We start from the raw sequence: 72,089 nt of genomic DNA, 5'->3' as shown, positions 1-72,089 counted from the left end.
AGGAGGATGCGGTTAACTTAGAAGATTTGGAAAGACAACTCAACGTTGAGCAGAGGAAAATATATGACGAAGTTACCAACCAAATTGATCATGGATTAAGTCATGAGAAGAAAGAGTGCTCATGTACATCGTTGAAGCCTGTCCGACTGTACGTGAGTGGAGAAGCAGGAACTGGAAAAAGTTTCCTCATTAAAGCAATTTCATGTTATTTGCAGAAAAGGACTGAGTCATCGCTGTCTTGTGTTGTACCCGCTCCAACTGGACTGGCAGCACATAACATTAAAGGTATTACTTTGCATCGTCTACTGATGCTGCCAGTGGAGCATGATAACAAATTACAATACCACAAGTTACCTGAAGATGCTTGTTGTGAAGTTTCAAGAGTCTTGAGGAAAATGAAACTTCTTATCATTGACGAAGTAAGCATGGTTTCCAATGTCCTGCTTGCCAATGTGCATTTGAGAATGCAAGAAGTTCTTAAAACAGAGTATGATGTGCTATTTGGTGGCAAACACATCATTGTTTTCGGTGATCTTGTGCAGCTGACACCAGTGAAAGGACAACCAGTGTTTAAACTACTTACACATGAAGATACCAGGAAGTGCCTAGGGAGCATTGGCAACGTTAATATATGGTTAAACTTCAATTATGCTGAACTGCGTGAAAATATGCGTCAAGCGAAGGATGAAGATTATAAGAATATTCTACAAGATGTTAGAATCGGAAAAGTGACCGAGCATGGGAAAGAAGCTTTACATGCACGATTACTGTCAAATTTTTATCCAGAAGAAGACATTCTGCCAGAGAATATTTTTCAGAAAATTACTGAGAAAAAATCTGGAATATGTTTGATGCCAACTCTTGCAGAATGTGCCATCTATAACAACAAAATGTTGAATTTAGAAAACCAAGAGATTGTGAAACTGGAAGCTATTAACAGAATAGAGCATATGGGAGCAACAATTATTTTGTCTGAGAATTTGAAATCTAAATTGGATTCATTAGAGAAGACTATATCTAAAACTGCTGGTTTTGAAAAGACTCTGAATGTGTGCTTAAATTGCCGTATCATTTTGAGAAGGAATTTACATGTTGAAAGAGGTCTGGTAAATGGATCAATGGGTAATGTTGTTGATTTTGAGAAATACAGAAATAGAGATGGAATTGAATTTTTACAAATTAAATTTGATGGCATTGAGGAAGTACAGCTAATTGGTCGTTGCTCTGCTAGGTTTTTGCTTGTAAAAGACTTATATGTTCGCCGTAAGCAGTTTCCTGTTTGCTTGGCATATGCGGTGACAATCCATAAATCGCAAGGTTTAAGTGTAGACAGTGCATTGGTGAAAATTGGCAGTTCTGTCTTCAAGGAAGGTATGGCATATGTGGCTTTGTCACGAGTCAGAACTTTATCGGGATTGTACTTGATTGAGTGTGATGTCACAAACATTTGTGCGGATCTAGATTGTGTTAAGGAATACAATAGGTTAAGAAGAGAGTATGCGCCACATTTGCCTCAATATCCTTTGTTTGAGAAACGTGTGGTAGGCCGGAAACGAAGAAATGTGACCAATAGTAGGGAGGTTGTAGCAAAAAGACGAAAAGTCGATGAACTCGAAATTATAAGCAGAAAGAAAATGGATTCTGTTGAAGATGTTGTTGGTTTTCAATTTGAAAATAGTTCTGGTGTCAACTGCTATGCTAATGTAGTGGTTAATGTTGTCTTTTCTCTAGAAACTTTAAAAGAACAGATTGTGATCAATTCGGATCAAAGTTTTTGCTGTTTATTGAATTCTGTGTTAGAGAAATGTAGCACTGATAGAACAAAAATAGAAAGTGTGTCTGAAATTCGAAATCTGTTAGACAAATGTTCAGGTCAAACGCTATTCTCTCAAAATATTCAGCAAGATTGTCAGGAGTTTTTAATGTATATGCTTGATGTATTGCAAGATGATGGTGTAGATGTAGATCATCTGTTTGGCCTTTCTTATAAATGGCAGCATGACTGCGAGAACTGTAGGGTATCAAGTACTACTAGTGTAGACTCAGAAAGATTTATATATTTAACTTTGCCAGACAGTAAATCAGTGTCCTTTAATAAGCTAGTAAAAGCATCCGATCACAACATGGAGTTTAGCCAATGTAAGTCTGCAATGCTGTCCACATTATTTATACGTAGATATGGCCAGTATGTCATTTTAATGTTCCGATGTAGGCCTGATGGAACAAAATTGACAACTTTAATTAAAAATTTTGTGGCTTCGCAGTTGTCAATATCAGGAAGGACTTTTGTAACTGCAGCAATTATATATCATGACGGTCCTTCAACAACATCAGGACATTACACAGCTTATTTGAAGTCTAGAAACAGCTGGTCATTCTGCAATGATTCTGTTTTAACTTAAAAAAAAAATTGCCTTTTGACCTTAAAAATTCTTACCTGGTGTTTTTACAACCAAAATTTTAGGGAAAGAATCTCGGGATTTGTTCAGAGGAATTTCAAGAGGTTCTAATGGCTCCTACACTATTTGGCCTTGAGGATAAGTGTAGTACAGAGTGAAATTTTATTTTCTAGTTTTAAGTAGTTCCTGAAAAAAAAAAAGGTTTTCTTACAGAAAGTGGTGGGCACGGATTAGTTAAAGGACAACAGAGTATTTCCCAAAGCAAACAGTGTTCTTACCATAACACTTGACATCATGGAAAAATAACTGCACTTTGAATGAGTTCAGAAAAACTCTGGGGCATATTATCAAGGGGGTTTATCTCCGCTTTTTTGGCTTTAAAAGCCAAGAAAGCGGAGATAAAATTATCTCCCTATTACCAAGCTGTCGCTAACACCAGTTAGTGACAGCTAATAGGAGATAGCGACCATCTTGGGCCCCGCTTTGCATGTCAGTGATATTTATCACTAATGACATGCAAAGTGGGCGTGCCAAGATGTTAGCGACTGGAAACAGTCGCTAACATCGCTATCTCCTATTACCAACTTTTGGAGATATTCGCGCTAAGCGCGAATATCTCCAAAAGCTAACACCTGCCCTGAGCAGTTCTTCACCATGTTATCCAATGGGAGGTGGACAACATGGCTAAGAGCATTTGCTCGATAATGCATGAATATCGCTGACTTTTCAGCGATATTCATGCATTGCGGCCGTTTTTTATCGCATTTGCGATAAACCTTGCTAATAGCAAGGTTTATCTGCGATAAAAATCGCCGATGTGCGGCGATAATTTTTGTCTCTAAACAAGTTAGAGACAAAAATTATCGCTAGTTGTTGGTAATATGCCCCTGTTTCTTTTAATAAGTTAATTCAAGCAGCCAATCAATAATGGAGTAGAGGTAATGTAAGTCTGCAATGCTGTCCACATTATTTGTACAAACTTTTGGTTATAATGTCATTTTAAAATTCCAACTATATAAACCTGATGAAAGTAAGTTTTCAACTTTAATTACAAATGTTGTGGCTACACAGTTGTTGATTTTAGGAAGAACATTTGTAACTGCAGCTATTATATGACATGATGGTCCTTTGACAACATCCGCTTATTACACAGCTTATTTAAAATGTAAAAAAAGCTGGTGTTTCGGAAATGATTCCCATTTGACTATGATACAATGTTGCCTTTTGACTTAAAATATTCTTACTTTGTGTTTTCAGAAGAGAGAATTTAGGGTAGGTAACTGGCCTATAATAATTCTAGGAGTTGATATAATTGTATGTACTGTTTTAAATTGCTTTGTGATTAACAGTGATCAAGAGAATTAAATAATTGTACTAGTCATAGAGGTAGTGTAAGTATGCCTCATAGTAAGCAGTATCAGTCTCATAAGAAATGTGGAACATGAGTGAGCTAGAAGGGTGAGATATTACTAGTACAGGATTGTGAAAATGATCTTGAACGATTTCTTTCTGAAAGTTGTGGAAAAAGAAAATGACGGGATTTGCTTAGAAGAATTCCAAGAGTTATAAATGGCTCTTACACTATTTGGCCTTGAGGAGAAGTGCGGTAGAGAGCGAGAAGTCATTTATTGTATGTAACATATTTGTCAAAACGATGGAGCTTTTCTTTCAGAAAGTGGCGGGCAGAAAATAATAACAGCACAACAGAGTATAAGCTGTTCATAGGACATCCTTCGACGTCATGGAAAGTAAGTTACTTTTGAGGGGTGTACAGTCATAATATCGAGTGCATTATTTCGACTGGACAGAATATCGAGTAAAAAATATAGAATGGACATAATATCGACTAGACATAATATAGACAACAAAAATATCGACTAGAGAAAATTAATATCGAATAGAATGGACATAATATCGAATCAAAAATATAGAATGGACATAATATCGACTAGACATAATATAGACAACAAAAATATCGAATTTAAGGTAAGTTAATAATAATTTTTATTTTTTGTGTAATATAAGTCTGTAGCGGGTTGTGGGTTTATAGGGGAATAGGGTGGGAAGTAATTTAATTCGAATTAATTAAATATGTTAATTTATTTATTGATATATATTTAGAATTAATTGTTAATTAATTATTAATTGGTAATTAATTAAAATATAATTGGTAATTAATTATAATTGATTAATTGATAAATATTTTAATTTTAGTAATTTATTTTCTGTAGCGGGTTGTGGGTTTATAGGGGAATAGGGTGGGAAGTAATTTAATTATAATTAATTAAATATGTTAATTTATTTATTGATAATAATTTAGAATTAATTGTTAATTAATTATTAATTGGTAATTAATTAAAATATAATTGGTAATTAATTATAATTGATTAATTGATAAATATTTTAATTTTAGTAATTTATTTTCTGTAGCGGGTTGTGGGTTTATAGGGGAATAGGGTGGGAAGTAATTTAATTATAATTAATTAAATATGTTAATTTATTTATTGATATTTTTTAAAAATTAATTGTTAATTAATTATTAATTGGTAATTAATTAAAATATAATTGGTAATTAATTATAATTGATTAATTGATAAATATTTTAATTTTAGGGTTCAGGGTCAGTTTTCAGTTTTTGGGTAAAGGGGTATTTTTAGGGTTCAGGGTCAGTTTTCAGTTTTTGGGGTAAAGGGGTATTTTTAGGGTTCAGGGTCAGTTTTCAGTTTGTAGGTAAAGGGGTATTTTTAGGGTTCAGGGTCAGTTTTCAGTTTTTGGGTAAAGGGGTATTTTTAGGGTTCAGGGTCAGTTTTCAGTTTTTGGGTAAAGGGGTATTTTTAGGGTTCAGGGTCAGTTTTCTGTTTTTGGGTAAAGGGGTATTTTTAGGGTTCAGGGTCAGTTTTCAGTTTTTGGGGTAAAGGGGTATTTTTAGGGTTCAGGGTCAGTTTTCAGTTTGTAGGTAAAGGGGTATTTTTAGGGTTCAGGGTCAGTTTTCAGTTTTTGGGTAAAGGGGTATTTTTAGGGTTCAGGGTCAGTTTTCAGTTTTTGGGGTAAAGGGGTATTTTTAGGGTTCAGGGTCAGTTTTCAGTTTGTAGGTAAAGGGGTATTTTTAGGGTTCAGGGTCAGTTTTCAGTTTTTGGGTAAAGGGGTATTTTTAGGGTTCAGGGTCAGTTTTCAGTTTTCGGGTAAAGGGGTATTTTTAGGGTTCAGGGTCAGTTTTCAGTTTATGGGTAAAGGGGTATTTTTAGGGTTCAGGGTCAGTTTTGGGTTTTTGGGGTACAGGGGTACTTTGTAAAAATAAAGTAAAATTACATTTAAATTACATTTATTTAATAAAATTAAATTATATTAAATTATATTATAATATTTTTTATTAATTTATATTCAAAAAATTATTATATACTTACCAATACTTATGTTGTAATGGTATGCGTTGTAAAGGTATATGCGTTGTAAAATCTTGCGTTGTAAATGTATGCGTTGTAAAAGTTTTTGCGTTGTAAAAGTTTTGTTGTAATGGTAGGCGTTGTAAAAGTATGCGTTGTAACGTCATACATCCCTGGAGTGGGAATAGTAATTTTAACCTCTACGCTATCCAGCGCTTTCCCTACTGTTGCACCCACTGGAGTGGGAGTAGTAAATTTTACCTCTACGCTATCCAACACTTTTGCTAATGTTGAACTCACTATAGTTGTAACAATAAATTTTAAACATTTTCTAAAATTTTATATATGTTTATTTAATAATATGTTTAATATATATATATATATATATATATATATATATATATATATATATATATATATATATATATATATATATATATATATATATGTGTGTGTGTAATTTTTGGTGATATAATTTTTTTAATTATATAAATTATTTATTACAATTATATTTTTTTAATAATTATTTCTAAGTTTATATTAAATATATGTATTACTATATTAGTTTTAACTTAATTTTAAGACATTTTAAAAAATCGATATTTTGACAGTCTATATTTTTGTAAGTCGATATTTTGGAGTCGATATTTTGGTACTTACCTGTTTGAAGATAGGGAGTCGATATTTTGTCAATCGATATTTTTGACTCGATATTTGTGTATCTCGATATTTGTGTCGTCGATATTATGTCAGTGATCCTTTTGAGGAGTTCTGATTTCTGATTGGTTATGTTATATGGGTTTTTTAAAACACAATCATTTTGATTGTGTTTTTTTTCCCTGCTGTTATATGATGAATACCTTCAACTCACTATTTTTAGTGAAATTTGATATATTCTGAGAACAGCAAAAATAAACCATTTAACATGTATAATTAATTCTGTACTTCGTATAGTGAATTTTAATTTGTACTCATCTTCTCTCATGCTCACTCGTCTTTTACTACCTTCTATCAATCCTCTTTACATACTCACATTGCCTTTTGTTTTATTCTCTTTCACCCTTGTTCTCTAACTCCACTTATCTTTCAACCTTTGTTTCCCTATTCCAACTCTGCTTTTTTCTTTTCTCCCTTGCACTATTTTCCAGCTTTTAAACCTTGTCTTTTCCATCTTTCCTCCCTTTGCTTTCTAAATTAAATATTTTTGGGTTCTCCTTTTTTGGTGCAATCAGTTAGTATAACTCACCCTCACTCATTTATCTTTCTTTGTCTCACTCAGCCTGTATCTGACACTCTTTCCTTCACTTCCTCTGTCTCCTCTCTCCCTCACTCTCTTTTCCTTATTCACCCTTTCCTTATATAGTTTACCTTACTCACTTTCTTTTAGTAGCTTACACAACTTCAATTTAGTTTTCTCTTCTATCCTTCTTTTCTGTCACTGAAAGTATCTTCCTTTTTAGTAATTTACTCAATTACAATTTCTTTTTGTCTCTGACTGGCTATCACTATTTCTTTCTCTTTTTTTCTGCATGTTTATCTCTAACTTTATTTCTTTGTAAAATTGGATGATTTTCAATCTTTTCCCTTGTCTTTTCTAATTTTTAAATACATGTTTTAATTGTTTTCTTATTTTTTGTTCTATCTTTCACAGATTGAAAGTATAAAAATAACAAGTGACTAAGTTAACGACAATTATAAGGTAAGTGTTTTGTACTCTTTTTGTTACATTTCTATCACATTTAACTTCTATTAGTTCCACTGCTTTATTTCTTTAACCCTCAGTTTCCTGCCTTTGCTACTTCCCTCATTCCTTTTTCTATTACTTACTTACTCTACTCCTTCCACTCCTTTTCTCAGTCACTCTGTTCTCATAGTTCCTCACTCCTGTTCACTCACTCCGTCTCTATTACTCTAACTGTCTCTGACTCATCACTCTTTCACTACTTGTTCATTATGCTTTCTCCCTGTAGTTCAAGCACACTATGTTATTTACATTTCTTTGCTGTTTCAATTATTCCTTTTCTGTCACTTCTTCTTTTCTGCTTTCTGTTTTTTCTCTCTGTTATTCCACATGTTTTAACCTTAGTCACTGTCATACATCTTGTTTTATTCCTATTTACTTTCGCTCACTGTTTTCTTAACACTTTCCCTCAGGGTTGTTCTTTTAGTCCGGTTCTATCCCTAACTCTCATTCCACATCCTTTACTGTTTTTCTTCTTAATTTGAACATTCACTCACATTCTCTAAGAAACTCTTGTTTATTATTATTATACTCTCCTTTTTTTCTTTCACTTCCTTATCTATGTTGTTTTTCTCTCTCTGTGAACCATATGTTATAGACCATATATAGTTAGGAATTAGCATTTACAAAACCTTATTTTACTCACACAAAACCATTGAAATTCGCATATATAGTTAGTTGCACTAACTATATATCGCGCACCCGCAATCCACTGCTGATCATGTCACATATTACATCATTCAAGACATGGTCAGTGACATCACTGATGACATCTCAAATGACATCACTGATGACATCACTGATGACATCTCAAATGACATCACTGATGACAACATCCAGTGACTGTGTGTTTCTGTAAAGTTTAAATATGTTTCACATATTGAAGAATGAGTAGATGTATAAGTGTCTGGATGAAGGATTTAGTAGGTGCGTGACTGACTGTATGAGTGAGTGAATAAATGTGTCGTACTAAATGCATGGGTTAGTGACTAAACTGTCTGAATGTGTGCATCAGTATGTCTGTTGTGGTGTAAACTGCTGCATGTGTTGATCATTAGCTATACGAGAGGCTATATGTGTTATTGATTGGTTGCCCAAGTATTTGTATGGGAGATTGAGTTTGTGTGGGGGTGGCTGGGAGGTGTGTGACTCTGTGCATAGATGTGTGAGCAGTTGATTCACTAGGTGTATGAGTTCAAGAGTGCATGTGGAAACAGCTACATGGGCGGTTGACTGTGTGCATGAGTGTATTGGTGAGTGAATGGATATCTCAGTGCTACATGTCAAAGTAAGTACATATGTAAAACACAGTACATTTGAGAGTTGACATATATAAATAACTGTGCATAAGAGCCAGTGAATGTGTGAGTGGCTGTATGGATCATTGTGAACTTGTATCCGGGATTGTATAAGAGAGTAAATATGTGTTAGTATATGTTTGAATAAGTAAGGTGTGTATAACTGTATAGTTGAGAAAATGGAGGTGTGATTGATTCTTTGCATGACTGACTAGGTGTGTTTGTAACTCCATGGATGAGTGACAGTCTGTGAGTGTCTGTTTACACTGAGTGTATCTAAGGTTATATAAGAGTCTGAAGAGGTTCATCGTATTATCACATGAATGATGTCATCAGTGATGTGATCAGTAATGTCAAATGAGATGTCATCAGTGATGTCATCAGTGATGTCATTTGAGATGTCATCAGTGATGTCATCAGTGATGTCATTTGAGATGTCATCTGTGATGTCATCAGTGATGTCACTGACCATGTCATGAATGATGTAATATGTGACATGATCAGCAGTGGATTGCGGTGCGCGATATATAGTTAGTGCAACTAACTATATATGCAAATTTCAATGGTTTTGTGTGAGTAAAATAAAGTTTTGTAAATGCTAATTCCTAACTATATATGGTCTATAACGTATGGTTTTTTCAGTCGCCAGTAGGTATATATAGTTAGGATTTATTTCTATGGGATTTTTGAAAATTCTATGTCTAATAACTTTGGCGTTTGTGGACGGAATTGGCTGAAATTTTCAGGAAAATGGCACATTTTGTTTCTGAGCAGCCCCTGAAAATTTGGGTAGGGTTTTGTCAAGGGGGGGCCGAGAAAAAAGGGGGGTCCCAAAACGTGTTTTTCCCATGCAATTTTCCATAGGGCGGTTGGCCTCACTTTTAGCTCGAACGGCTGAATGGATTTTAACGAAACTTGGCAAAATTGTAGGGACTGGTAGCCCGATGTGCCTTTGCTAGGTCTCAATATATGTGCTCCAGTGGATTTTGAGAAATTAACGTTAAAAAAAATATATATATCTGTAAGCGTGCCCCGGTTAGCGCCCCGGTGCGCGTACCTGACGCGTAACGGAACTTTGCGAAGCGAAGCTGATTGGCTCTCCGGTGTCTGTCAACATTCTAAACAGTCCGGAGCGGCCGCCATCTTGTCTCTCAGTAGGATCGAGAGACAAGAGGAGGCCAAAACAAAGGGGGAAATGACCATAAGGGGGAATAGTAGATCCTCCCTGACCCCCTAGGTTTGATGTGGAGGCTTTAAAAGGGCCTCGCGGGGCAAAACAAATAAATATTTTTTTTCTTTGTTTTTTCGTGGGGAGCCCCCGGTACGCGCACCGGGAAGCGGTCCGGGGAGCGTACTATGAGGAAAAAAGAAAGACAGGGTATAAAAAAGTTGGCAATTTTGTTATAAATGGAAGGTAGTTCTGAAGAGAACTGTTTTTTTATTCTTTTTCTTTTTTTCTTTTTTTTAATTAATTTTCTGAACAATTTTTTGATTTTTTTTTGATTTTTGAAAACTATTTTGTGTTTTTTTTGTGTTTTTTTAGGGGAAATAACAAAAAAGCAGGGTTTGAACATGTCTCAACAGGAGCAAAAAAAAATTAAAAGGATTCATTGTTTTCTCATCTTGTTGCATTTATGATTTTCTCCAGCTCGGTTAATCAAAGTAATACTCTTCTCTCCATAACAAATAGTTCCTCCGCAATATATACAAACTATTTTGTAGTGTTCAAAATGAGCTTGAATATTGTGGATTATTTCTCGGCCTTCTGGTCCGGCGAATGAGCTTTGTCCACTGGAGGTGCTGGGGATGACATTTGGGGGGTTGGCAGCAAGATACCTTACTTGTGCTTGGGAAAGATTATTAGGATGCCATCGCTCCATGTGGCGAATCATTGTATGATTGCCAAAGCTGTATTTCTTGTTGGGGTTGCCACGAGAAAGTATATTTTTACATATCAAACAAGACACCTGGGGTGCATTGACCTTCTTTTGTCCAGGTGGAATTTTAAAAAATTGCCATATGTAGTGCTCTTTAATATGGCTCTGCCTTTGTGTTTCTGGCAGGAACTGTCTTACTTGCTCTTCCTCCTCCTCCTCCTCTTTGTCCTCATTATCTTCCTCTCTACCAAAGTCCAGTTTTGGAGGTGGTCCTTTTGGTGGTGGTGGTGGTTGTGGTGGTTGCTGAGAAGCACCAGCTGCAGCTATTACAGAAGCCATTGTGAAAAATAGGTCTTGCTCTCTGGAAGTAGAAAGGAAGAATGAGGTAAAAACAAGGAGGGGTTTTCATCATTTGGGAAAAAAATAGTTCTAAACCAATGAAAAGTTTTATTTTTAGGTCACATGACCTAGCCTAACAACATTAGGAAACCAAAAGTGAAATGAGCCAATGAAAAGTGTTATTAACAAGTCACATGACAAGTCACATGACCTGTTATGCTTACGTTACGCGCTCCGCGCCGCGCCCCGGATCGCTTCCGGGAAGCTGTGCTTCGCGCTTCGCTTCGCGGACCAGAGCGCTTCCGGGTGCGCTAACGCGGCGCGTCATATGACGCATCACGCAACAACGCGTTACGCGACGCGTCACGATGTTGTTTTCTAACGCGGTAGTTGCGCAAACGGTACGCGCACCGGGAAGCGGTCTGGGGAGCGTACTATAAGGAAAAAAGAATGATAGACAATGATATTTTGAAATATTGTATGTTTATTGATTGTTCTTTTTTTTTGTTTTTTTTTGTTTTTTTAATTTATTTATTTATTTTGGTTGCACTTCATGAATTAGATATAAAAATGAATAATGTCCCAAACAATTTTTAATTATTAAATACAAATTTATTGGTCAGAATTTTCATAGTTCAATAAAACTTCCAGCATTACATCACCTGGAATCTCCTCAAACATGCATGTTTCTATGTCTTGTAAGCATTCAATAAATTGTTCATCCAAAGACTGATCCATAAAATCTTCATCTAAAAATTCTTCATTTAAAATCTCCTCAGATGTAATGTCGAAGGAAACATTGATATTTTCGTGCTCCCCTTCCATTTTTTGCTGTAAATTACATACAAAATAACTATATCAGAAGAGTTAGGGCACTGTTGGGTTTAAGTTCAGACAGGTAGTTTGGATTTTTTAACAGTGAATTCATCTTTGGGCAGTGTATGGTATCAGACTGGAAGTAGAAATATAAAAAAGTGTATGTGATGAAGCCTAAGTAAATTCATAATTATGCAAGACAAGCCTAAATCCATCCATAACTATAACAGAGAAGTCTATCTAAATCTATAACTATTACAGAGGGATAGTATAAAACTATCAGAAAAAGTTTTCCAAATTAACTTAAAGTGCACAATATACTTCAGTTTTCAAAATAACAACTTACCTTTCAAAAAGCAGTTTAAGTTCTCAGTGAAAATTTTCTTGAAATCTACTTCAGGAGGTGGTAGTCAAAATGGCTGTGTTTCTCTCTCTTTCTTTATATATATTCAGGTACATAACCAATCAAATGTCAGGTAAAAAAAGTAGAAAATGAAAGTAACATTTTAATTGGTTGTCAATTCCAACACTTCAGATGTGTTTTGTGAAGTAATTTACCTCAGGGTATTTAGAGAGGTCTACAGGCTAAATGGCTAAATGGAATTCCAATCAAGTTTGTGAAAATGGTAGGGATTGGTATGTAGCATGAGCTAATCTATATTTGGTGAAAGTGTCTCCAGTGGTTTATTCTGTGAATTACTTTCCCACCTTTTTTTGAGCGAGCGCTTCCCGGTGCGCGCCCCGGTACGCAAACCGGCAGCGTTACGGGAGTCCTCCATTTTGTGTTTCGGTAGAATTGAAATACAAGATGGAGGGCAAATAATGTTCAGAATGGGTAGAAGGGGGCATGGTAGACGTATCCTGACCCCCTAGGTTTTCTGAGGGTGGCTGAGGAGGCCCATATGTGCGGAAAAAAAACAAAAGTTAGAGTAAAATAATAATTGTGAGTGATCAGATGTAGGGTAGCTCTGAAAAGAGCTTTTGGGTCCTGTGGCTGATGTAGGTACCTACAAGTAGGTACCAATGCACTTAAATTGAGGATGAAAATTCTGTTCCCCTCATCTGAGAAGTGAACTCCATCTGCTCTGTAGATATCTTGCATGTAGTAACGCAAGTTATTGTTGTAGATGGAGCCCATTCCATGGTCTCTCATGTAAGCTGAAACAGACTTATTTACATGCTTCCTCGATTTCTCAATGTGTGGACAAAATTGGTTGGACCACTTCCATTTCTGTCTTTGGCATATATTTGAATATACCAAGGTAGTTTGAGGAAATAGTGCCATCAATTGCTCAAAGGTGTCCTTTAAAAGCATTTCCAGACCTACCCCAGTAAAAGTGCCCAAGTCATTTCCTCCACAGTGCACAATTAACAGGTCAGGTTTTGGCAAATGCAAAAAGGTTTTCACCAATGGTATCAATTGGTGACATTTTAATCCTCTGTGGCCAATCCACTTAATTTCCACATTTTGTAAATTGAGGTTGTGTAAATTTCTGTTATCAGCAAACCTTTGAGCCCAGTGGATATAACTATGTCCAACAATCCAGACGGAAAACATGGTGAGAGAAGGTTCTGCTGCAGTCAGATGAAGTGTGGCAATGAAATGGCAGTTGAAAAAATAAGAGTTTATAATGAAAAAAACTGTGGAGTTTCTGTGCTAATGAATCAGTAGCAGTGATTGGTGGATTTTGATTGCTGGAAACAGAAAGTTAGGGTGCATGGATGAGTTCTTTGAAAGACGTAATTTGAATGGTCAAGAAAAAATTATTTTATGAAAGATTGCACTGGATACGCAGGTGTACTGAGAGTTCAGAGTTCAATTGAAACATTGTTGTGTGAAGTTGCAAACATGAGAGGTCTTTCAGGAGGTGGTTGCTATGCAAAAAAAGGCAAAAAGGGCAGAGGGGGGAAGGGTGTTGATTTGAAAAAAGTGAGGGAAGAGTTTTGATTGGGTGACATGAGAGATATGTGTGATGAATTACAGCATTTCTGTGCCATTGATGGTTGCAGCCTCTGGAGTGCATACCCTTTGTTCTGCTGAAGACAAATTGGTGTGTGTCTGAGACTGTTTTCAAACTCATAAAGTATTTGCTAAGGTGAGAAAAGATTCATTTAATTTATATAGAGAATAGTATGCTTTAGGGAGAAAATTATGAAGAAAGTTGTGTATTTAAAATGTTGCTTTGTGTCAAGTGTTTTACAAATAGATTTTGTTTCTTTGAGTTACATAGCCATGTTAAAAGTGATGGAAAAATGGTGCAAGGGCCTTCAAAATACGCTTTCATGTGTGTTAGGGCATTTTAACTCATTTCCCCATGAATGTGGTTGAATAATTGCTTTACATGATGTATTTAAAAACGTTTTTTGAAATCAATTAGGTTTCTTGATATGTACTTCTAGAGTTTCATAGGTTGATTGGGGCATATTTACAAGGCTTTTGAGTTCATTTGATGTAATTTTTCCCATTTTATTTTAAGACATTTCCTTCTGGTGCAAGGTCCTTGTAAATACGCCCCCATGTGTGCTTGGCAAATTTAGATTTTGATTCTTTGAGTCCCATAGCCATGTTAAAAGTAAGGCAAAAATGATGCATGGGCCTTAAAAAACTATTTCACGTGTCTTATGGCATTTTAAGTCACTTCCCGATGAATGTACGTATATAATTGCTTTACATGATGTGTTTAAAAACGTTTTTTGAAATCAATTAGATTTGTGGATATGTACTGCTAGAGTTTCCTAGGTTGCTTGGGGCATATTTATAAGGCCTTTGAGTCTCTCTGATGTTATTTTACCCATTTTAATTTAAGACCTTTCCCCGTGGTGCAAGGTCCTTGTAAATACGCCCCCATCTGTGCTTGGCAAATTTAGATTTTGATTCTTTGACTTACATAGCCATGTTAAAAGTGACCCAAAAATGGTGCAAGGGCCTTAAAAAACGCTTTCATGTGTCTTAGGGCATTTTAAGTCATTTCCCGATGAATGTAGGTATATAATTGATTTAGATGATGTGTTTAAAAACGATTTTTGAAATCAATTAGGTTTCTTGATATGTAGTGCTAGAGTTTCATTGGTTGCTTGGGGTATATTTATAAGGCCTTTGAGTCCCTTTGATGTTATTTTTCCCATTTTAATTAAAGACATTTCCCTGTGGTGGAAGGTCCTTGTAAACACACCCCCATGTGTGCTTGGCAAATTTAGATTTTGATTCTTTGAGGTAGATAGCCATGTTCCATACAGTGCTCACCTTCTGCGTATTCTTTGATATGCTAGACTCCAGCTGCACAATGAGATACCTAAGCAAAGGAAACACAGGTGATGTGATTGTGAAATGAGGAAAAGAAATTCCACATTTTTCAATTACATCACCTGTGTTTCCTAACTTTACGAATGACATTGTGCAGATTAGGTTTAGGCCTGTCCACGGACACAGAAGAGGTCTGGCCTTTGTTCAAGAGTGAAGTGGACATGACTTACTTCATTGGTAGGCCTGCACATGTATTATCTCCTCTGTACTCTTCAACAAGCGTAAATTTCATCTGCAACCCTGAGTAGGCCTCACCTCAAACAAACCTCTGGATAGGCCACACCTTATCGTCATCCTGAATCAATCATTTAAAATGTTAGGGACAGATTTATGATAGGTGTATGCCTCTTTTGCGCCACTGTGCGTCACTTTTGTGACGCAGCGGCGGTGCAAAAGATTTGCTATGTGGCGACATATTTACAACTTGATGCATTTAGGCAGATGTGTCATGCTGTAAAGTCCCGTGCCACATGAAACCGATGCAGCAGTGATGCAAAAGATGCACCATGTTGCAAGACAGGCCTCACTTCATCTCCAACAAGATAAGAAGCTGAATCTTCTGTAAATGTCAATATTGTTGTATACAGTGCTCAACTTCTGTGTACTCTTTTATATGCTAGACTCCATCTGCACTATGAGATACCTAAGCAAAGGAAACACAGGTGATGTGATTGTGAAATGAGGAAAAGAAATTCCACATTTTTCAATTACATCACCTGTGTTTCCTAACTTTACGAATGACATTGTGCAGATGAGGTTTAGGCCTGTCCACGGACACAGAAGAGGTCTGGCCTTTGTTGAAGAGTGAAGTGGAAATGACTCACTTCATTGGTAGGCCTGCACATGTATTATCTCCTCTGTACTCTTCAACAAGCCTAAATTTCATCTGCAACCCTGAGTAGGCCTCACCTCAAACAAACCTCTGGATAGGCCACACCTTATCGTCATCCTGAATCAATCATTTAAAATGTTAGGGACAGATTTATGATAGGTGTGTGCCTCTTTTGCGCCGCTGTGCGTCACTTTTGTGATGCAGCGGTGGTGCAAAAGATTTGCTATGTTGCGACATATTTACAACTTGATGCATCTAGGCAGATGTGTCATGCTGTAAAGTCCTGTGCCACATGAAACCAATGCAGCAGTGATGCAAAAGATGCACCATGTTGCAAGACAGGCCTTACTTCATCTCCAACAACATACCGTCCGTTTAAACTGTAAACATTTAGGAATGTGTAGGGGGCATGGAGAAGCTGAATCTTCTATAAATGTCAAAATTATTGTATACAGTGCTCAACTTCTGTGTACTCTTTGATATGCTAGACTCCATCTGCACAATGAGATACCTAAGCAAAGGAAACACAGGTGATGTGATTGTGAAATGAGGAAAAGAAATTGCACGTTTTTCAATTACATAACCTGTGTTTCCTAACATTACGAATGACATTGTGCAGATCAAGTTTAGGCCTGTCCAGGGAAACAGAGGAGGTCTGGCCTTTGTTCAAGAGTAAAGTGGACATGACTCACTTCATTGGTAGGCATGGACATGTATTATCTCCTCTGTACTCTTCAACAACTCTAAATTTCATCTGCAACCCTGAGTAGGCCTCACCTCAAACAAACCTCTGGATAGGACACACCTTATTGGCATCCTGAAACAATCATTTAAAATGTTAGGGACAGTTTTATGATGGCTGTGCACCTCTTTTGCGCTACCGTTGCGTCACTTTTGTGAGACAGCAGCAGTGCAAAAGATGCACCATGTTGTAAGATAGGCCTCACTTCATCTGCATCAAGATACTGTTAGTTTAAAATGTATATCTTTAGGACTGTGTAGGGGGCCTGGAGAAGCAGAAGCTTCTGTAAGTGTCAAAGTTGTTGAAAAACTCCACATTTTTCAATTACATCACCTGTGTTTCCTAACTTTACGAATCACATTGTGCAGATGAGGTTTAGGCCTGTTCACGGACACAGAAGAGGTCTCACCTTTGTTCAAGAGTGCAGTGGACATGACTCACTTCATTGGTAGGCCTGCACATATATTATCTCCTCTATATTCTTCAACAAGCCTAAATTTCATTTGCAACCCTGACCTCAAACAAACCTCTGGATAGGCCACACCTTATCGTCATCCTGAATCAATCATTTATAATGTTAGGGACAGATTTATGATAGCCGTGTGACTCTTTTGCGCCGCTGTGCGTCACTTTTGTGACATAGCGGCGGCGCAAAAGACGCGCTATGTTGCGACATAGTTTACAACTTGATGCATCTAGGCAGATGTGTCATGCTGTAAAGTCCTGTGCCACATGAAACCTGCTTCAGGTTTCATATAGGCGTTTTGTTGCAGGGTGGGCATTCATTTGCATGAAAGCCCTGTAAAACTAACACAGTGAGATTTAGAAGATTTCACTGAGTCAGCTTTATAGCATTGCTGAATCAAATCCTTACGCCTGTTTGAAACAGGCATAAGGAGTGATGCACCATGCAATGTGTGGCTTGCTCCTGTGCATTGCAGTAGACATGTCGCGTTTACGACGTGATTCCTGCAATGTGCTGCTTTTGCGGCACAGATGCGTGACGCATCTGTGCTGTTTTTGCTCAATGGTGCTCCACATTGTAAATGCGGCACATCATGGGTGGCAGAGCAGCGGTGCACGTTAACTGGTGCATCCCTGGGGATGCGCCAGTTAACATCAATCTGCCCCTTTACATTTAAGTATGAGCAGGGTAAACAGAGTCGGTGAGGCTTATCCAAGGTTAAGAACAGATGAGTCCTGTTCACTGAAAACTTGGACATAGGCCTCACCTCCTCAGCATCGCTGGACATGGCTAAATAATAATTGCAAAATGTTACTCTTGTTAAACAATTTTAATATTATAGTCTCTGAGATTTGTCTCTTACTCTGCAACATCTCATTGTTGTTCTCTTTCTTTAAAGATAACGACAACATCAACCATGAGTGATAATGAGGAATCAGTTGATCTCGATCTTATCATTGAACTTGTCATTGAAACGTCAGTGGAAGTAGATCCCTTGGATGATTTAAATCCTGAGGATGATGAAGAACATGATGAGGATGCCGATTTGTCAGAATTGTATGACATAGGGTGGGAAGCTGACCTGCTTGAGCCTATGGAACTATAAACATTTTTTTTTAAAGTTACTGGAAATGAAAAGTAAAAATGTAAACTGTTTCATTTAAAATTAAACAAAATTTCAAAAACAGGTTGTGTGTAGTGTCTTTAATAAAATAGTCAAATATGCTCATAAAATTAGTTCAGATTCACATATAAAACAGCACAGGTCAAATGTAGAAAAATTCCATTTCTTTGCTACTATTTGTGAATACTAAATTTGCCAATGCACTAAAAATTATTCTATGTAAAAATGACAAGTAGTGTGTTAAATTTTTGACGACTATTATTGATTTACTGTTTGCTAATAGTGGTTAATAACATTTTTAATTATATTTTACCACAGATTCAACTGCAGATCATTTCAAAAGGAGAGAATGCCATCTAAAGAACGAAAACCGAAAGGCTACAAAACGTCAAAGACAGCATCTTAATAAATTCTTGCAGCAGTCCTCTACAATAAAAACTTGTCAAGTCACCAAGAAAGCTCCGGGTAAGACAACGAAATCATTCATAAGAAACATTTGTAGAAAAAAAAGTAGTACTACAGAAAATGTTTTAGTCCAGAAAAAGAGAAGCAATTTAAACGGAAAGGGAAGGCCAATCAAAAATGTTACTGCTAGAGCAGGAGATAACTCTGTGCATGGTAGTAGAAGGAAAAATCAGTTTAGGGACATTCGTAGACGAATGTTCCGCAACAGGATAATTGGCAATTTGTTAAAAAATATTAAGAAAGGTCAGCAGAAAGTGGTTTTTTATAAGAGAAAAAAATAAATTGAGAAAGTTATTGATCAGGCATTTGAAATTAAGCAAAAGTTATTTATTTTGATAATCAATAGAATTAGGAAGCTAAACAAGGCAATTTATGATTTCAAAAGAAATAGTAGATGGAAGAGAACAGTTAATCGTAGTAATTTTTGTGAAGTTTTTTCAGGAGAATGGATGCATAGTTCAAGTTGTGAGGCATTTTTTAATGAGGAGAGTTATTTCCAGGATAATGATTTGGTGCATGCAGTTGACACCAGTGGTCGAGCTTATGAGGTGAAAGATGGTTGTCCAGTTGAAAAAGAAAAACTTGTGACAACAGAGGCAGAAGAGGTGTTAGGTAATGAGGTTTTAGGAAGACGTCCTAAGGGACCTGTGTACACCTGGAAGTGTAGTAGTATTTGCAGTGTGCGACAGGATTCCATCAATTTGCTTTGTGATTTTGTACGGACATTTAATAAGAAAAGTTTGAAGCAGAAAATGATGTTGTTGCAAGAATTAGATCCTTGCAGAGTGAGAGAAGTGACAGGTTTGCATGGTCATTCACTGGCTTGTCTTTCCAGGAGAGTATGCCAGAGTGTTTTTCATCATTTCAGGATGCTAGCAGTGCATCATAATAAAGTGAGGAAATTAGTTAGAATGTTGTATTATGCTAAGAGTCCAGCAATTATGCGTAAACAATTATGCACTGCTCTTTTGCATGGTTCTGAAATAGATGTGAAGAATATTTGTGAAGAAATTGAGTTTTGTTACTTTGGAAGTAAAGTGGAGAATGTTGAAATTGACCCAGAAGAAGAGGGTAATGTGGAAGATAGTGTACAGGTTTCCAGTACAGATAATTTTCAGAAGGAAATTGCCACGTTTCAGGTGAAATCAAGTGAGAGGCCTAATTTCACTTGTGTGTGTGGTCGACGCACTTATTATAAGAATCAGACTAAGTTAGTTGTTTTATATGCGAAAAGTGGAAGGGAAAATAATAGTGAATGGAAGGATTTCGCAACATACTTGATGGTAGAAAATTGTTTTGATTTGGGATTGGATCAACGTGTGTGTACTTATTGTTGTAACAAATTAAATCAAAACCGGATGCCTGCTAGAGCGGTTCATAATAATCTGGAATTGGTTGAGATTCCTTCTGAATTGAAGGATTTAAATACTTATGAATCTATTTTGATTCAAAGTATCCATCCCTTTCAGGCTATTGTAAGAATGGAGCCAAAGACAGGGAAATTGCCTTCATCAGATTTACAGAGGATTAAAGGGAAGAGTTGTTTATTTGCCTCTAGATTTGAAGAAAAACATTAATACAATTGGAGTAGAAAAAGTGGAAGAGGAACCTCTGGTTATCTTAGTTAATGGGGTTCCGACAAAGAGTAAGAAAATATGGCAAGATTTAGTGGCTGTTAGGAAAGTCAAAAAGGCAACATTGTATTTGAAAAAAAGCAATAAGTACTATAAGAATGTATATGTTGCAGAAGAGGAAGTAAGTGAAGAAGAGGATAGTGATTTGTGTGCTGGTCAAATTGAGAAAGTAGAACCCTCTAAAAGTGAAGAAATATATGAACATTATAGTGTTCATCCTTTGCATTCCAAGGAAGTAATGGGGAATGCTATTGAGTTGTTTCAAATGAAAAAACCAAAGGGAGTCCCATTAGTGTTTGGGAGGAAAGTTTGGAAGCTCGGTGTTTCCCACAGCTATTTCCAACAGGTCAAGGAGGAAGATATGATGAGCGACCTCATCAAATTCCTGCTTCTGAATACCGGACTTTACGATTGTATGCAGAAGATCCTAGGTTTCGACAATGCATTCCGTATTTGTTTCCTCTCCTGTTTGAAAGCGATCTGTCTAGACTGTCATATGCAGTGAACCACATCTTGAAAAGTGGTATACAGATGCAAAACATCTCGGCAAGTGACTGTATGGATAAAGTCAATGTGCATGACAGTATTTTGGATTCTCACCTGATTAATCTCATGGCGTGTCAGCGTGGTACTAATGAGTACTGGTACCGTCGTCATGGTGATTTAAAATGTATGCTGAGGAACTTAGGAACTCCCACATGGTTCCTCACTCTCAGCTGTGCCGAGTATGGCTGGGAAGACTTACTTGAATTTCTACGAGAGGCAAATGGAAACATTGAAAATATTGAATTCAAGACACCCGGAGAACTGTGCTCTTTGGATCCAGTGAATGTATGCAGGTACTTCAATCATAGATTTGAAGCTATGATGTCTTCCATCATGAACAAGAAAAATCCACCTATTGGAGAGGTGTTGGATTTCTTCTGGAGAAAGGAGTACCAAGCAAGAGATGCTCCTCATATACATATGCTGCTGTGGATCAAGGATGCACCTACATTTGGAACAGATCCAGAAGACTTAGTGATGAGTTCCATAGAACAGTATTCTACATGTGCTGTTCCAAACGCAAAGGAAGAGAAAAGCCTAAGAGAACAAGTTTTACGCTTCCAAAGCCCTCGTTGTGGAAAGTACTGTCGTCATAAATTCAGAAACAAGGACAAGTTCTACACCAAATGTCGTTTCGCCTTTCCACGACCGGTGATTTCTAAAGGAAGAGTGAACAGTTTGATGTCTTCGCTGCGACATAATGTGATGAAGAAATCACCTAAAAACACATACAATTTTGAAAAGGAACGAAGAGTCCAAGTACATCAACGACTACGACCCAGTGATTTTGTCCATGTGGATGCTAACATGGATATACAGTTTGTGGCTGATAACTGTATGGCTGTGGCTCGGTATGTGACATCTTACATCACCAAAAAAGAAAAGACAGAATTGAAGGATATGTGGGAGGACATTTCCCATGAAAAGAGCCTCAGTAAGAAGTTGTACAGTTTCAGTCTGAAGATGTTGTCACATCGAGAAATCGGAGCTTACGAATGTTCTGACCGGTTGTCTTCAGCAAGTCTCTATGCCAAATCCAGGAGTATCGTTTGGGCGAGTCTTGGTCTTGCTGCAACGCGTAATCGAGTTCTGAAACCTGTGCGGGAAATTGAGTATTTGGCGGAAAAGGAGCCAAACAGTACCGATATTTTGAAGACCAACATGTTGGATACATATTATCCAAATAGAAGCAGTCACCTCGAGAATGTTTGTCTGTATGAGGTTCTACAAAATTACATATTCAAGAGGAACATCAAAGAAGATATTGATAAAGGAGTGTATGCTGTAATTGGAAGTGAGGGATGTCTGGTCAAGCAAAGAAAATGCCACTTGGTAAACCATCGAAAATTGAGTGGCGAATCTCCTGAAAAAAAAGAGTTTTTCTATTTAGCACTTTTGCAACTTTTCAAGCCTTGGCGTGCAGAAGAGGAACTGCTTGGAGATTTCCTCTGTTACGAAGACTCTTTCAATGCCGCCAAGGAGACCATAGAATGTCCTTTTTTTCCCCAAATATCTAGAAATGTTGAATGTGGAAATCGAGCAGGAAGCAACGATTGCAGCCGAGATTGCTAGAGACAGTTCTCAGGACAGTCAGAGTTCTGTTTCATTGAGTCAGGATCCACTAGGAGGACCAGTTATCGAAAATGAAGCTGCCACTGCCATGATTGAAGTCGAAAGAGCCATGGCACATAATCAGGAGGATGCGGTTAACTTAGAAGACTTGGAAAGACAACTCAACGTTGAGCAGAGGAAAATATATGACGAAGTTACCAACCAAATTGATCATGGATTAAGTCATGAGAAGAACGAGTGCTCATGTACGTCGTTGAAGCCTGTCCGACTGTACGTGAGTGGAGAAGCGGGAACTGGAAAATGTTTCCTCATTAAAGCAATTTCATGTTATTTGCAGAAAAGGACTGAGTCATCGCTGTCTTGTGTTGTCACCGCTCCAACTGGACTGGCAGCACATAACATTAAAGGTATTACTTTGCATCGTCTACTGATGCTGCCAGTGGAGCATGATAACAAATTACAATACCACAAGTTATCTGGAGATGCTTGTTGTGAAGTTTCAAGAGTCTTGAAGAAAATGAAACTTCTTATCATTGACGAAGTAAGCATGGTTTCCAATGTCATGTTTGCCTTTGTGCATTTGAGAATGCAAGAAGTTCTCAAAACAGAGTATGATGTGTTATTTGGTGGCAAACACATCATTGTTTTCGGTGATCTTCTGCAGCTGACACCAGTGAAAGGACAACCTGTGTTCAAAATGCTCACGCATGAAGATACCAGGAAGTGCCTAGGGAGCATTGGCAACGTTAATATATGGTTACAATTCAATTATGCTGAACTGCGTGAAAATATGCGTCAGGCGAAGGATGAAGATTATAAGAATATTCTACAAGATGTTAGAATCGGAAAAGTGACCGAGCATGGGAAAGAAGCTTTACATGCACGATTACTGTCAAATTTGTATCCAGAACAAGACGTTGTGCCTGAGAATATTTTTCAGAAAATTACAGAGAAGAAATCTGGAATATGTTTGATGCCAACTCTTGCAGAATGTGCCATCTTCAACAACAAAATGTTGTATTTAGAAAACCAAGAGATTGTGAAACTGGAAGCTATTGACAGAGTAGAGTAGTTTGTCTGAGAATTGGATTCAGTAGAGAAGACTATGTGCCCGATGTAGGTCGGTCGGTAACGGCCGAAAATCGGTATTTTCGGCCGTTACCGACCGGTATTCAGTAAATGGTATGTAGGGCCACATATTTCACAGAATCGGTAAATTTACCGATCGGTAAATTTACTGATTATGTGAAATACCGAAACGGTATTTATACCTATTGGATAATTTTGTTATGTAGGTGGGACTCTTCTGAGTCCCACAACCCTTACCAAATCTGTATTTTACCATCAAATATATTTGATGGTAAAATACCGATTCCGGTGTGCATGCACATGTGTGCATGCACACCTGAGCCATATGACAGGCAGACCTGCCGTTAGGGCAGGTATGCCTGCCACATGGCCCCCGAATCTTTTTTGGGGGTGCTAGAGGGTGTCAAAAGATATTTACCGATTCGGTAAAAGGAACATCTGGATGTTCCTACATATCCACCCCTTAGATTTACCGATTTTTAATTACCGAATCGGTAAAATTCGGTAATTAAAAATCGGTAAATCTTTTTTACCTACATCGGGGCCTATATCTGAAACTGCAGGTTTTGAAAAGACTCTGAATGTGTGCTTGAATTGCCATATAATTTTAAGAAGGAAATTACATGTTGAAAGAGGTCTGGTAAATGGATCAATAGGTAATGTTGTTGATTTTGTGAAATACAGAAATAGAGATGGAATTGAATTTTTAAAAATTTAATTTGATGGCATTGAGGAAGTACAGCTAATTGGTCGTTACTCTGCTAGGTTTTTACTTGTAAAAGACTTATATGTTCGCCATAAGCAGTTTCCTGTTTGCTTGGCATATGCGGTGACAATCCATAAATCGCAAGGTTTAAGTGTAGACAGTGCATTGGTGAATATTGGCAGTTCTGTGTTCAAGGAGGGTATGGCATATGTGGCATTGTCACGAGTTAGAACTTTATCGGGATTGTACTTGATTGAGTGTGATGTCACAAACATTTGTGCGGATCTAGATTGTGTTAAGGAATACAATAGGTTAAGAAGAGAGTATGCGCCACATTTGCCTCAATATCCTTTGTTTGAGAAACGTGTGGTAGGCCGGAAACGAAGAAATGTGACCAATAGTAGGGAGGTTGTAGCAAAAAGACGAAAAGTCGATGAACCAGAAATTATAAGCAGAAAGAAAAAGGATTTTGTTGAAGATGTTGTTGGTTTTCAATTTGAAAACAGTTCTGGTGTCAACTGCTATGCTAATGTAGTGGTTAATGTTTTGTTTTCTCTGGAAAATGTAAAAGAAGAGATTGTGGTCAATTCGGATCAAAGATTTTGCAGTTTGTTGAATTCTGTGTTAGAGAAATGTAGCACTGATAGAACAAAAATAGAAAGTGTGTCTGAAATTCGAAATCTGTTAGACAGATGTTCAGGTCAAACACAATTCTCTCAAAATATTAAGCAAGATTGTCAGGAGTTTTTAATGTATATGCTTGATGTATTGCATGATGAAGGTGTAGATGTAGATCACCTGTTTGGGCTTTCTTATCAATGGCAGCATGACTGCGAGCACTGTAGGGTATCAAGTACTACTAGTGTATAAATTTATATATTTAACTTTGCCAGACAGTAAATCAGTGTCCTTTAATAAGCTAGTAAAAGCAGCTGATCACAACATGGAGTGTAGCCAATGTAAGTCTGAAATGTTGTCAACATTATTTATACGAACATATGGCCAGTATGTCATTTTAATGTTCCAACGATGTAGGCCTGATGGAACAAAATTGACAACTTTAATTAAAAATTTTGTGGCTTCGCAGTTGTCAATATCAGGAAGGACTTTTGTAACCGCAGCAATTATATATCATGACGGTCCTTCAACAACATCAGGACATTACACAGCTTATTTAAAGTCTAGAAACGGCTGGTCATTCTGCAATGATTCTGTTTTAACTTTTAAAAAAAAATTGCCTTTTGACCTTAAAAATTCTTACCTGGTGTTTTTAAAACCAAAATTTTAGGGAAGGAATCTCGGGATTTGCTCTGAGGAATTTCAAGAGGTTCTAATGGCTCCTACACTATTTGGCCTTGAGGATAAGTGTAGTACAGAGTCAAAAGTTATTTTTGAGTTTTAAATAGTTCCTGGAAAAAAAGAAGGTTTTCTTACAGAAAGTGGTGGGCACGGATTAGTTAAAGGACAACAGAGTATTTCCCAAAGCAAACGGTGTTCTTACCATAACACTTAACGTCATGGAAAAATAACTGCACTTTGAATGAGTTCAGAAAAACTGTTTCTTTTTATAAGCTAATTCAAGCAGCCAATCAAAACATGGAGTAGAGGTAATGTAAGTCTGCAATGCTGTCTAGATTATTTGACCAAACTTTTGGTTATAATGTCATTTTAAAATTCCTACTATATAAACCTGATGAAAGTAAGTCTTCAACTTTAATTACAAATGTTGTGGCTACACAGTCGTTGATTTTAGGAAGAACATTAGTAACTGCAGCTATTATATGACATGATGGTCCTTTGACAAGATCCGCTTATTACACAGCTTATTGAAAATGTAAAAAAAGCTGCTGTTTCGGAAATGATTCCCATTTGACTACGATACAATGTTGCCTTTTTACTTAAAAATATTCTTACTTTCTGTTGTCAGAAAAGAGAATTTAGGGTAGGTAACTGGCCTATAATGATTCTAGGGGTTGATATAATTGTATCTACTGTTTTAAATTGCTTTGTGATTAAAAGTGATGTAGAGAATTAAATAATTGTAGTAGTCATAGAGGTAGTGTAAGTCTGCTTCATAGTAAGCAGTATCAGTGTCATAGGAAATGTGGAACATGAGTGAGCAAGAAGGGTGAGATATTACTAGTACAGGATTGTGAAAGTGATCTTGAACGTTTTCTTTCTGAAAGTTGCGGAAATACAAAATGACGGGATTTGCTTAGAAGAATTCCAAGAGTTATGAATGGCTCTTACACAATTTGGCCTTGTGGAAAAGTGCGGTAGAGAGCGAGAAGTCATTTATTGTATGTAACATATTTGTCAAAACGATGGAGCTTTTCTTTCAGAAAGTGGCGGGCTGAAAATAATAACAGCACAACAGAGTGTAAGCTGTTCATAGGATATCCTTCGACGTCATGGAAAGTAAGTTACTTTTCAGGAGTTCTGATTTCTGATTGGTTATGTTATATGTTTTTTTTAAACACAATCATTTTGATTGTGTTTTTTTCCCCCGCTGTTATATGATGAATACCTTCAAGTCACTGTTTTTAGTGAAATTTGATCAATTCTGAGAACAGCAAAAAAAAACATTTAACATGTATAATTAATTCTGTACTTTTTGTATTTATGATATACATTTAGAACTGTGTAGTAGGCATGGAGAAGCTGAGGCTTCTGTAAGTGTCAAAGTTGTTGCATACAGTGCTCACATTCTACGTAGTCTTTCATATGATAGACTACATCTGCACAATGAGATACCTAAGCAAAGGAAACACAGGTGATGTGATTGTGGAATGAGCAAAAAAAATTGCACATTTTTCAAATACATTACCTGTGTTTCCTAACATTACACATCACATTGTGTAGATGAGGTTTAGGCCTGTTCCAGGAGACAGTGGAGGTCTGACATTTGTTCAAGAGTGCAGTGGACATGACTCACTTCGTTGGTAGGCCTGCACATGTATTATCTCCTCTGTACTCTTCAACAAGCCTAAATTTCATCTGCAACCCTGAGTAGGACTTACCTGAAACAAATCTGTGGATAGGCCACACCTTATCAGCATCTAGAAACAATCATTTAAAATGTTAAGGGCAGATTTATGATGGCCGTGCGCCTCTTTTGCGCCGCTGTTCCGTCACTTTTGTGACGCAGCAGCAGTGTAAAAGATGCACCATGTTGCAAGATAGGCCTCAGTTCATCTCCAGCAAGATACCGTCAGTTTAAAATGTATATAATTAGGACTGTGTAGGGGGCATGCAGAAGCTGAGGCTTCAGTAAGTGTCAAAGTTGTTGCATGCAGTGCTGCACTTCTGCGTACTCTTTCATATGCTGGACTACATCTGCACAATGAGATACCTAAGCAAAGGAAACACAAGTGATGTGATTGTGAAATGAGCAAAAGAAATTGCACGTTTTTCAATTACATAACCTGTGTTTCCTAACATTACGAATGACATTGTGCAGATCAAGTTTAGGCCTGTCCAGGGAAACAGAGGAGGTCTGGCCTTTGTTCAAGAGTAAAGTGGACATGACTCACTTCATTGGTAGGCATGGACATGTATTATCTCCTCTGTACTCTTCAACAACTCTAAATTTCATCTGCAACCCTGAGTAGGCCTCACCTCAAACAAACCTCTGGATAGGACACACCTTATTGGCATCCTGAAACAATCATTTAAAATGTTAGGGACAGTTTTATGATGGCTGTGCACCTCTTTTGCGCTACCGTTGCGTCACTTTTGTGAGACAGCAGCAGTGCAAAAGATGCACCATGTTGTAAGATAGGCCTCACTTCATCTGCATCAAGATACTGTTAGTTTAAAATGTATATCTTTAGGACTGTGTAGGGGGCCTGGAGAAGCAGAAGCTTCTGTAAGTGTCAAAGTTGTTGAAAAACTGTTTGTCCTTCAATCTTTTCCCTTGTCTTTTCTAATTTATTAAAAACATGTTTTAATATTTTTCAAATGTTTGTTCTCTCTTTCACAGATTGAAAGTATAAAAATAACAAATGACTAACTTAACGACAATTATAAGGTAAATGTTTTGTACTCTTTTCGTTATATTTCTATCACATTTAACTTCTATTAGTTCCACTACTTCATTTCTTTAACCCTCACTTTCCTGCCTTTGCTACTTCCCTCATTCCTTTCTCTATTACTTACTTACTCTACTCCTTCCACTCTTTTTCTCAGTCCCTCTCTTCTCATACTTCCTCACTCTTGTTCACTCACTCCGTCTCTATTACTCTCACTGTCTCTGACTGATCACTCTTTCACTACTTGTCCATTATGCTTTCTCTCTGTAGTTCAAGCACACTAAGGGGCATATTATCAACACAGGCAATAAAATTATCGCTGCTTTTATCGGCAGAAAACTGCCGCAAAAGTGGCTTTAGCGGCAGTTTTCTTCCGCAAAAGCGGCTTTAGCGGCAGTTTTTTGCCGATAAAAGCAGTCATTATCGGCAGAAAACTGCTGCAAAAGCAGCTTTAGTGGCAGATTTCTGCCAATAAAAGTAGCGATAATTTTATCACCTATGTTGATAATATGCCCCTATGTTATTTACATTTCTTTGCTGTTTCAATCATTCCTTTTCTGTTACTTCTTCTTTTCTGTTTTCTGTTTTTTCTCTCTGTTATTCCACATGTTTTAATCTTATTTTGAACATTCACTCACATTCTCTAAGAAACTCTTGTTTATTATTCTCCTACTCTCCTTTTTTGTCTTCCACTTCCTTATCTATTTTGTTTTTCACAATTATACCCTCTTCCATCTTTTCTTCAGTAAATAGATCTATTAAACAGTATCTCTGTTTTACTCCCTATAGCTGTCTTTCTTTTAACATTACTCTCTGTTTCCTTCCCTTATACTTACTCTTCTTTTAAAAAAAAAAAATGTTGGTGGTTCGCTCCTGGTTCTCGTACCGGCGAGCGAACCGGGAAGCGAACCAAAAGAAATAGAGGTTGCCAGAGTGCTAAACATTCTAGCAGTTTTTTTATAAAGGGGAGGTAGTTCTGAAAATAACTTTTTTTTAAATTATTTTTGTTGTTTTATATTTTTTTATTATTTTTCTGAACATTTTTTTACTTTTTTGTATTTTTTGAAAGGTTTTATATTTTTTTTGGGGGGGGGAAACGAAAACGATTCATTGTAAAGGGCTCAACAGGAGCAACAAAAAAAAAAGATAATTTATTTTCTGAATCGTTTTGTACAAACATGATTATCAATTGCTAAGTTGATTAAAGTGATGCTACTTTCTCTGTAGCAAATCAACTGACCGCAACGCACGCACACTTGTTTGACTGCCCCGAACCTCATCTGTATATTTGGGACCGTCTCCCTCGCCTCTGGTCCCGTCACTTCCTCTACAACTGATCTTCTGGCCACAGAAGGGGGATTATCTTGCAGGTCACATACCTGCGCAGCACTGTAGTTGTTAGAATGCCACCTTTCCATATGGCGATGCATTGTATAATTGCCGTAACTATATTTTTTATCTGTCCCTCTGGACAAATCTTTCTTACAGATAAGGCAAGTTACATACCGGGCATTCACCTTTTTTTGGCCCCGGGGATATTAAAAAAATTGCCAAATAAAATTTTCTTTGACATGAGACCTCATGGGCTCCTCAGGCAAAAACTGCCTCCTCTCCTGCTCTTCCTCTTCTTCCTCCTCTTGCTGAATGATAACTTCAGCAGGTGGTCCTCTCTTCCTAGGAGGTGGTGGTGGTGGTGGGGATGCACCAGCTGAAGCTACTAATGAAGCCATTGCTCAGTGATGACAAAAGGTCTTCCTCTCACAAAGATGAAAGTCAGAGTGAGGAAACAAGGAGGGGTTTTCATCATTTGGGAAAAACAATAGTTCTAAACCAATGAAAAGTGTTTCTTTTAGGTCACATGACCTAGTCTTACATCATTAGGAAACCAAAAGTGAAATGAACCAATGAAAAGTGTTATTAACAAGTCACATGACCTGTTGTGTTTACGTTACGCGCTTCGCGCCGCGTCCCGGATCGCTTCCGGGAAGCTGCGCTTCGCGCCTCGCTTCACGTACCGGTTCACTTCCGGGTACGCTAACGAGGCGCGTCATATGACGTATCACGCAACAACGCGATACGTCACGCTGACGTGACGCGTCACGATGTTGTTTTCTAACGCGACAGTTGCGCAAACGGAACGTTTACTGGTTCGCGGACCGGATCGCGGCAATAAATTGAGCTAACGGAAAGCTAACCCGTTCGCGGACCGGAAGCGAAACAAAAAAAATAATTTTAAAGAAATGTATTAATAAACATATAAAATATTTTTTTTGATTTAAAGAAGAATACATTTTAAAGCTTTTGATATTTGCTATTAAAAAACCATTGAAATTCACTGAAAAAACCATAGGTTATAGACCATATATATTTAGGAATTAGCATTTACAAAACCTTGAAAATTCACTGAAAAAACCATAGGTTATAGACCATATATAGTTAGGAATTAGCATTTAAAAAACCTTATTTTACTCACACAAAACCATTGAAATTCCATATATAGTTAGTTGCACTAACTATATATCGCGCACCCGCAATCCACTGCTGATGATGTCACATATTACATCATTCATGACATGGTCAGTGACATCACTGATGACATCACTGATGACATCTCAAATGACATCACTGATGACATCACTGATGACATCTCAAATGACATCACTGATGACATCACTGATGACATCTCATTTGACATTACTGATCACATCACTGATGACATCATTCATGTGATGATACGATGAACCTCTTCCGACTCTAATATAACCTTAGATACACTCAGTGTTATCCGCTGTTCCATTATATTATTTGCAGAGATTTACGATATGAAGTATTTTCTTCATTTCTATGACACCATGTAACGCACTGTCACTTTAAATAGTCTGGCTCTTTGCTTGCAATCTGTCATGTGATCAAGCCTCCTTGGAGGCGAAACGCGTCATGGCGGCAGCGCTGGCTTCTACGAATTAAACACTGTTCACCAGCACTTTTTGGGTTGGCTCTTTGTTGCAGTTATTCGAACTTTGCTGTTTGGTGTGACAAGATTCGCCACATATGGTACCTACGCTTTCCAGGTACGAGCAGGACCCCTTCTCAAAAAGGGCAACGCGGCAGGAAGCTGTTTCCGGGTTTTCCTGGAATCATTTTTTGTCTCCGGCGAGGAGAACGCCGCAACGCCCCTGCCTTACCGTTGATGTGTTCCGGTGGGATAGCAGCCGGAGTTCCGTTGTCTTCATTCTTACGGAGACTGGATCTGAGCTTGAACCCCGGAGAACGCCTTGGAAACGGCAGAGAGAAGTGTGCGCGACCTCTGGTAGGACATTTATTCCAATTACCGGTGGGTCGTTTGTGAGCTTTTTAATAAAAGCCATAACTATAGCGCTTACAACAATGGCCGCCGACAGACTGCAAAATCGAGCCCAGGCAGCTGATTCCATGTTTTTGGATTCCCCGGCCGGGGGATCCTTGAATGTTACATCTACCACACAGGAAACTGGAGCAAATACCACACGGGATTTATTTAAGAAACTAGAGCGTGCAATGAGAGCAGAGCAATCCAAGTGGTGGGAGCATCGGTCTCTCACCCGTTACTTGGAAGTAGGGCGAGTCCCCAGGGGGCTCAGAAGCACTATTGCCCCCAGTTATGAGAATCCGGATCCGGCTATGTTAGCTGAATGGGCGGATGCAAACCTGAATTGCTCTAGTGTTTACTTACGCATATTAGTCAAATATGCTGAGAGTGACCGACTCAAATTGCAGATTCAAATTGATGACTTGGAGGATGAAATTTCCAAGATTGAAGTCACGGACACAATTAACAAGATGAGAACAGACATGATGACCAGATTAGCCAAAGAAGAAGAGACAATAAAAAAAAGAAAAGCTTTTAAATTCGAGAGAGATCGAATTGACTATCTTAATGGACAAGTTTTCACCTTCGCGAAGAGGTATGATGCAGTGAAGGCAAAAGCACGCTTTAACATGACATCACGTCAACAAAATGAAGATACTTTGCTACCTGCCACCTCTTTTTCCAGCTTAAGCTCAGCTGTGGAAAGCGATCCGGAACCGGATTCAAATCGTGCATCAGCCTTGGGGTTTACCAAACTCACCCTGGCACAAGAGGTCGATTGTTTGTGCCAGGATCGACGCGAAACCCTAAGATCTCACAAACCTCGTGCACAACAACATCAAAAAAACAGCGGGCAAACAACAAACGCTGGCAGCGCCGGAAATGCCGTGCCCGGAAGTTCAAACGACAGCGATCAGGGCAAAACGGGACGCTGGAACCGCAACAAACGGAAGACGCGGAAGCAGAAACAAAATCAGTAGTCAACCTCTCGAATGTCAAACTCACTTTGGCCGAGACTGCGGTTCTTAATTTGGGACTTTCTTATTGCCCTCCTTGCAATATGAACTATGCTGACACCCGCATGGATATTTACAGGTTCACAAGAAAATTAAAATTGAAGAAATTTTTTGCATTACATCCAAAAAAGACTATTGAACCTGCAATTCCATTAAGTCCCACATTTTCCAGCAGCCAAAGCCAAGCAAACTTTGACATAATCTGGGATTTACAAAATCAGTCGTCTTTGAGTAATCTGAGGGATGTTCCTCTGGAACCACTTGAACAGCGAGTCACCCCCTTCAAGCCGAAATCCACCTTTTTACCAATTATGGTTCATGACAATCTTGATACATTTCAGGAAAGTGTGGTCCGCGACATTAAACAGCTTTATACCGCCACGAATAAGAAGAAGTTTCACATTTCCAAACAAAACCAATGCTACAAACAATTAATTGTGAAACTTCAAAAGAACAACAATGTCATTGTCAAACAGGCCGACAAAGGCGGTAATGTGGTCCTGTGGCCCAGGGACATGTATTTGCAACAGGCGGATCTCCAACTAAATGATATTTCCTGTTATCGAAAAAGCAACTTACAGATTGTCAAGAATGCGTGGATTACTCAACATCAAAAGTTACAAGTGTGGAGAAGTGCGGGGTTACTCACACATGAGGAATTCAAATACCTTAAGAAGGATTATCCTGTCATTCCATCCTGGTATTTACTCCCAAAGATTCATAAGGACACTCATGTACCACCAGGCCGTCCAATTATCTCGGCCATAGATAGTTCTCTTGAACATGTGTCTAAGTACATTGACTTTTTTTTTGCAAAGCCATGTTAAAAATCTTCCTTCCTATGTTAAGGATTCTTTTGATTTCCTTGCTAAAATTGAAAACTTCATCTGGGAGGACAACATGGTACTCATGACTTTGGATGTTTCATCCCTCTATACCTCAATCAGACATGAAGACGGACTCAGGGCCCTGGATCACTATTTAAATAAGGACTTACCACTCCCCACCGCACACAACAAAATGCTGGTTGATATGACCAAAATGTGCCTGGAACAGAACTTCTTCATTTTCAATGGCGCAATCTACCACCAGGTCAGGGGTGTGGCGATGGGGGCCTGTTTCTCACCTAGCTACGCGTGTTTACACGTTGGGCTATGGGAGGAACAGGTCCTAGTCGGACAGCACTATGATTTCTTTTCCTGCAATATTGTTTTGTATTTGCGTTACATTGATGATGTTTTTCTGATTTGGAGGGGTAGTGAGGATGAGGCCAGAAAGTTTGTTGATTTGATTAATTTAAACACCATTAATCTTAATTTTACGGCGAACTTTAGCACTGAGTCCGTCTGTTTCTTGGATGTTGAGGTTACGGTGAAAGGAACTAGTCTTAATACCAAACTGTACAGGAAGCCGAGTGCAGGAAATACTATCTTGCACTCTAACAGCCAACATCCGGCACACTTAATTCGGAGTATTCCCTTCGGGGAAATGCTCCGAATAAGAAGAATCTGCAGTACGGATGCCGAATGCGCGGCTGCGCAGGAGGCATGCAGATTGCGCTTCCTGGCTAGAGGCTACTCCACTGATGTCTTGACCAAGGCTATCTCACGTTCTAATTCCATGAGTAGGCAGGAGGCACTAATACCTAGAATGAAAAATGTCCAACTGAATAACGATGTGAATAAGGATGCTCGAATTTGCCCCTCCAGAGCTATTTTAACATTTAATCGACAACATGGGGCTCTTCGTAAAATTATCTATAAAAACTGGAATTTGGTTCTAAGTGACCCTGTGATCGGTCACATGATGGATACTAAGCAAACTCTGACTTTTAGAAGATCCCCATCTATGTCAAAAGCTCTGGTCAGTAACACCTTAGAACCCAAGATTTCTACCACCTGGTCAGCACTGAAGAAGGGATTTAAGACTTGCCCCCAATGCAAGGCTTGTCGTTTTGGCAGCAACAGGACACATTTTGAAAGTCCTTTTTTTGAGCATCCTACCGCCATTTCTAAGTGGCTCACATGTAAAACGGAATATGTCGTTTATGTTTTGGAGTGTCCTTGTGGGCTACAATACGTGGGCAGCACCAAGCTGCCCGCCCACAAGCGAATACTCCAACACATACGAGCAATTTCTGGACATGATCAGAACTATCCGGTTGCCAGGCATTTTCAGGAAAAACATCTAGGGGTCCCTGACTCACTTGTATTCTTTTTAATTGATTGTGTTGAGGCGTCAAGGAGAGGAGGTGACCGTGAGGCCAAGCTCCGTCTCCTGGAGACTCGATATATTTTGGAATTAAACACCAAAAATCCAAATGGCCTCAACGACAGGGAAGATCTCTATACTTGCCTCTAGATTCTATTCTTATGCCTATATTTGCCTGTCCGGATATTTTAACATTCATTGAACTGTCTCCTGCAAAATTGTTTCCTGTTGTAAATATGATGAAATCCTTTTCTCTTTTTACCTTAGTATGTAATTGACTCTGATTTTAACTTTGGAATTATTAATGATCAATATTTTGCACTTTACTTAAATTGCACTTTACACTATGCACTTTCATGTCTATGACTACTATCGTGACTTGCCCACTTGGGCTCAACTTAAAATGCTTATTGCTATTGTGTCATTATTTGTGCTGCTAACGGATATCCATTATTTACATTATTTGTAAATACTATATTTTTCTATATATATCGGAATATTTGGATTTTAACACTTCAGATCAAACATAGATGAATTTATTCATCATGTATATACATATGGTACTGTTGTGTATTGATCAAGTTTTGCAAATCTTACATGTTTCTATCTTGTATTTATTAATTTTTTTTATATTATTGGTTGTAAATATGTATATTGCATAATCTTGAATCAATGGTAGCCCACTTGGGCTCTTATCCGCTGTTCCGTTATATTATTTGCAGAGATTTACGATATGAAGTATTTTCTTCATTTCTATGACACCATGTAACGCACTGTCACTTTAAATAGTCTGGCTCTTTGCTTGCAATCTGTCATGTGATCAAGCCTCCTTGGAGGCGAAACGCGTCATGGCGGCAGCGCTGGCTTCTACGAATTAAACACTGTTCACCAGCACTTTTTGGGTCGGCTCTTTGTTGCAGTTATTCGAACTTTGCTGTTTGGTGTGACAAGATTCGCCATATATATATATATATATATATATATATATATATATATATATATATATATATATATATATATATATATATATATATATATATATATATATAACCTACTGGCGGTCGCCAGTAGGTATATATAGTTAGGATTTTTTCCCTATGGGATTTTTGAAAATTCTATGTCTAATAACTTTGGCGTTTGTGGACGAAATTGGCTGAAATTTTCAGGAAAATTGAACATTTTGTTTCTGAGCAGCCCCTAAAAATTTGGGGGGGGTTCGTCAAGGGGGGGCCGAGAAAAAAGGGGGGTCCCAAAACTTGTTTTTCCAATGTTAATTTCCATAGGGCGGTTGGCCTCACTTTTAGCCCGAACGGCTGAATGGATTTGCACGAAACATGGCAAAATTGTAGGGACTGTTAGCCCGATGTGCCTTTGCTAGGTCTCAATATATGTGCTCCAGTGGATTTTGAGAAATTAACGTTCAAAAAAAGATATATATCTGTAAGCGCGCTCTGGGCAGCGCTCCGGTTCGCGTACTTTACGCGTAACGGAACTTCGCGAAGCGAAGCTGATTGGCTCTCCGGTGTCTGTCAACATTCTAAACAGTCCGGAGCGGCCGCCATCTTGTCTCTCGGTAGGATCGAGAGACAAGAGAAGGCCAAAACAAAGGGGGAAATGACCATAAGGGGGCATAGTAGATCCTCCCTGACCCCCTAGGTTTGATGTGGAGGCTTTAAAAGGGCCCCGCAGGGCAAAACAAAATTTTTTTTTTTTTTTTTTTGCGTGGGGAGTGCCCGGTTCGCGAACCGGGAAGCGTTCTGGGGAGCGTACTATAAGGAAAAAAGAATGATAGACTTTTCAAAAACTGTATGTTAATTGATTGTTGGTTTTGTTGATTATTTTTTAAATTCTTTATTTTTTAAGCAATTATTTATTATTGTGATTGTGTTTCAAAATTTAATAAACATTCTAACATTTCACTGTCTGAAATGTCATTATTTTCATTGAACATAGTTTGTAATCTCTGAGGGTGTAAAATGTCCTCATTTTGAAGGAGGTCATCTACTGCTTGCACACATTGCAGTAGTTCTTGGTCCCAAGTTTCATCCATAAATTCTATATAATTTGGATCAATTATTTCTTGGCTGCTCTCTTGCAGGACAATTTGAAATGAAACTTTGTGTTCGCCTTCCATTTTGCCTGAAATTTGGATAAAAAAAATATATATTAGTAGAGATAGGGCACTGTTGGGATTAATTTTAGATAGGCAGTTTTTATCAGTGAATTTATCTTTGGGCAGTGTATAGTATCAGAGTGGAAGTAGGAATATAAAAAAGTGTATGTGATTTAACGTAAGTAATTTCATAAATATACAAGAGAAACCTAACTCCATCCATAACTATAACAGAGAAGTCTATCTAAATCTATAACTACTACAGAGGGATAGTATATAACTATCAGAAAAAGTTTACCATATTAACTTATAGTGCACAATATACTTCAGTTTTAAAAATAACAACTTACCTTTACAAAGAAGTTGAAGTGATTAGTGAAAATCCAATTGAAATGTACAACAAGAAGTAGTAGTCAAAATGGCTGTGTTTCCTTCTCTTCCTTTATATATATTCAGGTATATAACCAATCAAATGTCAGGTAATAAAAGTAGAAAATGAAAGTAACATTTTCATTGGTTGTCAATTCCAACACTTCAGATGTGTTTTGAGAAGTAATTTACCTCACGGTATTTAGAGAGGTCTACAGGCTAAATGGCTAAATGGAATTTCAATCAAATTTGTGAAAATGATAGGTATTGGTATGTAGTATGAGCTAATCTATATTTGGTGAGAGTGTCTCCAGTCGTTTTTCTGTAAATTACTTTCCCACCTTTTTTGATGGTGCGCTTCCCGGGGAGCGCCCCGGTACGCGAACTGGCGAGCGCCCCGGTACGCGAACCTGAAGCGTTACGGGAGTCTACCATTTTGTGTTTCGGTCGACTTAAGATACAATATGGAAGGCAAATAATGTTCAGAATGGGTAGAAGGGGGCACGGTAGACTTATCTTGACCCCCTAGGTTTTCTGAGGGTGGCTGAGGAGGCTTATATGTGCGAAAAATTTTTTTTTTTTTTAAAATTTTGCGAGGTTAGCTTCCGGTTCGCGTACCGGGTAGCGCCCCGGGGAGCGTACTTTGTTGAAAATTAGTGAAAAAAGTTAGAGAAAATTAATAATTGTGAGTGATCAGATGTAGGGTAGCTCTGAGAAGAGCTTTTGGGTTTATGGTACATTTAGGTACTTATAAGTAGGTACCAATGCACAGTCTTAAATTCAGAATGAAAATTCTGTTGCCCTCAGCTGAGAAGTGAACTCCATCTCCTCTGTAGATATCTTGCATGTAGTAACGCAAGTTATTGTTGTACATGGAGCCCATTCCATGGTCTCTCATGTAAGCTGAAACAGATTTGTTTACATGCTTCCTCGACTTCTCAATTTGTGGACAAAATTGGTTTGACCACCTCCATTTCTGTCTTTGGCATATATTTGAATATACCAAGGCAGTTTGAGGAAAAAGTGCCATCAATTGCTCAAAGGTGTCCTTTAAAAGCATTTCCAGACCTACCCCAGTCAAAGTGCCCAAATCATTACCTCCACAGTGCACAATTAACAGGTCAGGTTTTGGCAAATGCATAAAGGTTTTCACCAATGGTATCAATTGGTGACATTTTAATCCTCTGTGGCCAAACTACTTAATTTCCACATCTTGTAAATTGAGGTTAGGTCAATATCTGCTCTCAGCATACCTCTGAGCCCAATAGATGTAACTATGTCCAACAATCCAGACAGAAAACATGGTGAGAGAAGGTTCTGCTGCAGTCAGATGAAGTGTGGCAATGAAATGGCAGTTGAAAAAATAAGAGTTTAAAATGAAAAAAACTGTGGAGTTTCTGTGTTAATGAAGCAGTAACAGTGATTGGTGGATTTTGATTGCTGAAAACAGAAAGTTAGGGTGCATGGATGAGTTCTTTGAAAGATGTATTTTGAGTGGTCAAGAAAAAATCATTAAATGAAAGAATGCACTGGATATGCAGGTGCACTGAGAGTTCAGAGTTCAATTGAAACATTGTTGTGTGAACTTGCAAACACCAGAGGTCTTCCAAGAGGTGGTTGCTATGCAAAAAAGGCAGAGAGGGCAGAGGGGGGAAGGGTTTTGATTTGAAAAAAGTGAGGGAAGAGTTTTGATTGGGTGATATGAGAGATATGTGTGAAGAATTACAGCATTTCTGTGCTTTTGATAGCTGCAGACTCTGGAGTGCATACCTTTTGCTCTGCTGAAGACAAATTGGTGTGTTTCTGAGACTGTTTTGAAACTCATAAAGTATTTGCTAAGGTGAGAAAAGATTTCTTTAATTAAGATAGAGAATAGTGTGCTTTAATGAGAAAATGATGAAGAAAGTTGTGTTTTTCAAATGTTGCTTTGTCTCAAGTGTTTTACAAATAGATTTTGTTTCTTTGAGAAATTGTAATTGGAGAAAATGTGAAGTATTAGTACTGACAGGGTGTTTTTGTGCATAGGAGCTGTGGAGTGTTTTCAAATTATGACTTGAAAATCGTTTTTGAGGAAAAGGAATTGTTTTAAAATTTATGACAAGAATATAATGGTGTATGCTTCTTTATAAGGCAATTGAGTGTCTCTGATGTTATTTTTTCCCATTTTAATGTAAGACCTTTCCCCGTGGAGCAAATTCCTTGTAAATATGCTCCCACCCGTGCATGGTAAATTTAGATTTTGACTGTTTGAGTTACATAGCCATGTTAAAAGTGACCCAAAAAAGTTGCAAAGGCTTTAAAAAAACACTTTCATGTGTCTTAAGGACATTTTAAGTCATTTCCCCGTGGGCAGTGTTTTCAAATTATGACTTGAAAATCGTTTTTGAGGTAAAGGAATGTTTTTAAAATTTATGTGCGCCATATGCCCCCAAATTTCTTTTTCAGGGGTGCAGCAGGGTGTTCTTGAGACACCCCTGCACCTTTGGAAAAATTCCTAATTTGCGATGAGCTAATTGCTAATCGCAAATTGCATCTTCATTCCAAAATTTCGGCCTTTGCGAATGCTAATTAGACAAATGGTATGTATCAAACAAGTTTGATGCAAAATAAGGAATAGCAAAATTTACTATTCCTTATTTTGCGATTGCACTTAAGGATTTGCAAATTTTGCGATTCCTTAAATGCAATGTATCAAACAAAAAATATTCAAAAAATGCCATTAAGGATTTGCAAAGAACCACCAACTTCTAGTTGGTGGTAATTTGCAAATTCTTTTTAAAAAGCTTTTTTTCCAAAAAACAAAAGGTGCCATATGACGCCCATACATGCCCTTAGGGCATGTATGTGCACCATATGCCCCCAAATTTCTTTTTCAGGGGTGCAGCAGGGTGTTCTTGAGACACCCCTGCACCCTTGGAAAAATTCCTAATTTGCGATGAGCTAATTGCTAATCGCAAATTGCACCTTCATTCCTATGGGCCTCCTGGCCCATGGAAATGAATGGGTAATTTGCAATTAGCAATTTGCTCATCGCAAATTAGGAATGGTAAAGAATCGCTATTTATTCCTTAAAATTCGCTATTTAGGAAATGCAAAATAGTTTGATGATACATATGGCGGTTCATCTCTAACAAGATAAGAAGCTTAGGGATATATTTATGATGACTGGCGCATCACCAGGGATGTGCCAGTCATCCTGCGCCGCTGTTCCGCCACCCATGGTGTGCTGCATTTACAATGCGGCGCACCATGGGGCAAAAACGGCACAGATGCGTGACGCATCTGTGCCGTAAAGGTGGCGCATTGCTGGAGTTGTATCGCAAGTGCGATGCAGCTCCAGCAAGGCTCAGGGGTGCCCCATCTCCACAATGCTGCGTCAAGACCTATGCCTGCTTCAAGCAGGCGCAGGGTTTTGACGCAGCTTTGTCCTATCTGATTGTAAATGCGGCACACCATGGGTGGCAGAGCAGCGGTGCACGTTAACTGGTGCATCCCTGGGGATGTGCCAGTTAACATAAATCTGCCCCTTTACATTTAAGTATGTGCAGGGGACAGAGAGTCGGTGAGGCTTATCCAAGGTTAAGAAGAGATGACTCCTGTTCACTGAAAAATTGGACATAGGCTTCACCTCCTCAGCATCGCTGGACATGGTTAAATAATAGCTGCAAAATGTTACTCTTGTTAAACAATTTTACTATTATAATCTCTGAGATTTGTCTCTTACTCTGCAACATCTCATTGTTGTTATCTTTCTTTAAAGATAAAGACAACATCAACATGAGCGACAATCAGCAATCAGTTGATTTCGACCTCATCATTGAACTCGTAATTGAAACATCAGTGGATGTTGATCCCTTGGATGATTTAAATCCTGAGGATGAAGAAGAACGTGATGAGGATGCAGATTTGTCAGAATTGTATGACATAGGATGGGAAGCTGACGTGCTTGAGCCTATGGAACTATAAACATTTATTTTAAAAATGTATAATAAATAAAAAGTAAAAATGTAAACCGTTTAATTAAAAAATAAAGACACCTTCAAAAACAGGTTATGTGTAGTGTCTTCAATAAAATATTAAAATATGCTCATAAAATTAGATCAGATTCACATATAAAACAGCACAGGTAAAATGAATATAAATTCCATTTCTTTTCTGCTATTTCTGTATTCTAAATTTGCCAAGCAATAAAAAATCTTCTATGTCAAAATGTCAAGTAGTGTGTTAAGTTTTTGATGACTGTTATTGATTTACTGTTGGGTAATAGTGGTTAATAACATTTTTTATTATATTTTACCACAGATTCAACTGCAGATCATTTCAAGATTTCAGCATGCCAACCAAAGAAAGACTGAGAAAGGCTGCAAAACGTCAAAGACAGCAGGTCAATGAAAAAAAGCAGCAGTCCTCTAACAAAAAGATTTGTCAAGTCACCAAGAAAGCACCGGGTAAGAGTACAAAAACATTCATAAGAAATATCTGTAGTAAAAAAAATATTACTACAGAAAATGTTTCAGTCCAGAAAAAGAGAAGCAATTCAAACGGAAAGGAAAGGCCAATGAAAAATGTTACTGCTAGAGCAAGAGATAACTCTGTGCATGATAGTAGAAGGAAACAACAGTTTAGGGACATTCGTAAACGAATGTTCCGCAACAGGATAATTGGCAATTTGTTAAAAAATATTAAGAAAGGTGAACAGAAAGTGGTTTTTTATAAGAGAAAAAAAATAGTTGAGAAAGTTATTGATCAGGCATTTGAAATTAAACGTAAGTTATTTATTTTGATAATCAATAGAATTAGGAAGCTAAACAAGGCAATTTATGATTTCAAAAGAAATAGTAGATGGAAGAGAATAGTTAATCGTAGTAATTTTTGTGAAGTTTTTTCTGGAGAATGGATGCATAGTTCAAGCTGTGAGGCATTTTTTAATGAGGAGAGTTATTTCCAGGATAATGATTTGGTGCATGCAGTTGACACCAGTGGTCGAGCTTATGAAGTGAAAGATGGTTGTCCAGTTGAAAAAGAAAAACTTGTGACAACAGAGATAGAAGAGGTGTTAGGTAATGAGGTTTTAGGAAGACGTCCTAAGGGTCCTGTGTACACCTGGAAGTGTAGTAGTATTTGCAGTGTGCGACAGGATTCCATCAATTTGCTTTGTGATTTTGTACGGTCATTTAATAAGAAAAGTTTGAAGCAGAAAATGAAGTTGTTTCAAGAATTAGATCCTTGCAGAGTGAGAGAAGTGACAGGTTTGTATGGTCATTCACTGGCTTGTCTTTCCAGGAGAGTATGCCAGAGTGTTTTTCATCATTTCAGGATGCTAGCAGTGCATCATAATAAAGTGAGGAAATTAGTTAGAATGTTGTATTATGCTAAGAGTCCAGCAATTATGCTTAAACAATTATGCGCTGCTCTTTTGCATGGTTCTGAAATAGATGTGAAGAATATATGTAAAGAAATTGAGTTTTGTTACTTTGGAAGTAAAGAGGAGAATGTTGAAATTGACCAAGAAGAAGAGGGTAATGTGGAAGATAGTGTACAGGTTTCCAGTACAGATAATTTCCAGAGGGAAATTGCGACGTTTGAGGTGAAATCAAGTGAGAAGCCAAATTTCACTTGTGTGTGTTGTCGACGCACTTATTATAAGAATCAGACTAAGTTAGTGGATTTATATGCAAAAAGTGAAAGGGAAAATAATAGTGAATGGAAGGATTTCACAACATACTTGATGGTAGAAAATTGTTTTGATTTGGGATTGGATCAACGTGTGTGTACTTATTGTTGTAACAAATTAAATCAAAACCAGATGCCTGCTAGAGCAGTTCATAATAATCTGGAATTGGTTGAGATTCCTTCTGAATTGAAGGATTTAAATACTTATGAATCTATTTTGATTCAAAGTATCCATCCCTTTCAGGCTATTGTAAGAATGGAGCCAAAGACAGGGAAATTGCCTCCATCAGATTTACAGAGAGGATTAAAGGGAAGAGTTGTTTATTTGCCTCTAGATTTGAAGAAAAACATTAACACAATTGGAGTAGAAAAAGTGGAAGAGGAACCTCTGGTTATCTTAGTTAATGGGGTTCCGACAAAGAATAAGAAAATATGGCAAGATTTAGTGGATGTTAGGAACGTTAAAAAGGCAACATTGTATTTGAAAAATAATAATGAATACTATAAGAATGTATATGTTGCAGAAGGGGAAGTAAGTGAGGAAGAGGATAGCGATTTGTGTGCTGGTCAAATTGAGAAAGTAGAACCCTGTACTAGTGAAGAAATATATGAACATTATAGTGTTCATCCTTTGCATTCCAAGGAAGTCATGGGGAATGCTATTGAGTTGTTTTAAATGAAACAAGCCAAAGGGAGTCCCAATAGTGTTTGGGAGGAAAGTTTGGAAGCTCGGTGTTTCCCACAGCTTTTTCCAACAGGTCAGGGAGGAAGATATGATGAGCGACCTCATCAAATTCCTGCTTCTGAATACCGGACTTTGCGATTGTATGCAGGAGATGATAGGTTTCGACAATGCATTCCCTATTTGTTTCATCTCCTGTTTGAAAGCGATCTGTCTGGACTGTCATATGCAGTGAACCACATTTTGAAAAGTGGTATACACATGCAAAACATCTCGGCAAGTGACTTTATGGATAAAGTCAATGTCCAAGACAGTATTTTGGATTCTCACCTGATTAATCTCCTGGCGTGTCAGCGTGGTACTAATGAGTACTGGTACCGTCGTCATGGTGATTTAAAATGTATGCTGAGGAACTTAGGAACTCCCACATGGTTCCTCACTCTGAGCTGTGCCGAGTATGGCTGGGAAAACTTACTTGAATTTCTACGAGAGGCAAATGGAAACATCGAAAACATCGAATTCAAGACACCCGGAGAACTGTGCTCTTTGGATCCAGTCAATGTATGCAGGTACTTCAATCATAGATTTGAAGCTATGATGTCTTTCATCATGAATAAGAAGAATCCACCTCTTGGAGAGGTGTTGGATTTCTTCTGGAGAAAGGAGTACCAAGCAAGAGGTGCTCCTCATATACATATGCTGCTGTGGATCAAGGATGCACCTAAATTTGGAACGGATCCAGAAGACTCAGTGATGAGTTTCATACAACAGTATTCTACGTGTGCTGTTCCAAACGCAAAGGAGAAGAAAAGCCTAAGAGAAAAAGTTCTACGTTTCCAAAGCCATCGATGTGGAAAGTACTGTCGTCGTAAATTCCGAAACAAGGACAAGTTCTACACCAAATGTCGTTTCGGCTTTCCACGACCGGTGATTTCTAAAGGAAGAGTAAACAGTTTGATGTCTTCGCTGCGACATAATGTGATGAAGAAATCACCTAAAAACACATACAATTTGAAGAGGAACGAAGAGTCTAAGTACATCAACGACTACAACCCGGTGATTTTGTCCATGTGGAATGCTAACATGGATATACAGTTTGTGGCTGATAACTGTATGGCTGTGGCTCGGTATGTGACATCTTACATCACCAAAAAAGAGAAGATAGAATTGAAGGATATGTGGGAGGACATTTCCCATGAAAAGAGCCTCAGCAAGAAGTTGTACAGTTTCAGTCTGAAGATGTTGTCGCATCGAGAAATCGGAGCTTACGAATGTTCTGACCGGTTGTCTTCAGCAAGTCTCTATGCCAAGTCCAGGAGTATCGTTTGGGCGAGTCTTGGTCTTGCTGCAACGCGTAATCGAGTTCTGAAACCTGTGCGGGAAATTGAGTATTTGGCGGAAAAGGAGCCAAACAGTACCGACATTTTGAAGACCAACATGTTGGATACATATTATCCAAATCGAAGCAGTCACCTCGAGAATGTTTGTCTGTATGAGGTTCTTCAAAATTACATATTCAAGAGGAACATCAAAGAAGATACTGAGAAAGGAGTGTATGCTGTAATAGGAAGTGAGGGATGTCTGGTCAAGCAAAGAAAATGCCACTTGGTAAACCATCGAAAATTGAGTGGCGAATCTCCTGAAAAAAAGGAGTTTTTCTATTTAGCACTTTTGCAACTTTTCAAGCCTTGGCGTGCAGAAGAGGAACTGCTTGGAGATTTCCTCTGTTACGAAGACTCTTTCAATGCTGCCAAGGAGACCATAGAATGTCCTGCTTTTCCCAAATATGTAGATATGTTGAATGCGGAAATTGAGCAGGAAGCAACGATTGCAGCCGAGATTGCCAGAGACAGTTCTCAGGACAGTCAGAGTTCTGCTTCATTGAGTCAGGATCCACTAGGAGGACCTGTTATCGAAAATGAAGCTGCCACTGCTATGAATGAAGTGGAAAGAGCCATGGCACATGCTCAGGAGGATGCGGTTAACTTAGAAGAGTTGGAAAGACAACTCAACGTTGAGCAGAGGAAAATATATGACGAAGTTACCATGCAAATTGATCATGGATTAAGTCATGACAAGAAAGAGTGCTCATGTACGTCGTTGAAGCCTGTCCGACTGTACGTGAGTGGAGAAGCGGGAACTGGAAAAAGTTTCCTTATTAAAGCAATTTCATGTTATTTGAAGGAAAGGACAGAGTCATCGCTGTCTTGTGTTGTCACCGCTCCAACTGGACTGGCAGCACATAACATTAAAGGGATTACTTTACATCGTTTACTGATGCTGCCAGTGGAGCATGACAACAAATTACAATATCACAAGCTATCTGGAGATGCTTGTTGTGAAGTTTCAAGAATCTTGAGGAAAATGAAACTTCTTATCATTGACAAAGTAAGCATGGTTTCCAATGTCATGCTTGCCTTTGTGCATTTGAGAATGCAAGAAGTTCTCAAAACAGAGTATGATGTATTATTTGGTTGCAAACACATCATTGTTTTCGGAGATCTTCTGCAGCTGACACCAGTGAAAGGGCAACCTGTGTTCAAAATGCTCTCGCATGAAGATACCAGGAAGTGCCTAGGGAGCATTGGCAACGTCAATATATGGTTAAACTTCAATTATGCTGAACTGCATGAAAATATGCGTCAGGCGAAGGATGAAGTTTACAAGACTATTCTACAAGATGTTAGAATAGGAAAAGTGACCGAGCATGGGAAAGAAGCTTTACATGCACGATTACTGTCAAATTTATATCCAGAACAAGATGTTGTGCCTGAGAATATTTTTCAGAAAATTACTGAGAAGAAATCTGGAATATGTTTGATGCCAACTCTTGCAGAATGTGCCAAATTCAACAACAAAATGTTGCATTTAGAAAAGCAAGAGATTGTGAAACTGGAAGCTATTGACAGAGTAGAGCATATGGGATCAACAATTATTTTGTCTGAGAATTTGAAAACAAAATTGGATTCATTAGAGAAGACTATATCTAAAATTGCAGGTTTTGAAAAGACTCTGAATGTGTGCTTGAACTGCCGTATAATTTTAAGAAGGAATTTACATGTTGAAAGAGGTCTGGTAAATGGATCAATGGGTAATGTTGTTGATTTTGTAAAATACAGAAATAGAGATGGAATTGAATTTTAAAAAAATTAATTTGATGGCATTGAGGAAGTACAGCTAATTGGTCGTTGTTCTGCTAGATTTTTGCTTGTAAAAGACTTATATGTTCGCCGTAAGCAGTTTCCTGTTTGCTTGGCATATGCGGTGACAATCCATAAATCGCAAGGTTTAAGTGTAGACAGTGCATTGGTGAATATTGGCAGTTCTGTGTTCAAGGAGGGTATGGCATATGTGGCATTGTCACGAGTTAGAACTTTATCGGGATTGTACTTGATTGAGTGTGATGTCACAAATATTTGTGCGGATCTAGATTGTGTTAAGGAATACAAGAGGTTAAGAAGAGAGTATGCGCCACATTTGCCTCAATATCCTTTGTTTGAGAAACGTGTGGTAGGCCGGAAACGAAGAAATGTGACCAATACTGTGGAGGTTGTAGCAAAAAGACGAAAAGTCAATGAACCTGAAATTATAAGCAGAAACAAAAAGGATTCTGTTGAAGATGTTGTTGGTTTTCAATTTGAAAACAGTTCTGGTGTCAACTGCTATGCTAATGTAGTGGTTAATGTTTTGTTTTCTCTAGAAAATGTAAAAGAAGAGATTGTGGTCAATTCTGATCAAAGATTTTGCAGTTTGTTAAATTCTGTGTTAGAGAAATGTAGCACTGATAGAACAAAAATAGAAAGTGTGTCTGAAATTCGAAATCTGTTAGACAGATGTTCAGGCCAAACACAATTCTCTCAAAATATTCAGCAAGATTGTCAGGAGTTTTTAATGTATATGCTTGATGTATTGCATGCTGAAGGTGTAGATGTAGATCACCTGTTTGGGCTTTCTTATCAATGGCAGCATGACTGCGAGAACTGTAGGGTATCAAGTACTACTAGTGTAGACTCAGAAAGGTTTATATATTTAACTTTGCCCGACAGTAAATCAGTCTCTTTTAATAAACTAGTAAAAGCAGCTGATCACAACATGGAGTGTAGCCAATGTAAATCTGAAATGATGTCCACATTATTTATACGAACATATGGCCAGTATGTTATTTTAATGTTCCAACGATGTAGGCCTGATGGAACAAAATTGACAACTTTAATTAAAAATGTTGTGGCTTCACAGTTGTCAATATCAGGAAGGACTTTTGTAACTGCAGCAATTATATATCATGACGGTCCTTCAATAACATCAGGACATTACACAGCTTATTTAAAGTCTAGAAATGGCTGGTCATTCTGCAATGATTCTGTTTTAATTTTTTTTTAAAAATTGCCGTATGACCTTAAAAACTCTTACCTGGTGTTTTTAAGACCAAAATTTTAGGGAAAGAATCTCGGGATGTGCTCTGAGGAATTTCAAGAAGTTCTAATGGCTCCTACACGATTTGGCCTTGAGGATAAGTAAAGTACAGAGACATAACTTCTTACCATAACACTGGACGTCATGGAGAAATAACTGCACTTTGAATGAATTCAGAAAAACTGTTTCTTTTTATAAGCAATTTGAAGCAGCCAATCAAAACATGGAGTAGAGGGAATGTAAGTCTGCAATGCTGTATACTGTTTTATATTGCTTTGTGATTAAAAGTGATGTAGAGAATTAAATAATTGTAGTAGTCATAGAGATAGTGTAAGTCTGCTTCATAGTAAGCAGTATCAGTGTCATAGGAAATGTAGAACATGACTGAGCAAGAAGGGGAAGATATTACTAGTCCAGGATTGTGAAAATGATCTTCAACATTTTAATTGTGAAAGTTGTGGAAATACAACATGACGGGATTGGCTTACAAGAATTCTAAGAGTTATAAATGGCTCTGACATGATTTGGCCTTGTGGAAACGTGTGGTAGAGAGCAAGAAGTCATTTATTGTATATAACATGTTTTTCAAAACGATGGAGGTTTTCTTTCAGAAAGTGGCGGTCTGAAAGTAATAACAGCACAACAGAGTGTAAGCTGTTCATAGGACATCCTTCGACGTCATGGAAAGTAAGTTAACTTTAAGGAGTTCTGAATTCTGATTTGTTATGTTGTATGGGTTTTTTAAACACAATCATTTTGATTGTGTTTTTTCTTCCCCGCTGTTATATGATGAATACCTTCAAGTCACTGTTTTTAGTGAAATTTGATACATTCTGAGAACAGCAAAAATTAACCATTTAACATGTAGAATTAATTCTGTACTGTTTGCATTTATGATGTACATTTAGAACTGTGTAGGAGGCATGGAGAAGGAGAGGCTTCTGTAAGTGTCAAAGTTCTTGCATACAGTGCTCATATTCTACGTAGTCTTTCATATGATAGACTACATTTCCACAATGAGATACCTAAGCAAAGGAAACACAGGTGATGTGATTGTGGAATGAGCAAAAAAAATTGCACGTTTTCCTATTATATTACCTGTGTTTCCTAACATTACACATCACATTGTGTAGATGAGGTTTAGGCCTGTTCCTGGAGACAGAGGAGGTCTGACATTTGTTCAAGAGTGCAGTGGGCATTACTCACTTCGTTGGTAGGCCTGCACATGTATTATCTCCTCTGTATTCTTCAACAAACCTAAATTTCATCTGCAACCCTGAGTAGGACTTACCTGAAACAAATCTAAAATGTTAGGGTCAGATTTATGGTGGCCGTGCGCCTCTTTTGCTCCATTGTGGGTCACTTTTGTGTAAAAGATGCACCATGTTGCAAGATAGGTTTCAGTTCATCTCCAGCAAGATACCATCAGTTTAAAATGTATATAATTAGCACTGTGTAGGGGGCATGCAGAAGCTGAAGCTTTTGTAAGTGTCAAAGTTGTTGCATGCAGTGCTGCACTTCTGGGTACTGTTTAATATGCTGCACTACATCTGCACTATGAGATACCTAAGCCTAGGCAACACAGATGATGTGATTGTGAAATGAGGAAAAGAAACTCCACATTTTTCAATTACATCACCTGTGTTTCCTACGTTTACGAATGACATTGTGCAGATGAAGTTTAGGTCTGTCCACGGACACAGAAGAGGTCTGGCCTTTGTTCAAGAGTGAAGTGGACATGACTTACTTCATTGGTAGGCCTTCACATGTATTATCTCCTCTGTATTCTTCAACAAGCATAAATTTGATATGCAATCCTGAGTAGGCCTCACTTTAAACAAACCTCTGGAGAGGCCACACCTTATCGTCATCCTGAATCAATCATTTCAAATGTTAGGGACAGATTTATGATAGGTGTATGCCTCTTTTGCGCCACTGTGCGTCACTTTTGTGATGCAGCGGCGGTGCAAAAGATTTGCTATGAGGCGACAAAATTACAAATTGATGCATCTAGGCAGATGTGTCATGCTGTAAAAAACCCGTGCCACATGAAACCGATGCAGCAGTGATGCAAAAGATGCACCATGTTGCAAGACAGGCCTGACTTCATCTCCAACAAGATAAGAAGCTACGTCTTCTGTAAATGTCAAAATTGTTGTATATACTGCTCAACTTCTATGTACTCTTTGATATGCTAGACTCCATCTGCACTATGAGATACCTAACCAAAGGCAACACAGGTGATGTGATTGTGAAATGAGGAAAAGAAACTCCACATTTTTCAATTACATCACCTGTGTTTCCTAAGTTTACGAATGACATTGTGCAGATGAAGTTTAGGTCTGTCCACGGACACAGAAGAGGTCTGGCCTTTGTTCAAGAGTGAAGTGGACATGACTTACTTCATTGGTAGGCCTTCACATGTATTATGTCCTCTGTTCTCTTCAACAACTCGAAATTTCATTTGGAACCCTGAGTAGGCCTCACCTCAAACAAACCTCTGGATAGGACACATCTTATTGGCATCCTGAATCAATCATTTAAAATGTTAGTGTCTTGCGACACTTTTGTGAGACAACAGCAGTGCAAAAGATGCACCATGTTTTAAGATAGGCCTCACTTCATCTGCATCAAGATACTGTTAGTTTAAAATGTATATCTTTAGGACTGTGTAGGGGGCCTGGAGAAGCAGAAGCTTCTGTAAGTGTCAAAGTTGTTGAAAAACTGTTTGTCCTTCAATCTTTTCCCTTGTCTTTTCTAATTTTTAAATACATGTTTTAATATTTTTCAAATGTTTGTTCTCTCTTTCACAGATTGAAAGTATAAAAACAAAAAGTGAGTAAGTTAACGACAATTATAAGGTAAATGTTTTGTACTCTTTTCGTTACATTTCTATCACATTCACCTACTAGTAGTTCGACAGCTTCATTTCTTTAACCCTCAGTTTCCTGCCTTTGCTACTTCCCTCATTCCTTTCTCTATTACCTACTTACTCTACTCCTTCCACTCCTTTTCTCAGTCCCTCTCTTCTCATAGTTCCCCACTCTTTTTCACTCACTCCGTCTCTATTACTCTTAGTGTCTTTGACTGATCACTCTTTCACTACTTGTTCATTATGCTTCTTCTGTGTAGTTGAAGCACACTAAGGAGCATATTATGAACACAGCCAATAAAATTATTGCTGTTTTTCTTGGCAGAAAACTGTTGCAAAAGTGGTTTTAGCGGCAGTTTTCCGCCGCAAAAGCGGCTTTAGCGACACATTTCTGCCGATAAAAGCTGCAAAACTTTTATTGCCTATGTTGATGATATGGCTCTATGTTATTTACATTTCTTTGCTGTTTCAATTAATCTTTTTCTGTTATTTTTTCTTTTCTGTTTTCTGTTTTTTCTCTCTGTTATTCCACATGTTTTAATCTGATTTTGAACATTCACTCACATTCTCCAAGAAAGTCTTCTTTGTTATTGTTCTACTCTCTTTTTTTTCTTTCACTTCCTTATCTATTTTGTTTTTCACAATTATACCCTCTTCCATCTTTTCTTCGGTAAATAGATCTATTAAACAGTATCTCTGGTTTACTCCCTATAGCTGTCTTTCTTTTAACATTACTCTCTGTTTACTTCCCTTATACTTACTCTTCTTTTTAAAAAAAGAAAAAAAAAGGTTTGGTTCGCTCCCGGTTCGCGAACCGGGAAGCGAACGGGGAAGCGAACTAAAAGAAATAGAGCTTGCCAGAGTGCTAAACATTCTAGCAATTTTTTTTTGAAAGGGGAGGTAGTTCTGAAAAGAACTTTTTTTTAAAATGTTTTTGTTGTTTTATATTTTTTTTTATTTTTTTTTATTTTTTGGTTTTTTTGTATTTTTTGAACAGTTTTATGTTTTTTTTTGTCTTTGTTGGAGGGGAAACAACAAAAAACAGGCATTGAAAAGGGCTCAACAGGAGCAAAAAAAAAAATTACTGTCTGGGGCGGTTAGGGCAATTGTGATTTACATAAGCTAGGTTGATTAACGTAATACTCATGTTACCACATGACAGCAATGCACCGCAATACATACAGGTAAATTTCATATGAGCAAAGTTCTCCTGTATGTTTGGCACGGTTTCCCGTGCCTCTGCTCCTGTCAACGATATCAGTGATGTTGACCTGGCCACAGGAGTTGTTGTTGGGTTATCTTGCATGTCACGTATCTCTGCCTGGCTGTAGTTCAATGGATGCCACCTGTTCATGTGACGATGCATTGTATAGTTACCGAAGCTATACTTTTTATCAGTGCCTCTAGATAACCGGTCTTTACAAATGAGGCAGGTGACATACCTAGCATTTACTTTTTTTTGCCCTCGAGGAAGTGAAAAAAACTGCCAAATAAAGCTGGCTTTCCGACAGGAAACTTGGGGCACCTCTTGTAAGAACTGTGGACCTTCTGTCTCCTCTTCCTCTAGTTCATCCTCTTCCTCCTCTGTGTTGCTGATGAACTGGGGAGGTGGTCCTCTCTTCCCATGAGGAGGTGGAGGTGGTGGTGGGGGTGCACCAGCTGAAGCAACTAATGATGCCATTGCTCAACTATCAAAAATGGTCTTCCTCTCACAAAGATGAAAGTCAGAGTGAGGAAAGAAGGAGGGGTTTTCATCATTTGGGAAAAACAATAGTTCTAAACCAATGAAAAGTGTTATTTTTAGGTCACCTGACCTAGCCTTACATCATTATGAAACCAAAAGTGAAATGAACCAATGAAAAGTTTTATTAACAAGTCACATGACCTCTTACGCTTAAGTTACGCGCTGCGGAACGCGCCCCGGATCGCTTCCGGGTCGCTGCGCTTCGCGCCTCGGTTCGCGCTCCGGAGCACTTCCGGGTGCGCTAACACGGCGCGTCATAAGACGCATTACGCAGCAACGCGATACGTCGCGGTTTCGCGCCACTCCGCGGATCGCTTACGGGGAGCTGCGCTTCGCGTCTCAGTTCGCGTACCGGAGCACTTCCGGGTGCGCTAACGCGGCGCGTCATAAGACGCATTACGCGACAAAGTGATACGTCGCGCTTCCGCGACGCGTCACGATGTTGATTTCTAACACGGCAGTTGCGCTAACGGAACGTTTACCGGTTCGCGGACTGGGTCGCGGCATCAAGATGAGCTAACGGGAAGCTTCCCGGTTCGCGAACCGGGAGCGAACAAAAAAAAAGGATTAACATTTTTTTTAATTAATAAACATATAAAATATATTTTTGGATTTAAAGAAGAATACATTTTACAGCCACAGATATCAGCTTTTAAAAAACCAATGAAATTCACTGAAAAAACCATAGGTTATAGACCATATATAGTTAGGAATTAGCATTTACAAAACCTTGAAAATTCACTGAAAAAACCATAGGTTATAGACCATATATAGTTAGGAATTAGCATTTAAAAAACCTTATTTTACTCACACAAAACCATTGAAATTCCATATATAGTTAGTTGTACTAACTATATATCGCGCACCCGCAATCCACTGCTGATGATGTCACATATTACATCATTCATGACATGGTCAGTGACATCACTGATGACATCACTGATGACATCTCAAATGACATCACTGATGACATCACTGATGACATCTCAAATGACATCACTGATGACATCACTGATGATATCTCAAATGACATCACTGATGACATCTCAAATGACATCACTGATGACATCTCATTTGACATTACTGATCACATCACTGATGACATCATTCATGTGATAATACGATGAACCTCTTCAGACTCTAATATAACCTTAGATACACTCAGTGTAAACAGACACTCATAGACTGTCACTCATCCATGGAGTTACTCAGACACTTAGTCAGTCATGCAAAGAATCAATCACACCTCCATTTCCTCAACTATACAGTTATACACACCTTACTTATTCAAACATATACTAAAACATATTTACTCACTTATACAATCCTGGATACAAGTTCACAATGATCCATACAGCCACTCACACATTCACTGGCTCTTATGCACAGTTATTTATATATGTCAACTCTCACATGTACTGTATTTTACATATGTACTTACTTTAACATGTAGCACTGAGATATCCATTCACTCACCAATACACTCATGCACACAGTCAACTGCCCATACAGCTGTTTCCACATGCACTTTTGAACCCATACATCTAGTCAATCAACTGCTCACACATCTATGCAGAGAGTCATACACCTCCCAGCCACCCACACACACACTCAGTCTCCCATACAAATGCTTGGGCAACCAATCAATAACCCATATAGTTAATCATATAGATACTGATCAACACATGCAGCAGTTTACAGAACAACAGACATAATGATGCACAAATAAAGACAGTTTAGTCACTAACCCATGCACTCAGTGAGACACATTTAATCAGTCACTCATACAGTCAGTCATGCCCCTACTAAATCCTTCATCAAATCACTTATACATCCACTCATTCTTCAATATGTAAGACATATTTTAACTTTACAGAATTATACAGTCACTGGATGTAGTCATCAGTGATGTCATCAGTGATGTCATTTGAGATGTCATCAGTGATGTCATCAGTGATGTCATTTGAGATATCATCAGTGATGTCATCAGTGATGTCATTTGAGATGTCATCAGTGATGTCATCAGTGATGTCATTTGAGATGTCATCAGTGATGTCATCAGTGATGTCACTGACCATGTCATGAATGATGTAATATGTGACATCATCAGCAGTGGATTGCGGGTGCGCGATATATAGTTAGTACAACTAACTATATATGGAATTTCAATGGTTTTGTGTGAGTAAAATAAGGTTTTTTAAATGCTAATTCCTAACTATATATGGTCTATAACCTATGGTTTTTTCAGTGAATTTTCAAGGTTTTGTAAATGCTAATTCCTAACTATATATGGTCTATAACTTATGGTTTTTTCAGTGAATATATATATATATATATATTCACTGAAAAAACCATAGGTTATAGACCATATATAGTTAGGAATTAGCATTTAAAAAACCTTATTTTACTCACACAAAACCATTGAAATTCCATATATAGTTAGTTGCACTAACTATATATCGCGCACCCGCAATCCACTGCTGATGATGTCACATATTACATCATTCATGACATGGTCAGTGACATCACTGATGACATCACTGATGACATCTCAAATGACATCACGGATGACATCACTGATGACAACATCCAGTGACTGTGTGTTTCTGTAAAGTTAAAATATGTCTTACATATTGAAGAATGAGTGGAAGTATAAGTGTCTGGACGAAGGATTTAGTAGGTGCATGACTGAATGTATGAGTGAGTGATTAAATGTGTCTCACTGAGTGCATGGGTTAGTGACTAAACTGTCTTAATTTGTGCATCATTATGTCTGTTGTTCTGTAAACTGCTGCATGTGTTGATCAGTATCTATATGAGTAACTATATGGGTTATTGATTGATTGCCCAAGTATTTGCATGGGAGACTGAGTGTGTGTGTGGCTGGCTGGGAGGTGTGTGACTCTGTGCAGATTAATGTGTACTTGTATCAATGATTGTATAAGAGACTAAGTATGTGTTAGTATATGGTTGAAAACGTAAGGTGCTCTATGTTTAACTGTATAGATTAGAAAATGGAAGTGTGATTGATTCTTTACAGGACTGACTAGGTGTGTGAGTAACTCCATGGATGAGTGGCAGAGTGTGAGTGTCTGTATAGATGTATGAGTGCATATGATAGTGTTGTAAAGATGATTGATTGTATGTATGAATGATTGTATGGGTGAATGAGTGAATGTGTGTGTAGACGTAGGAATCAGTGAGTGCGTATGTAGTAACTAGTATTGGTGTGTCAATGGTTTCAAAAATTATACTCTGTATTTAACACTGAGTGTAACAGAGGTTATATTAAAATGTGAGGAGATGCATTGTATTGTCACATGAATGATATCATCAGTGATGTGGTCATTGATGTCAAATGAGATGTCATCAGTGATGTCATCCGTGATGTCATTTGAGATGTCATCAGTGATGTCATCAGTGATGTCACTGACCATGTCATGAATGATGTAATATGTGACATCATCAGCAGTGGATTGCGGGTGCGCGATATATAGTTAGTGCAACTAACTATATATGGAATTTCAATGGTTTTGTGTGAGTAAAATAAGGTTTTTTAAATGCTAATTCCTAACTATATATAGTCTATAACCGATGGTTTTTTCAGTGAATTTCATTGGTTTTTTAAAAGCTAATATCTATAGCTGTAAAATGTATTCTTCTTTAAATCCAAAAATATATTTTATATGTTTATTATTAATTTTTTTTTAAATATTTTTTTTGTTTCGCTCCCGGTTCGCGAACCGGGAAGGTTTCCGTTAGCTCAATTTGATGCCGCGACCCGGTCCGCGAACCGGTAAACGTTCCGTTAGCGCAACTGCCGCGTTAGAAATCAACATCGTGACGCGTCGCGGAAGCGCGACGTATCACGTTGTCGCGTAATGCGTCTTATGACGCGCTGCGTTAGCGCACCCGGAAGTGCTCCGGTACGCGAACCGAGGCGCGAAGCGCAGCGACCCGGAAGCGACCGGGGCGCGTTCCGCAGCGCGTAACATAAGCGTGAGAGGTCATGTGACTTGTTAATAAAACTTTTCATTGGTTCATTTAACTTTTAGTTTCATAATCATGTAAGGCTAGGTCAGGTGACCTAAAAATAACACTTTTCATTGGTATAGAACTATTGTTTTTCCCAAATGATGAAAACCCCTCCTTCTTTCCTCACTCTGACTTTCATCTTTGTGAGAGGAAGACCTTATTTCATACTTGAGCAATGGCTTCAATGGTAGCTTCAGCTGGTGGACCCCCACCACCACCACCACCTCCTCATGGGAAGAGAGGACCACCTCCCCTGGTCATCACCAACACAGAGGAGGAAGAGGAAGAACTAGAGGAAGAGGAGACAGAAGGACCACAGTTCTTGGAAGAGGTGCCCCGGGTTTCCCATAGGAAAGCCAGTTTCATTTGGCAGTTTTTTTCAATCCCTCCAGGCCAGAAGAAAGTGAATGCGAGGTATGTCACCTGCCTCATTTGCAAAGAAAAATTATCAAGAGGGACTGATAAAAAGTATAGCTATGGGAACTATACCATGCATAGGCACATGAACAGGTGGCATCCACTCAATTACAGCCGGGCGGAAATACGAGACATGGAACAAAACCCAACAGCAACTCCTGTGGCCAGGTCAACTTCGTTAATTTCATTGACAGCAGCAGAGGCACGGGAAACCGTGCCAAACATCCAGGATAATTTTGGGCATATGAAATTTACTTGTCTGCACTGCGGTGCATTGATATCATGTGGCAACATGAGTATTAATTCCATCAACCTGGCTTATAACAATCATAATTGCCCTAACCGCCCCACACAGTAATTTTTTTTTTGCTCCTGTTGAGCCCTTTTCAATGCCTGTTTTTTGTTGTTTCTCCCCCCCCAAAAAAACCGAAAAAAATATAAAATTGTTCAAAAAATACAAAAAAAACAAAAAATGTTCAAAAAAAAAAATATATAAAACAACAAAAACATTAAAAACAAGTTCTTTTCAGAACTACCTCCCCTTTCAAAACAAATTGCTAGAATGTTTAGCACTCTAGCAAGCTCTATTTCTTTTAGTTCGCTTCCCAGTTCGCTTCCCGGGTCGCGAACCGGGAGCGAACCCAAAAAAAAAAAAAAAAAAAAAAAGAAGAGTAAGTATAAGGAAAGTAAACAGAGAGTGATGTTAAAAGAAAGACAGCTATAGGGAGTAAACCAGAGATACTGTTTAATAGATCTATTTACCAAAGAAAAGACGGAAGAGGGTATAATTGTGGAAAACAAAATAGATAAGGAAGTGAAAGAAAAAAAAGAGAGTAGAACAATAACAAAGAAGAGTTTCTTGGAGAATGTGAGTGAATGTTCAAAATAAGATTAAAACATGGGGAATAACAGAGAGAAAAAATAGAAAACAGAAAACAAAAAATAACAGAAAAAGATTAATTGAAACAGCAAAGAAATGTAAATAACATAGAGCCATATCATCAACACAGGCAATAAAAGTTTTGCAGCTTTTATCGGCAGAAATATGTCACCAAAGCCGCTTTTGCGGCAGAAAACTGCCGCTAAAACCACTTTTGCACCAGTTTTCTGCCAATAAAAACAGCAATAATTTTATTGGCTGTGTTCATAATATGCCCCTTAGTGTGCTTCAACTACACAGAGAAAGCATTATGAACAAGTAGTGAAAAAGTGATCAGTCAAAGACACTAAGAGTAATAGAGACGGAGTGAGTGAACAAGAGTGAGGAACTATGAGAAGAGAGGGACTGAGAAAAAGAGTGGAAGGAGTTGAGTAAGTAGGTAAAAGAGAAAGGAATGAGGAAAGTAGCAAAGGCAGGAAACTGAGGGTTAAAGAAATAAAGCTGTGGAACTAATAGTAGGTGAATGTGATAGAAATGTAACGAAAAGAATACAAAACATTTACCTTATAATTGTCGTTAAATTACTCACTTTTTGTTTTTATACTTTCAATCTGTGAAAGAGAGAACAGACATTTGAAAAATATTAAAACATGTATTTAAAAATTACAAAAGACAAGGGAAAAGATTGAAGGACAAACAGTTTTTCAACAACTTTGACACTGACAGAAGCTTCTGCTTCTCCAGGCCACCTACACAGTCCTAAAGATATACATTTTAAACTAACAGTATCTTGATGCAGATGAAGTGAGGCCTATCTTAAAACATGGTGCATCTTTTGCACTGCTGTTGTCCCAGAAAAGTGTCGCAAGACACTAACATTTTAAATGATTGCTTCAGGATGCCAATAAGATGTGTCCTATCCAGAGGTTTGTTTGAGGTGAGACCTACTCAGGGTTCCAAATGAAATTTCGAGTTGTTTGAAGAGAACAGAGGACATAATACATGTGGAGGCCTACCAACGAAGTGATTAATGTCCACTGCACTCTTGAACAAATGTCAGACCTCCTCTGTCTCCAGTAACAGGCCTAAACCTCATCTACACAATGTGGTGTGTAATGTTAGGAAACACAGGTAATATAATTGAAAAACATGCAAATGTTTTTGCTCATTCCACAATCATATGACCTGTGTTTCCTTTGCTTAGGTATCTCATTGTGGAAATGTAGTCTATCATATGAAAGACTACGTAGAATATGAGCACTGTATGCAAGAACTTTGACACTTACAGAAGCCTCTCCTTCTCCATGCCTCCTACACAGTTCTATATGTACATCATAAATGGAAACAGTACAGAATTAATTATACATGTTAAATGGTTTATTTTTGCTGTTCTCAGAATGTATCAAATTTCACTAAAAACAGTGACTTGAAGGTATTCATCATATAACAGCGGGGGAAAAAAACACAATCAAAATGATTGTGTTTAAAAAACCCATACAACATAACAAATCAGAATTCAGAACTCCTTAAAGTTAACTTACTTTCCATGACGTCAAAGGATGTCCTATGAACAGCTTACACTCTGTTGTGCTGTTATTACTTTCAGCCCGCCACTTTCTGAAAGAAAACCTCCATCGTTTTGAAAAACATGTTACATACAATAAATGACTTCTTGCTCTCTACCACAAGTTTCCACAAGGCCAAATCTTGTCAGAGCCATTTATAACTCTTGGATTTCTTGTAAGCCAATCCCGTCATTTGGCATTTCCGCAACTTTCAGAATTAAAATGTTGAAGATCATTTTCACAATCCTGGACTAGTAATATCTTCCCCTTCTTTCTCAGTCATGTTCTACATTTCCTATGACACTGATACTGCTTACTATGAAGCAGACTTACACTACCTCTATGACTACTACAATTATTTAATTCTCTACATCACTTTTAATCACAAAGCAATGTAAAACAGTAGACAGCATTGCAGACTTACATTCCCTCTACTCTATGTTTTGATTGGCTGCTTCAATTAGCTTATAAAAAGAAATATTTTTTCTGAACTCATTCAAAGTGCACTTATTTCTCCATGACGTCCAATCTTATGGTTAGAAGTTATGTCTCTGAACTACACTTATCCTCAAGGCCAAATCGTGTAGGAGCCATTAGAACTTCTTGAAATTCCTCAGAGCACATCCCGAGATTCTTTCCCTAAAATTTTGGTTTTAAAAACACCAGGTAAGAGTTTTTAAGGTCATACGGCAATTTTTTTTTGAAAATTAAAACAGAATCATTGCAGAATGACCAGCCATTTCTAGACTTTAAATAAGCTGTGTAATGTCCTGATGTTATTGAAGGACCGTCATGATATATAATTGCTGCAGTTACAAAAGTCCTTCCTGATATTGACAACTGCGAAGCCACAACATTTTTAATTAAAGTTGTCAATTTTGTTCCATCAGGCCTACATCGTTGGAACATTAAAATGACATACTGGCCATATGTTCGTATAAATAATGTGGACATCATTTCAGATTTACATTGGCTACACTCCATGTTGTGATCAGCTGCTTTTACTAGCTTATTAAAGGAGACTGATTTACTGTCTGGCAAAGTTAAATATATAAATCTTTCTGAGTCTACACTAGTAGTACTTGATACCATACAGTTCTCGCAGTCATGCTGCCATTGATAAGAAAGCCCAAACAGCTGATCTACATCTACACCTTCAGCATGCAATACATCAAGCATATACATTAAAAACTCCTGACAATCTTGCTGAATATTTTGAGAGAATTGTGTTTGGCCTGAACATCTGTCTAACAGATTTCGAATTTCAGACACACTTTCTATGTTTGTTCTATCAGTGCTACATTTTTCTAAGACAGAATTTAACAAACTGCAAAATCTTTGATCAGAATTGACCACAATCTCTTCTTTTACATTTTCTAGAGAAAACAAAACATTAACCACTACATTAGCATAGCAGTTGACACCAGAACTGTTTTCAAATTGAAAACCAACAACATCTTCAACAGAATCCTTTTTGTTTCTGCTCATAATTTCAGGTTCATCGACTTTTCGTCTTTTTGCTACAACCTCCCCAGTATTGGTCACATTTCTTCGTTTCCGGCCTACCAAACGTTTCTCAAACAAAGGATATTGAGGCAAATGTGGCGCATACTCTCTTCTTAACCTATTGTATTCCTTAACACAATCTAGATCCGCACAAATGCTTGTGACATCACACTCAATCAAGTACAATCCCGATAAAGTTCTAACTCGTGACAATGCCACATATGCCATACCCTCCTTGAACACAGAACTGCCAATATTCACCAATGCACTGTCTACACTTAAACCTTGCGATTTATGGATTGTCACCGCATATGCTAAGCAAACAGGAAACTGCTTACGGCGAACATATAAGTCTTTTACAAGCAAAAATCTAGCAGAACAACGACCAATTAGCTGTACTTCCTCAATGCCATCAAATTTAATTTTTAAAAATTCAATTCCATCTCTATTTCTGTATTTTACAAAATTAACAACATTACCCATTGATCCATTTACCAGACCTCTTTCAACATGTAAATTCCTTCTTAAAATTATACGGCAGTTCAAGCACACATTCAGAGTCTTTTCAAAACCTGCAGTTTTAGATATACTCTTCTCTAATGAATCCAATTTTGTTTTCAGATTCTCAGACAAAATAATTGTTGATCCCATATGCTCTACTCTGTCAATAGCTTCCAGTTTCACAATCTCTTGCTTTTCTAAATGCAACATTTTGTTGTTGAATTTGGCACATTCTGCAAGAGTTGGCATCAAACATATTCCAGATTTCTTCTCAGTAATTTTCTGAAAAATATTCTCAGGCACAACATCTTGTTCTGGATATAAATTTGACAGTAATCGTGCATGTAAAGCTTCTTTCCCATGCTCGGTCACTTTTCCAATTCTAACATCTTGTAGAATAGTCTTGTAAACTTCATCCTTCGCCTGACGCATATTTTCATGCAGTTCAGCATAATTGAAGTTTAACCATATATTGACGTTGCCAATGCTGCCTAGGCACTTCCTGGTATCTTCATGCGTGAGCATTTTGAACACAGGTTGCCCTTTCACTGGTGTCAGCTGCAGAAGATCTCCGAAAACAATGATGTGTTTGCCACCAAATAACACATCATACTCTGTTTTGAGAACTTCTTGCATTCTCAAATGCACAAAGGCAAGCATGACAATGGAAACCATGCTTACTTCGTCAATGATAAGAAGTTTCATTTTCCTCAAGATTCTTGAAACTTCAAAACAAGCATCTCCAGATAGCTTGTGATATTGTAATTTGTTGTCATGCTCCACTGGCAGCATCAGTAAACGATGTAAAGTAATCCCTTTAATGTTATGTGCTGCCAGTCCAGTTGGAGCGGTGACAACACAAGACAGCGATGACTCTGTCCTTTCCTGCAAATAACATGAAATTGCTTTAATAAGGAAACTTTTTCCAGTTCCCGCTTCTCCACTCACGTACAGTCGGACAGGCTTCAACGACGTACATGAGCACTCTTTCTTGTCATGACTTAATCCATGATCAATTTGCATGGTAACTTCGTCATATATTTTCCTCTGCTCAACGTTGAGTTGTCTTTCCAACTCTTCTAAGTTAACCGCATCCTCCTGAGCATATGCCATGGCTCTTTCCACTTCATTCATAGCAGTGGCAGCTTCATTTTCGATAACAGGTCCTCCTAGTGGATCCTGACTCAATGAAGCAGAACTCTGACTGTCCTGAGAACTGTCTCTGGCAATCTCGGCTGCAATCATTGCTTCCTGCTCAATTTCCGCATTCAACATTTCTACATATTTGGGAAAAGCAGGACATTCTATGGTCTCCTTGGCGGCATTGAAAGAGTCTTCGTAACAGAGAAAATCTCCAAGCAGTTCCTCTTCTGCATGCCAAGGCTTGAAAAGTTGCAAAAGTGCTAAATAGAAAAACTCCTTTTTTTCAGGAGATTCGCCACTCAATTTTCGATGGTTTACCAAGTGGCATTTTCTTTGCTTGACCAGACATCCCTCACTTCCTATTACAGCATACACTCCTTTCTCAGTATCTTCTTTGATGTTCCTCTTGAATATGTAATTTTGAAGAACCTCATATAAACAAACATTCTCGAGGTGAATGCTTCGATTTGGATAATATGTATCCAACATGTTGGTCTTCAAAATGTCGGTACTGTTTGGCTCCTTTTCCGCCAAATACTCAATTTCCCGCACAGGTTTGAGAACTCGATTACGCGTTGCAGCAAGACCAAGACTCGCCCAAACGATACTCCTGGACTTGGAATAGAGACTTGCTGAAGACAACCGGTCAGAACATTCGTACGCTCCAATTTCTCGATGCGACAACATCTTCAGACTGAAACTGTACAACTTCTTGCTGAGGCTCTTTTCATGGGAAATGTCCTCCCACATATCCTTCAATTCTGTCTTCTCTTTTTTGGTGATGTAAGACGTCACATACCGAGCCACAGCCATACAGTTATCAGCCACAAACTGTATATCCATGTTAGCATTCCACATGGACAAAATCACCGGGTTGTAGTCGTTGATGTACTTGGACTCTTCGTTCCTCTTCAAATTGTATGTGTTTTTAGGTGATTTCTTCATCACATTATGTCGCAGCGAAGACATCAAACTGTTTACTCTTCCTTTAGAAATCACCGGTCGTGGAAAGCCGAAACGACATTTGGTGTAGAACTTGTCCTTGTTTCGTAATTTACGACGACAGTACTTTCCACATCGATGGCTTTGGAAACGCAGAACTTTTTCTCTTAGGCTTTTCTTCTCCTTTGCGTTTGGAACAGCACACGTAGAATACTCTTGTATAAAACTCATCACTGAGTCTTCTGGATCCGTTCCAAATTTAGGTGCATCCTTGATCCACAGCAACATATGTATATGAGGAGCACCTCTTGCTTGGTACTCCTTTCTCCAGAAGAAATCCAACACCTCTCCAAGAGGTGGATTCTTCTTATTCATGATGAAAGACATCATAGCTTCAAATCTATGATTGAAGTACCTACATACATTGACTGGATCCAAAGAGCACAGTTCTCCGGGTGTCTTGAATTCGATGTTTTCTACGTTAGCATTTGCCTCTCGTAGAAATTCAAGTAAGTCTTCCCAGCCATACTCGGCACAGCTCAGAGTGAGGAACCATGTGGGAGTTCCTAAGTTCCTCAGCATACATTTTAAATCACCATGACGACGGTACCAGTACTCATTAGTACCACGCTGACACGCCATGAGATTAATCAGGTGAGAATCCAAAATACTGTCTTGGACATTGACTTTATCCATAAAGTCACTTGCCGAGATGTTTTGCATGTGTATACCACTTTTCAAGATGTGGTTCACTGCATATGACAGTCCAGACAGATCGCTTTCAAACAGGAGATGAAACAAATAAGGAATGCATTGTCGAAACCTAGCATCTCCTGCATACAATCGCAAAGTCCGGTATTCACAAGCAGGAATTTGATGAGGTCGCTCATCATATCTTCCTCCCTGACCTGTTGGAAAAAGCTGTGGGAAACACCGAGCTTCCAAACTTTCCTCCCAAACACTAATGGGACTCCCTTTGGCTTGTTTCATTTGAAACAACTCAATAGCATTCCCTATGACTTCCTTGGAATGCAAAGGATGAACACTATAATGTTCATATATTTCTTCACTAGTAGAGGGTTCTACTTTCTCAATTTGACCAGCACACAAATCGCTATCCTCTTCCTCACTTACTTCCTCTTCTGCAACATATACATTCTTATAGTATTTATTATTTTTTTTCAAATACAATGTTGCCTTTTTAACTTTCCTAACATCCACTAAATCTTGCCATATTTTCTTATTCTTTGTCGGAACCCCATTAACTAAGATAACCAGAGGTTCCTCTTCCACTTTTTCTACTCCAATTGTGTTAATGTTTTTCTTCAAATCTAGAGGCAAATAAACAGCTCTTCCCTTTAATCCTCTCTGTAAATCTGATGGAGGCAATTTCCCTGTCTTTGGCTCCATTCTTACAATAGCCTGAAAGGCTTGGATACTTTGAATCAAAATAGATTCATAAGTATTTAAATCCTTCAATTCAGAAGGAATCTCAACCAATTCCAGATTATTATGAACTGCTCTAGCAGGCATCTGGTTTTGATTTAATTTGCAACAACAATAAGTACACACACGTTGATCCAATCCCAAATCAAAACAATTTTCTACCATCAAGTATGTTGTGAAATCCTTCCATTCACTATTATTTTCCCTTTCACTTTTTGCATATAAATCCACTAACTTAGTCTGATTCCTATAATAAGTGCGTCGACAACACACACAAGTGAAATTTGGCCTCTCACTTGATTTGACCTGAAACGTCGCAATTTCCCTCTGGAAATTATCTGTACTGGAAACCTGTACACTATCTTCCACATTACCCGCTTCTTCTTGGTCAATTTCAACATTCTCCTCTTTACTTCCAAAGTAACAAAACTCAATTTCTTCACATATATTCTTCACATCTATTTCAGAACCATGCAAAAGAGCAGCGCATAATTGTTTAAGCATAATTGCTGGACTCTTAGCATAATACAACATTCTAACTAATTTCCTCACTTTATTATGATGCACTGCTAGCATCCTGAAATGATGAAAAACACTCTGGCATACTCTCCTGGAAAGACAAGCCAGTGAATGACCATGCAAACCTGTCACTTCTCTCACTCTGCAAGGATCTAATTCTTGCAACAACCTCATTTTCTGCTTCAAACTTTTCTTATTAAATGACCGTACAAAATCACAAAGCAAATTGATGGAATCCTGTCGCACACTGCAAATACTACTACACTTCCAGGTGTACACAGGACCCTTAGCACGTCTTCCTAAAACCTCATTACCTGACACCTCTTCTGCCTCTGTTGTCACAAGTTTTTCTTTTTCAACTGGACAACCATCTTTCACTTCATAAGCACGACCACTGGTGTCAACTGCATGCATCAAATCATTATCCTGGAAATAACTCTCCTCATTAAAAAATGCCTCACAGCTTGAACTATGCATCCATTCTCCAGAAAAAACTTCACACAAATTACTACGATTAACTATTCTCTTCCATCTACTATTTCTTTTGAAATCATAAATTGCCTTGTTTAGCTTCCTAATTCTATTGATTATCAAAATAAATAACTTACGTTTAATTTCAAATGCCTGATCAATAACTTTCTCAACTTTTTTTTTCTCTTATAAAAAAGCACTTTCTGTTGACCTTTCTTAATATTTTTTAACAAATTGCCAATTATCCTGTTGCGGAACATTCGTTTACGAATGTCCCTAAACTGTTGTTTCCTTCTACTATCATGCACAGAGTTATCTCTTGCTCTAGCAGTAACATTTTTGATTGGCCTTTCCTTTCCGTTTGAATTGCTTCTCTTTTTCTGGACTGAAACATTTTCTGTAGTAATATTTTTTTTACTACAAATATTTCTTATGAATGTTTTTGTACTCTTACCCGGTGCTTTCTTGGTGACTTTACAAATCTTTTTGTTAGAGGACTGCTGCTTTTTTTCATTCACCTGCTGTCTTTGACGTTTTGCAGCCTTTCTCAGTCTTTCTTTCGTTGGCATGGTGAAATGTTGAAATGATCTGCAGTTGAATCTGTGGTAAAATATATTAAAAAATGTTATTAACCACTATTACCCAACAGTACATCAATAACAGTAATCAAAAACTTAAAACACTACTTGACATTTTTACATAGAAGATTTTTTAGTGCTTGGCAAATTTAGAATACAAAAATAGCAGAAAAGAAATGGAATTTATATTCATGTTACCTGTGCTATTTTATATGTGAATCTGATCTAATTTTATGAGCATATTTTAATATTTTATTGAAGACACTACACATAACCTGTTTTTGAAGGTGTCTTTATTTTTAAATTAAACGATTTACATTTTTACTTTTTATTTATTATAAATTTTAAAAATAAATGTTTATAGTTCCATAGGCTCAAGCAGGTCAGCTTCCCACCCTATGTCATATAATTCGGACAAATCTGCATCCTCATCACGTTCTTCTTCATCCTCAGGATTTAAATCATCCAAGGGATCAACATCCACTGATGTTTCAATTACGAGTTCAATGATGAGGTCAAAATCAACTGATTGCTGATTGTCGCTCATGTTGATGTTGTCTTTATCTTTAAAGAAAGATAACAACAATGAGATGTTGCAGAGTAAGAGACAAATCTCAGAGATTATAATAGTAAAATTGTTTAACAAGAGTAACATTTTGCAGCTATTATTTAGCCATGTCCAGCGATGCATGAGCAGGTGAAGCCTATGTCTAATTTTTCAGTGAACAGGACTCATCTCTTCTTAACCTTGGATAAGCCTCACCGACTCTGTGTCCCCTGCACATACTAAAATGTAAAGGGGCAGATTTATGTTAAATGGCACATCCCCAGGCATGCACCAGTTAACGTGCACCACTGCTCTGCCACCCATGGTGTGCCGCATTTACAATCAGATAGGAAAAAGCTGCGTCAAAACCCTGCGCCTGCTTTATGCAGGCATAGGTCTTGACGCAACATTGTGGAGATGGGGCTCCCCTGAGCCTTGCTGGAGCTGCATCGCACTTGCGATACAACTCCAGCAATGCGCCACCTTTACGGCACAGATGCATCACGCATCTGTGCCATTTTTGCCCCATGCTGCGCCGCATTGTAAATGCAGCACACCATGGGTGGCGGAACAGCGGCGCAGGATGACTGGCACATCCCTGGTGATGCGCTAGTCATCATAAATCTATCCCTAAGCTTCTTATCTTGTTACAGATAAACCGCCATATGTATCATCAAACTATTTTGCATTTCCTAAATAGCGAATTTTAAGGGATAAATAGCGATTCTTTACCATTCCTATTTTGCGATGAGCAAATTGCTAATTGCAAATTACCCATTCATTTCCATGGGCCAGGAGGCCCATAGGAATGAAGGTGCAATTTGCGATTAGCAATTAGCTCATCACAAATTAGGAATTTTTCCAAAGGTGCAGGGGTGTCTCAAGAACACCCTGCTGCACCCCTAAAAAAGAAATTTGGGGGCATATGGCGCACATACATGCCCTAAGGGCATGTATGGGCGTCATATGGCACCTTTTGTTTTTTGGAAAAAAAGCTTTTTGAAAAGAATTCGCAAATTACCACCAACTAGAAGTTGGTGGTAGTTTGCAAATTCTTAATGGCATTTTTTGCATATTTTTTGTTTGATACATTGCATTTAAAGAATCGCACAATTTGCAAATCCTTCAGTGCAATCGCAAAATAAGGAATAGCAAATTTTGCTATTCCTTATTTTGCATCAAACTTGTTTGATACATACCATTTGTCTAATTAGCATTCGCAAAGGCCGAAATTCGCCGAATTTTGACCTTTGCGAATGGTAATTAGCTTGATACATATGGCCCCAAGTGAGGCCTGTCTTGCAACATGGTGCATCTTTTGCATCACTGCTGCATCGGTTTCATGTGGCACGTTTTTTTTACACCATGACACATCTGCCTAAATGCATCAATTTGTAATTTTGTCGCCTCATAGCAAATCTTTTGCACCACCGCTGCATCACAAAAGTGACGCACAGTGGCGCAAAAGAGGCATACACCTATCATAAATCTGTCCCTAGCATTTTAAATGATTAATTCAGGATGACGATAAGGTGTGGCCTATCCAGAGGTTTGTTTAAGGTGAGGCCTACTCAGGATTGCAGATTAAAGTTACGCTTGATGAAGAATACAGAGGAGATAATACATGTAAAGGCCTACCAATGAAGTAAGTAATGTCCACTTTATTGCGCCAGTCATCATAAATGTATCCCTAAGCTTCTTATCTTGTTACAGATGAACCGCCATATGTATCATCAAACTATTTTGCATTTCCTAAATAGCGAATTTTAAGGAATAAATAGCGATTCTTTACCATTCCTAATTTGCAATGAGCAAATTGCTAATTGCAAATTACCCATTCATTTCCATGGGCCAGGAGGCCCATAGGAATGAAGGTGCAATTTGCGATTAGCAATTAGCTCATCGCAAATTAGGAATTTTTCCAAGGGTGCAGGGGTGTCTCAAGAACACCCTGCTGCACCCCTCAAAAAGAAATTTGGGGGCATATGGCGCACATACATGCCCTAAGGGCATGTATGGGCGTCATATGTCACCTTTTGTTTTTTGGAAAAAAAGCTTTTTGAAAAGAATTCGCAAATTACCACCAACTAGAAGTTGGTGGTAATTTGCAAATCCTTAATGGCATTTTTTGCATATTTTTTGTTTGATACATTGCATTTAAGGAATCGCAAAATTTGCAAATCCTTCAATGCAATCGCAAAATAAGGAATAGCTAATTTTGAATTAAGGACATTTTAAGTCATTTCCCTATGTGCAGTGTTTTCAAATTATGATTTGAAAATCGTTTTTGGGGAAAAGGAATGGTTTGTAAATTTATGACAAGGATATAATGGTGTATGCTTCTTTATAAGGCATTTCAGTGTCTCTGATGTCATTTTTCCCATATTACATTAAAAGACCTTTCCCCGTGGGGCACATTCCTTGTAAATATGCTCCCACCTGTGCATGGTAAATTTAGATTTTGACTGTTTGAGTTACATAGCCATGTTAAAAGTGACCCAAAAAAGTTGCAAAGGCTTTAAAAAAACACTTTCATGTGTCTTAAGGACATTTTAAGTCATTTCCCCGTGGGCAGTGTTTTGTAAGTGGCGCAAAAGAGGCATACACCTATCATAAATCTGTCCCTAGCATTTTAAATGATTAATTCAGGATGACGATAAGGTGTGGCCTATCCAGAGGTTTGTTTAAGGTGAGGCCTACTCAGGATTGCAGATTAAAGTTACGCTTGATGAAGAATACAGAGGAGATAATACATGTAAAGGCCTACCAATGAAGTAAGTAATGTCCACTTCATTGCGCCAGTCATCATAAATGTATCCCTAAGCTTCTTATCTTGTTACAGATGAACCGCCATATGTATCATCAAACTATTTTGCATTTCCTAAATAGCAAATTTTAAGGAATAAATAGCGATTCTTTACCATTCCTAATTTGCAATGAGCAAATTGCTAATTGCAAATTACCCATTCATTTCCATGGGCCAGGAGGCCCATAGGAATGAAGGTGCAATTTGCGATTAGCAATTAGCTCATCGCAAATTAGGAATTTTTCCAAGGGTGCAGGGGTGTCTCAAGAACACCCTGCTGCACCCCTGAAAAAGAAATTTGGGGGCATATGGCGCACATACATGCCCTAAGGGCATGTATGGGCGTCATATGGCACCTTTTGTTTTTTGGAAAAAAAGCTTTTTGAAAAGAATTCGCAAATTACCACCAACTAGAAGTTGGTGGTAATTTGCAAATCCTTAATGGCATTTTTTGCATATTTTTTGTTTGATACATTGCATTTAAGAAATCACAAAATTTGCAAATCCTTCAGTGCAATCGCAAAATAAAGAATAGCAAATTTTGCTATTCCTTATTTTGCATCAAACTTGTTTGATACATACCATTTGTCTAATTAGCATTCGCAAAGGCCAAAATTCACAGAACTTCGACCTTTGCAAATGCTAATTAGCTTCATACATATGGCCCCAAGGGAGGCCTGTCTTGCAACATGGTGCATCTTTTGCATCACTGCTGCATCAGTTTCATGTGGCACGGTGTTTTTTACACCATGACACATCTGCCTAAATGCATCAATTTGTAATTTTGTCGCCTCATAGCAAATCTTTTGCACCGCCGCTGCATCACAAAAGTGGCGCACAGTGGCGCAAAAGAGGCATACACCTATCATAAATCTGTCCCTAGCATTTTAAATGATTAATTCAGGATGACGATAAGGTGTGCCCTATCCAGAGGTTTGTTTAAGGTGAGGCCTACTCAGGATTGCAGATGAAAGTTACGCTTGACGAAGAATACAGAGGAGATAATACATGTAAAGCTCTACCAATGAAGTAAGTGATGTCCACTTCATTGCGCCAGTCATCCTAAATGTATCTCTAAGCTTCTTATCTTGTTAGAGATGAACCGCCATATGTATCATCAAACTATTTTGCATTTCCAAAATAGCGAATTTTAAGGAATAAATAGCGATTCTTTACCATTCCTAATTTGCAATGAGCAAATTGCTAATTGCAAATTACCCATTCATTTCCATGGGCCAGGAGGCCCATAGGAATGAAGGTGCAATTTGCGATTAGCAATTAGCTCATCGCAAATTAGGAATTTTTCCAAAGGTGCAGGGGTGTCTCAAGAACACCCTGCTGCACCCCTGAAAAAGAAATTTGGGGGCATATGGCGCACATACATTTTAACAACATTCCTTTACGTCAAAAACGATTTTCAAGTCATAATTTGAAAACACTGCACCCGGGGGGAAATGACTTAAAATGTCCTTAAGACACATGAAAGTGTTTTTTTAAAGCCTTTGCAAGTTTTTGGGTCACTTTTAACATGGCTATGTAACTCAAACAGTCAAAATCTAAATTTACCATGCACAGGTGGGACCATATTTACAAGGAATGTGCCCCACGGGGAAAGGTCTTTTAATGTAATATGGGAAAAATGACATCAGAGACACTGAAATGCCTTATAAAGAAGCATACACCATTATATCCTTGTCATAAATTTACAAACCATTCCTTTTCCCCAAAAACGATTTTCAAATCATAATTTGAAAACACTGCACATAGGGAAATGACTTAAAATGTCCTTAAGTCACATGAAAGCGTTTTTTGATTGCTTTTCGAGCATGATTGGGTAACCTTTAACATAGCTATGTAACACAAACATTCAAAATCTAAATTTGCCATGCACAGGTGGGAGCATATTTACAAGCAATTTGCTCCACAGA

This window comes from Lissotriton helveticus, chromosome 7, assembly GCF_964261635.1.
Source record: "Lissotriton helveticus chromosome 7, aLisHel1.1, whole genome shotgun sequence".
In the NCBI taxonomy this organism is placed as follows: Eukaryota; Metazoa; Chordata; class Amphibia; order Caudata; family Salamandridae; genus Lissotriton; species Lissotriton helveticus.
Note: the sequence above shows the minus strand (reverse complement) of the source record.